Source organism: Glycine soja, chromosome 16 (genome assembly GCF_004193775.1).
Source record: "Glycine soja cultivar W05 chromosome 16, ASM419377v2, whole genome shotgun sequence".
NCBI lineage: Eukaryota > Viridiplantae > Streptophyta > Magnoliopsida > Fabales > Fabaceae > Glycine > Glycine soja.
Window position 1 is genome coordinate 18,378,629 of NC_041017.1, and position 72,089 is coordinate 18,450,717.

At 36.6% G+C, this 72,089-nt stretch overlaps 1 protein-coding gene across 1 annotated transcript; it reads left to right on the forward strand.

Moving 5' to 3' along the window:
- Window positions 1–44,327: 44,327 nt before the first annotated feature.
- Window positions 44,328–50,560, forward strand: LOC114391255 (CTP synthase-like). Its single transcript, XM_028352313.1, has 21 exons — window positions 44,328–44,728; window positions 45,223–45,302; window positions 45,534–45,620; window positions 45,725–45,775; window positions 45,919–46,036; window positions 46,273–46,329; window positions 46,464–46,528; window positions 46,611–46,694; window positions 47,360–47,410; window positions 47,511–47,573; window positions 47,662–47,708; window positions 47,833–47,902; window positions 47,984–48,046; window positions 48,282–48,371; window positions 48,468–48,506; window positions 48,596–48,823; window positions 48,922–49,007; window positions 49,179–49,227; window positions 49,299–49,379; window positions 49,466–49,559; window positions 50,003–50,560. The coding sequence occupies exons 1-21, from the start codon at window positions 44,611–44,613 to the stop codon at window positions 50,185–50,187; spliced, it is 1,806 nt and encodes a 601-aa protein (XP_028208114.1). The 5' UTR covers window positions 44,328–44,610; the 3' UTR covers window positions 50,188–50,560.
- Window positions 50,561–72,089: the final 21,529 nt, after the last annotated feature.

The window sequence follows — 72,089 nt, forward strand, 5'->3', positions numbered from 1 at the left end:
GGCTGAACAATTTTCCTCTTCACTTCTCCCCCTATTTATAGAAAAATGGGGGAGATGCTTGCCACCCAGCTCGCCCAAGCGAGCTCAGCTCGCCAAGGCGATCTAGATTTCTTGGGCCTTTTTCTGGAGGAATTTTCTGGATGGCCCAAGTGGGCCTGGTTTCTATTTGCACCCCCATTTTTACTAAGTACACCCCCTGCCTTTTTTTGGTGATTCTTTTTTCTGTAACGTTACGAAACTTTACGAATTTCGTAACGATGCTTGCTTTCTTTTCGTAATGTTATGAAACCTTACGGATTACATAACCATCCCTTCTTTGCCTTTCGGAATGTTACGAAACTTTGTGGATTGCGCACTAACACTTCCTTTTAATTTCCGACATGTCGCGGAACTTCACGGATTGTGCTACGATGCCTTCTTTTGACTTTCGGCATGTCACGGAACTTCACGAATTGCCTAACGATGGGTGCCAAGTACCTCAAAGTGGTCAAAGGAGGGTCGCATTCCAACAACGGATGGTCCCCGGACAAAATTAGGATATGACAGCTGCCAAGTGAGGTCTTTGGGAATGATACCAGCCACCTTAAAATTGGCAATGTCAGCAAACCATGATCTCTCTGCAATTAGAAACAAAGATTCATCAGGCAATTCATCTTCTATTTCAGCCTCCTTTATAGTGGCCTCTTCATTGACTAGTCTGGATAAGTGATATGCTACCACATTTTGAGATGCCTTCTTGTCCCTGATGACTAAATCAAATTCTTGGAGTAACAATATCCATCTGATAAGTCATGGTTTGGAATCAGCTTTGCGCAACAAATGTTTAATTGTTGCATGATTAGTGTAAATTACTATCTTTGACCCCACCAAATAAGATCGGAATTTCTCAAGTGCATAAACGATTGCCAACAATTCTTTCTCAGTGGTGGCATAATTGATCTGAGCATCATTCAACACTTTCCTGGCATAGTAGATGGTATGAAAAATTCTGCCCTTTCCCTGTCCCAGCACAGCACCTACTGCATAATCACTTGCATCACACATTAATTCAAACTCTAGTCCCCAGTCTAGTGCTGTAATCACAGGAGCAGAGACCAACTTGGCTTTAAGGGTATTAAAGGCTTCTAAGCATTCATCATTAAACATAAACACAGCATCCTTGTTCATCAGATTACTCAGTGGTTTAGCAATTTTGGAAAAGTCTTTAATGAATCATCAATAGAATCCAGCATGACCCAAAAAACTCTATATTCCTTTAACATTAACTGGAGGGGGAAGCTTATCAATAACATCAATCTTTGCTTTATCCACCTCAATTCCTTTTCTAGAAATCTTGTGTCCCAGCATGATGCCTTCTTGAACCATGAAGTGGCATTTTTCCCAGTTGAGCACCAAATTCGATTCTTCACACCGTTGTAACACTTTTTCTAGATTTGCTAGGCAATTTTCAAAAGATGCACCAAAGATAGAGAAATCATCCATAAAGACTTCAATACATTTCTCTACCATGTCAGCAAAAATTGCCATCATACATCTCTAGAAAGTAGTTGGGGCATTACATAAACTGAACGGCATGCGGTGATAAGCAAATACACCAAAGGGGTATATGAAAGCTGTATTTTCTTGGTCCTGAGGATCCACTGCAATTTGATTGTAGCCCGAGTATCCATCTAAGAAATAGTATAAAGATTTCCCTGCAAGTCTCTCAAGCATTTGGTCCATGAAGGGAAGCGGGTAATGGTCTTTCCTGGTGGCTTCATTTAGCTTCCTATAATCAATACACATCTGCCACCCAATGACTATTCATGTAGGAATTAGCTCATCTTTATCATTCTTTATCACTGTCATACCTCTCTTTTTTGGAACAACTTGAACAAGACTAACCCATGAACTGTCTAAGATTGGGTAGATGAGCCCTGCCTCTAGCAACTTGAGCACTTCCTTCCTTACTTCTTTTTTCATTATTGGATTCAGCCTTCTTTGAGGTTGTCTCACAGGCTTGTAATCAGCTTCCATATTAATTTTGTGCATACAATATGATGGCTAATTATTATAGGTTTAGTCTCATTATCCTCCAAAAATACATACTTTAGATGCGTTGGAAGGGTCTTCAATTCTACTTTGGGCTTTTCTTTTGGTATATTGTTTTCCACTTCTTCAAACATCACATGACCAATAGACTCATCGTTTGGATCATCCATCTTTTCAATACAAGCCAGCATTTCTCCTCCATCTTTACTGACTAGGCATTCTGTCACATAGTCAAATTCTTTCTCCACAGGAGTTTGTAAATACCATGGCTAAGGCTTGTGGAAGCAATGACTTCCAAGATTATTTTGATGATGCCAAAGAATCAAGAGTTAAGCAAGTTCCAAAGAATCAGGAGTCAAAAAGCTTCAAGTTTCAAGATTCAATCAAGTTTCAAGAATCAAGATTCAAGAACAATCAAGATCAAGATTCAAGAATCAAGAGAAGACTCAATCAAGATAAGTACTAAAAACGTTTTTCAAAACATAGAGTAGCACAAGAATTTTACAAAATCTTTTACCAAAGAGTTTTACTCTCTAGTAATCGATTACCAGAAGGTAGTAATCGGTTATCAGTAGCCAACATTGTTTTCAAAACTGATTTACAAAGTTTTAATCGATTACCATGAGCATGTAATCGATTACCAATGTTTTAAAACGTTAGATTTCAAATTTCAAGTGTCACAACTAGTGATAAAACATTTTAAAATCATTTAAACTTGTGTAATCGATTACACAATACTTGTAATCGATTATCAGTGTTTCTAAACGTTTTGATTTTCAAATTTAAACATGAAGAGTCACATCTTTTTGTGGAAGCAATGTCTTCCATGGTTATTTTGATGATGCCAAAGAATCAAGAGTTAAGAAAAGTTTCAAGCAAAGTTTCAAGCAAAGATTCAAGAATCAAGTTTCAAGATTCAAGATTCAAGAATCAAGTTTCAAGATTCAAGATTTAAGAATCAAGATTCAAGAAAAATCAAGATCAAGATTCAAGAATCAAGAGAAGACTCAATCAAGATAAGTACTAAAAAGTTTTTCAAAACATTGAGTAGCACATGAAGTTTTCACAAAATCTTTTACCAAACTGTTTTAGTCTCTAGTAATCGATTACCAAAAGGTAGTAATGGATTACCAGTAGCCAACATTGTTTTTCAAACTGATTTACAAAGCTGTAATCGATTACCAATGTTTTAAAACGTTAAGATTTTCAAAATTCAAAATGAAGAGTCACATCTTTTGATGTGTAATCGATTACACCTTAATGGTAATCGATTACCAGTGACTGTTTTCGAAAAATTCATTTCCAAAAGTCACAATTCTTCAAGTGACTTGTTTCTGAAGATTCTTTCAAAAGTCATAACTTTTTAAGTAATTAGTTTTAAAGGAATCGTCAAGAGTTACAAGTTTTGACTTGAGTCATCAAGAAATTATAAATATGTGACCTTGGCATGAAACAAAAAGAATTGATCATAATCATCTATCTTTCAAACTATCTTTCAATCTTCTCTCAACATCATTCAATATCTTTCAACTTTTTCTACAAAATTTTCTGATTCTTTTTTCTCTTCATCTTTCTAAAAGTTTTTGTTCAAAACTTTCTCTTCCAAGAAAAGTTCTTTGTTCAAAAACTTTTGCTATTCATCTTTTTCATTCTCTTCTCCCTTTGCCAAAAGAACGAAGGACTAACCGCCTGAATTCTTTTGTGTCTCTCTTCTCCCTTTCCAAGAGAATTCAAAGGACCCCGCCTGAGAATTCTTTTGATTCTTCCCTTCCCCTTAAACAAAAGATCTCAAAGGACTAATCGCATGAGATATCTTTTGTTTCCCCTTTACAAAGTTTCAAAGGACTAACCGCTTGAGAATTCTTTGGATCATTAGATAGATATAAAAGCAATGTTGAGTGACCCTAACTAAGCATGCAGTTATGTGATCAAGGCAAAGGCACACTAGAATTAAGTACTGATAGCACAGTGAACACATAAAACATCATTAGATAGATATAAAAGTATTTACATCAAGTACCCCATAGCAAGAACCAACTAAGGATTTAGCTCTCCATAGTAGGGAAGCTTCCTTTACAACAATGAAAAGAGAGGATGAAAGATAAAGCAATACAAGTATTGGGGATGTCTCCTCCACCTCTAGAAACCTCACAAACTCTCAAAATCTCATTCAAAGTTCTACAGGATGGCTTCCTCTTCAAGCTCAGTTCTCTCTCAGTCTATCCACAGCAAAAAACTCTAAAAAAACTCAACTACCCCTCAGAAATCGTGATTTCAACTTAAATAGGAAATCCTATCAGTGGGCACGCGCTTAGCGGAAGATGAGCTCGCTTAGCGCGAGTTAGTGACTTCTGGCTTAGCGCCTATCATACTTGTTCAACCTAGAGGTGAAGACGGTGCGCTTAGTGAGTTGCGCTCGCTCAGTGCCTCTATACAGCTCATCCTTCTTCCGAAATTGTCCCCGCGCTTAGCCATCAAATGGTGCGCTTAGCGGATGACGTGCTTAGCCAGATGATGAGTGGCTTAGCGAGTTCATGAAATTTGCACTTCTCCAATCTTGCCTATTTTACCTGAAATTGAAGTGGAATGATCATTAAATACACAAAATGGGGGTACAAAGTACCTATTACCTAAATTATCAAAAAGTAATTACAATACTACCAAAAACAACTATACATGGGAGGAGTTGTATACAATTTACAACAGTTTTTTTACACAAAAGTTAGTCGTATTGATCGACTAACAGTAATCAATTACAGGCTTCTGGTAATCGATTACACAATTATATTTCTGAAGAGTCATGACTTTTCAAAGTTTCTCTGAAATCTCTTCACTGGTAATCGATTACAGAATCTTGGTAATCAATTACACAGTTTAAAATTCAAATAAATTCAAAATTTCAAAGAAGCCATCTTCATAGTCTCTCTGGTAATCAATTACTAGTTCAAAAAGGTCTTTATTTTGAACTGATTAATCTTGATATAGAAATTTTGATAAAAGACTTTGAGGTCAAACTATTGCAAATAAAAATGAGATTGTTTTAACAATTTTACTAAGTCCTTATCTGTGATTTTCTTGATCTTGTTTGTTGACTTGAAACAATGTGTGTGAATGTATGAATACATGATTTTGATGATGCCAAAGAATAATCAAACAAGGTTGCATTCAAGATTACTTCAACAAACATGCAAAGGTTAAGCATTGTTTCAAGATTAATACAAGGTTGCTTCAACAAACAAGCATTGTTTCAAGATTAATTCAAGATAAAGTTTTGCCTCAAAACAAAGTGTTTCCAAGACATCCAAGGCTCTAGCAATCGATTACTAGGCAGTGTAATCGATTACCAGAAGACAATTTTGAAAAATCAGCTTTTAGAAGGGTTTTTGAAATTTGAATTTAAAAGTTGTAATCGATTACCATTGATGTGTAATCGATTACTTGCACCGGAACTCTTGAAATTCAATTTGAAAAAACATGACCCTTAAAAATATAACTGTGTAATCAATTACCAGAAACCTATAATCGATTACCAGTGAAGAATTAAAAAAAACTTTTTGAAAAGACATATCTCTTCAAACTATTTTGAAAAGGAAGAGAGAGATATTCTTAGAGAAGTTCATTGCTAAATGCTCTTTCAACAACTCTTGGGCAAACACTTGCAAATCTATTGAGAGTTCATCCAAGAACTTGAATTTGTATCATCCACTCTAAAGGAGAGAAATCTTTATGTTTATCTCAGAAAGTTAGTTGTAATCAAGAGACTGGTTGCCTCTTGAATTGTGAGTTTCCTGAATACAAGGGAAAGGGATTCCATGGGTGTTCAGAAGTTGTAAAAATGATTTTTTACAAAGTTAGTGGAAATCTCAAGTGGGTTGCTTGAGGACTGGACGTAAGCACGGGAAGTGGCCGAACCAGTATAAATCAAGTTTGCATTTCTCTCTTCCCTTATCTCATTTATGTTATTGCAATCAATTTTGTCTTGCATGTTTAAAAAACTTTATTAAATTGATTGTTACTTCTTCTTTTGCATTCTGAGCCTATCATTTAGAAGGGGGTTAAAAGTTTGTTAGTGAGAAAATTTGAAATTTAATTCCCCCCCCCCCCCTCTTAAGTTATTGAGGCCACTTGTCCAACGATGTGTGCTTTCATCATCAAAACCTGCATGATTCACAAATTTTTCATGAACATAACATGCTTTGGAAAGAATCAAACAACCAGTATTTTTGAAACTTATTTTCGGATTAGAACACAACAAAAGGATTTTTTTAAAGAAAACATTGAGAATGAAAAATAGTGAAAGACTGTCCCAAAACCCAAATGAATTCAGATGTGTTTGGATGGACTTGATAAAAGAACAACTTTTGAAACACTAATTTGATTTGAATATGAAAACAGGCCTTAAGCTTTAGTGACTGTGTGCAACCACAGATTTTACATTGAGTGTGCTCATTGATATGTTCTATAGTCGATTTTGCATAAATTTCTAATTGTCATAACATATGATTCGTGGATATAATTTAGGCTTCCTTTCTTTCTTTACATTTTAAGCCACTAGCCAAACAACTATCCCAATGTTATATTATTTTACCATTTGCAACCCTTTGAGCCAAACACTTGATGTTTTGTTGGAACACTAACCTAGGATAAAAGTTTCTTACCTTACCATTTTAAGTTTCTAATTGATGGGGATTTCTATCATTTGGTGGCTAATATGATGTAAATACTCTATTTTTTATGGGTATTAAGCGAAAATAGAAAAGAGAAAAGAAAAACAATTTCTTTGTGGATAAATAAATGTCTGACTCATGTGCATTTTATCAGAGTTGTTGTAAATATCTGAATAGAAAGAAGTGATAACTTGGTTGAAACAAAAAGTGATAGGAAGTGATCGTTCATTTAAGTTACTAGCTAGATTTCTATGTCTGCTCTCATATTTTCAAGGTATGTTGAATATCCAAAAAAAACCAAGATTTCCATCAAAACCAAGCCCAACCATAAAAGACCTATTGATCCATTATGGTTATGCAAATTATCTTTGATTTTATGGGAAATGACTTGCAAAATTGATTTATTACATATCAGTGATTGGAATTGAGATGAAACACTTGCTTGTGTGAGAATTATACATTTTTGAGAGGTTTTCCTTTGTTTGAATGCATCCAGTGTTTCCTTTGATGTTCTTTAGAAACAAAATGCAAACTGATCTTAATCTCATTTTTGGTTCTATGAATTCCATCTTTGTGCTTTCATTTCTCATTGTTGCATTTTGAAAAATGTTGTTTTGATCAGTTTAGGGATTGATTCTTTACAAAGCATGTTCATAATTTTTGAAGCATATTTATTAGCACTTATCTTTCAATTGTAATAGTTTCCTTATAAACTACCCTTAAATCTAGTTGTTGTTATATATATATATATATATATATATATATATATATATATATATATATATATATATATATATATATATATTGTACATTTACTAATGTTGTTGTTTGAGTATCAAAGATTCATCCATGATTTTGTAGGTTTTGATGGTTGTTTGTTAGATCCAAAAACAAAGCCAAAAGGAAGGGCAAAATGGTCTTTTTACAAAGATTTCTGACGCCAAATTCACCCAGGCTAGCAACTAGTTCACCTGGGCTAAAGATCTTATTTCAGCCCTAAGCAAGCAACTCGCCTAGGCGAGCTGCGGCTTGCCTGGGTGAGTGGATGCCTTCAAGAGTAAGCAACAAATTCACTTGGGCGAATTTGTCTCCTAGGCTCTTTTCTATAAATAGTCATGCATTGTTGAAGAAAAATATCATTTAGTGGAAGCAAAATAGAGAGAAAAACACAGAGGCTAAGGAGGAAGAAGGAGAAAAGGAAAAGTGGAGTCGAGGTGTTGTAAGTTGTGATCGTGGATCACATCCTTCATCATTTCTCTTGTTAGTCTTGTGCTTTACGCAATGATCAGTTAGTTTTTCTTAAGGATTGGATGTAATCTTTGTACCCTTATGTATCCATTTTGATATTATATATGTATGAATATTTTCTACTCATTATTGGTGATTTTATTCTACTCGTAATGTTTTATTCTATTTGATCACTAGTGTCATGAAATTGGATTTTAAGTGAGAATTGAAAGTAATCTTAGAATTTGAACTAAATGATTTTACTCTTTACGTTACGTTACATTCTAGGAATAGAGCATAAAGTTTTGATTGCAAAAAGCTTGAGAATATAATTGTAATGTTGGGTTTTTACTGCATATGTAAGGGATCAAATTTAGTAAATATTCTTAGGTCCCAAGTGCGAGGGATCGACTTAGGATAACTTAATGTGTGCATCAGTAATGTTAGAAAACGATTCATATATGTTAATCTTATTAGGATATTAAGGGTATGAATGATGAAATTCAATCCTATGTTTTCTTGAATTAATTAAAGTCATTATTATTGTTGCCATAATTTTACTTATTTTCGACGCACTAAATTCTGTTATTTCCATTCCCGTATTTCCGTAAACCTGTTATTTTCACTATTTTTTTACTTTAAGTTATCTTTAGTTAATTGAACCAAAACCAATGACATTTGATTAAATTTGTACATAACTATTGAACTGATAACCTTTATCCAAATGAATTAAGTAACTCAAGTCCCTATGGAGACGAACTCTTCTTATAAATGTGTAACTTGCAATGACAATTGGTACACTTGCCAAAAGTATAATTGTGACCATAATGGATATCCCTGGTGGGGGAAATAGAGTGGTTAAAGAGTTTTAAGCATTGATCTGGTGGGGGATGGCTTAGAATCTTTAATTATCCACGATCAGTGGATTGATGGTGCTCATGTTTCATACTTCATATCGCATTGAAATAGTATAAACTTTGTCAATAAGTACTTGTAGTTTCTCATAAGGGGAAATAGTTGTACTTGGGGACATGTCACTCAATTTGGAACTCCCTTGAGGCTCAGGCTGATCACCATGGGGAGGGGGGGAGTTGCCTGTGCACAACAGGAGGACTTCGACACTTGTTGCCTAATTTTCGTAAGTGAGAGTGTCTCGTGGACATGCTTAGGCTATTTCCCGATGAATGGTTCCATATTGTATTTGAGAGTTGAGGTCAGGTGCATGCATCATACTAAGCATGATTGATTGGAATTGTGGAATGTTGATGACTACTTGTTGAGCATATGTTGGACTAATGGATGTTTGTGCATGATTATGGTATTTGTTAATGTTTTCTTACTAATCATGCTCATTTGATTTTTGTGTTGATTTCTTTTATAATAAACTCATCCTTGCAGGTTTTGTACCATGTGGTTGGTACCTGTGATGATCGTGAACCTTCATTCGTGGGAGCAAATGGACAGCAGTAGAGTACGTGAAGTAAAATTCTTTAGTGGAGTCGTCAAGCCAACGTGATGACGTTGGGACTATTTTGGGAGAGATTTGAGTTTTGTTAATCAACTCCTTCATAGTTGAATCTATAATTCTTTTTTAACTGAGGATGTAAATCACAAATTTAATTATATGTATGAACTAATTTACTTTCTGTTATGTGAATGATGTGTACTGAGTTAATATATATATATATATATATATATATATATAAGTAATTATATGCATTTAAGTAATTGTGCATTGTTTGGTAAATGTATATCACGAAAAATTTATTCTTATTTTTTATAAGCAAATTAATGGAGTTTTCATTTAAAAATTGAAACTTGTTCGATTTTCTGATCTACAATTTATATCTGGTTTCAAATCTCAATCTAGTTCAATGCTTGAAAAGGTGTCAAACAATGTTCCTCCTTGATTGTGAGGCCACTCTACATAGTAGAACGGAGAATGATGGGTCTAACTGATGCAATCCTCCCTAGGAAGGGACCAGTCACTAGAGCCATGAGCAAGAGGCTCCAAGAGGATTGGGCTAGAGCTGCTGAAGAAGGCCCTAGGGTTCTCATGAACCTCAGGGTAGATTTCTGAGCCCATGGGCCAAGGTTGGGTCCAATTATCTTTGTACATATTAGACTAGGATGTCATTATATTTGGTCATTTTATTTAGGGCTCCATATTATAGGTAGGGTACCCTAGAAATATAGGATTTTTCAGCCCTTGTATTTTAGGGCACCTAGACTAGTTTTTGTATTAGGGGTAGTTTTGTAATTTTACATGCACTAAGTGAATATTTGATGTGTGTGGTTGAAAATAAATTTAATTGAATTGGTAGAACCCCAATCCAATTAAATTTTGGAGGGGGAGGTGAGCATTTGCTTACTACACCTCATTGCCACATCATATAGTCACACTTTGTGCATGTCCTTCATGCTTTACATGCCTCATGACACCTAAGCACACTTAGTGGAGAATCTTGGAATTGATCTTGGATTAGTGGACTGAACCATAACTAAAATTCACTAATCATAATTAGTGAAATTTTGGCTCCAAAGTTTGGCTCCACAAATTCAATTTCAAATTCAAGTGAAATTTGAATTGAAATTCAAATTTGCCTCCAATTTTGTGTGACACTTAGGCTATAAATAGAGGTCATGTGTGTGCATTTTTTCAACTTTGATCATTTTAATATTAAACTTTAGATTTCAGAGCTCATTTAGAGCACAAAATTTCGTGTTCTTCTCTTCCTCTCCCTTCATTCATCTCCTTCTTCCTCCAAGCTCTTATCCATGGCCTCCTATGGTGGTGAGCTTCTTCTAGACTCATCTTCTCCTTGAAGTGGCGTCTTCTCTCTCTCTTCCTTTCTCCATTCTGATGTCATTCATCTTCCAAGAAGTAAATGAATCCATTGATGAAGAAGATCCTAGGCCTACAAGCTCCAATGAAGCTTACATCACTGACGGTGCAGCCCATTATGTTGCCAACGAAGAAGGTTGTGCATAGGGAGGAAACTTCCCGTTGTGTTTGTTTATTCTAAAAGGAAGCAAGACTTTTTTTTTTTTTTCTGTCCGCCCTCTGTTCATCATGTTGTCTTAGACCAATTTATTTATTGTGTGTTTTGTTATAGTAAGCTTAATTGAATAACAATTTAAGGTGTGAAAAGTGTTGGATTTGAAATTAAAACTTCAGCGATGAACAAAAGCAAAGACAAAATTCCTATTTTTTATACTTTAATTGATTCCGACAGATTTTAGTTGCCAAAAATTATAATTTGATATTTCAAATGAATATTGGCAGCATTATAAACTTCCACAAATCGTATTTTTTTTTTAAATTAATTGATACATCTTCACTTAGATGAAAGATTCTAAGAACAAGGACCTAAAATAAAATTTTAATAAATTAGGAACTCTACACTAATTATTTTTTAATAGAGACTCAAAATAAAATTCACTACATTATGAGTGATCTAAAACATATTTTAGCCTTTAAAATATAAAATTATTTATTTTCTATTCCTAAATACTTAATATAAATACATTGAATGTCATAGTAAACATTTTAAATTACTTAGTAAGTGTTAAGTGTTTTTTATATTTTATATAATAAATATTTCTAGAAATTTTTTTTACATATATAAATGATTGTAACATATTTTCTAACATATTCTTTTAAATATACTGTTATTTCTTAAATTTTATTAAAAATTGCAGAGAATTTATGAATCTTACTTTTTATTTGATAAGTTCTATTCAAAAATTTATATTGTCTAATATGTATTAAAGAATAACAAAAATATTAAAGAGTGTGTAACCTTAAACTATTGATTTTTATATAAAGCATTAAAAAGCACATGATTATTTTATATGTAGTCAGTTGGTTGGTCGTTAGGTGGTTTGCTTAGGGTTGAAGGATTCTTTGTTTAGTCTATTGCTTGGCTTGTCGATATCTGCGGTCCTTTTCATTTCTAAGGTTTGACCAGATTTCAACTATTCATTTGCCCAATTAATTATTTATTCTCCCTTTTCTTGATTTAAAAAGTTTTCAAGAAGTTTCGGAAAAAGAAGCCAAATGAATTACTCCTCTTTTTGTGAATACGATTAGCTTGAACATAGCAGGTTAAATTATTATTTAGTTAATTTGTTTTCAATGTTGAATTATATTTCTAATTATTAAGTAATTCAATTGAATCCTTTAATTATTTAAGATGGTTGAATTGGATTTTTGTTATCAATTAAGTGTTAATGCTAACAATACAATCCCACCTGATATATCTCATTCACATTATTAATGTTAATACATTTCAGCAACAACAACCAACACATAGATGATTTATTAATAATATTTATATTTAACTGACAGAAAAAATTTAATTGAATTATTTTAAATAATTAAAAGACTTAATTGAACTACTTACAGAATCTACTTAAACATTAAAATAAAATTAAACCACCTAAATATGAATTTAACCAACATAGAATATCCTTTTCTTCTTGCACCACAGTTTCCCAGATACGAGAGACAGACAGAGACCGGCTCGGCCGCTCCCCTTGTCCCGTTTAATTATTTCCTTTGAATATATATGTTAAATTCAATTCTTGAAAATTTATACATTATGCAATTTAGTTTATATAAAATTATAAAACATGTTAAAATATTAAGTGTAGCGTATTTTAGCTCTTAATTTGTTTTAGTAAATATTTTAAACTAAGATTAAATTGAAATGAGACTTTGAAAGATTAATAAAAAAAATCAAGTCTTTTATTCTGGATGGATAATTATATTATTTCTTTTATAAAATTTATCCAATCAATCCATTAATATTTTTTATGGATGGATACTTATATCATCCATAAAAATAATTTTTATAATCATTTTAAAATTCTCTCTCATTTATACCGAAAATCATTTTTTAAAAATAAAAAATAATATAAATTAACCAGTTTTGCAATGATTAATTTTTAGGTCTAAGAAAGACAATGAAAAATTCATTATCTATTAGTGGACCAAAACCATATTAAATAATTATGTCCTTTTATTTTATATTTTTAATTTTGTTTGCATAAATTTAATCATTAAGAATTAATCCTATCATATTAACTATATACTTTGCTATGTACAGAATTATTTATTTCTTAATTTTTATCCTCAATTAGTAATTAAATTAAAATACAACGAATCATTAATTTTAAAATATATTTAACTTTTAATAATAATACAATAATATTTAATGTTATTATTTTAGCCTTTATATATGTATATATAAACTTTTAGTTTATGATCTTTTAGATTTTAAATAAATTTTACTAAGTTACAATTATGAAAATTGTAAAATGAATATAATTAATGTGAATAATTTAATTCTTCACTGATATAATTAGGACTATTATATTTGATTAAATTATCTCAACAATTATTGTAAAATTCAAATTTCCATCAACGACTTATATTAGTTCAAATCTACATTACCCAAAAACATACACATACATGTAATATATTAAACTAAAATGTTATTTTTATGTTTTATTATTATTATTATTATTATTATTATTATAACATCTACAAAATATTTAAGATTTGAAAGAAAACTAATTTTATATTATTATAAAATATGTAGTATTTAATATTTAATAAAAATAAATTATATTTATATATCTATATATAATTTATTTATTGAGTTTTTTTGTTAATTATTTATTTAATAAAAAAATTATCAAAATTGTATTATAAAGAGAATGATACTACGTATTTAATATCAAAGTTATATATAAATAAGATTAATGTGAAGAATTTAATTCTTTATTAAAATCAATTTGAACCTTAAATTAAATTATCTGACGCCTATTGAAAAGTTGAAATTTCAATCAACGGTTAGAATAATTTCAAGGCTCTTTTACTAGATAATATTGATAATATGAGATTATTTTTCTAATAATATTGATAGTATTTATAATTATACAAAATATTTGACACCTTTTCAAGTATTTATTAAATTATTTATTTTACTTTTTAATAATATGTAGTATATTAAAATAAAAATATACTATAATTGAATAAAATTTAAAATAATTTTGTTAGTTCAACCGCATAACACGAGTGTAAATCTAATATAGGTGTCACAAGTAATGGTATTTGCGTTAGAATTTTGAGTAAACAAGTTGGATTATTTAAAAATCATTAAGAATGGACTAACGTTGAGAGGATTAAGTAATTTATATATGATAATAATTGAATTCGTTGTTATTGTTTTACTAAAAGAATTAGATATTTTAAAAATACAAGTCTAAATAATAATAATAATAATAATAATAATAATAATAATAATAATAATAATAATAATAATAATAATAATAATAATAATAAGGTTATAGTGTAGGATACAGAGTATGATTTGTTTTGTGCAACATGGGATGGAATGAAGGAGAATAGAGAATTAGAGAGAGATCTTAGAAATCATGTAGTTGAGTGTGAGAGAAATGTTATATCTAATGTGATTACAAGATGTTTATTTATAGTGTTCATGTCATGACACGATTAGTCAAGTGATTTATTACAAGTGTTTGCATTTGGGCCCCTCTAAGGACCGTCATAAACTTAGTGTGGACTTATCATAATTCGGTCACTGCTAAGGCATCTTCGACTTATGTTACTATTGATCTTGTCGTTGGCTTATTATCCTCAACTCGGTCAATGTGCATTTAAGTTACGTGCCATGTGTCTATCACGTGTAAAGTTGACATTTACCCCTAAACAGTTGCCCCTGAGTCGATATTGTCTTAGAGAGGCAACGTCGGCTTATCGAGTAGATGGTTGATGCCATGTGGCATTTTTGTGGTCATGGCTATTGAACGTCTTATCATTCATTTTACTTTTGCCGTGATTTGATCACATTCTTGAAGATGTCTTCTCGAAAGTCTAGTTCAAAGGGATCATTTGATCGCAGTGCCCCTAGCCATTCTAGAAACCCTTGAAACGTTTTAGTTGTTAGTTGAATAGATTATTTCCAAAACTTTGTACTTGATCATTATTTAGATTCAATTAAGACATACCCCTTCATGTAATTAGGGTGATGCAATCCTACTGTTCAACGGCCAGCAAGTGCACTGGATCGTGCAAGTAGTATAAAATGGTAAGTGAATACCGAGTATTGAACTCTCGGGGAACTTGTTTTACTTGGTAAAGTTGTGGTTTAGTAAATAAGTGTCCTTGGATGAAAGTTTGGTGTGTGGTATGGACAAGTATGCAAACTAAACTATTCAAAAGTAAATCACGTGAGTAGTGGTGTGTGAAGATAGATAAAAAAACGTGTTTGTCTTCCTACTGGATGACTGATGTTATTAATGATGTTCTCTGCCTAACAATGTTCATGTGTTCTGTGTTGTCTCCTAGACTACTAAACCCCGATGTCTCGTGCATGTTTAGCCTAATCCTAATCAAGCGTCGCCCTCAAATCCCTTTTGTTGGACTAAACTTAACCAGAACCACATTAAGACATAATATAACAAAAACTAGGTTATCGTACCTCGATGTCTTACGAAAATATGATAAGCTAGCCCTGTCCTATCAGGTTCTAAGGATCAAACCATTTCCCAATGTTGAGTGACCCTAACTAAGCATGCAAGTGCATGATCAAGGCAAAGGCACACTAGAATTAAGTACTGATAGCACAGTGAACACATAAAACATCATTAGATAGATATGAAAGTATTTACATCAAGTACCCCATAGGAAGAACCAACTGAGGATTTAGCTCTCCATAGTAGGGAAGCTTCCTTTACAACAATGAGAAGAGAAGATGAAAGATAGAAGAAATACAAGAAGTGGAGATGTCTCCTCCAACTCTAGAAACCTCACAATCTCTCAAAATCTCATACAAAGCTCCGCAAGATGGCTTCCTTTTCAAGCTCAGCTCTCTCTCAGTCTCTCCATAGCCAAAAACTCTCAAAAAACTCAAAAACCCCCTTCAGAAAATGTGATTTCATCTTAAATACGCAATCTTGTCGGTGGACGCGCGCTTAGCGGATGATGAGCTAGCTTAGCGCATGTAAGTGACTTTTGGCTTAGCGCCAGTCACACTGGCTCAGCCTGAAGGTGAAGACGGTGTGCTTAGCAAGTTGGCTTTCACTCAACGCCTTTATACAACTCATCCTTCTTCCAGAATTGTCCATGCGCTTAGCCATCAGATGGGGCGCTTAGCGAATGATGTGCTTAGCCAGAAGATGAGTGGCTTAGTGAGTTCATGAAATCTGCACTTCACCAATCTTGCCTATTTTACCTGAAATTGAAGTGGAATGATCACTAAATACACAAAATTGGGATACTAAAGTATCTATTAGCTAAATTATCAAAAAGTAATTACAATACTACCAAAACCAACTATACATGGGAGGAGTTGTGTACAATTTTCAACAGTTTTTTCCATAAAAGTTAGTCGTATTGACCGATTAACACCTACCCCCCAAGGGTATTGGATAGAAGACTCCAAGAGGATTTGGCTAGAGCTGCTAAAGAAGGCCCTAGGATTCTCATGAACCTTAGGGTAGATTTTTGAGCCCATGGGCCAAGGTTGGGTCCACTCTTATTTGTAAATATTATAATAGGTTTTCCTTCTTTTGGGCCTTGTATTTTGACCATTCTAATAGTATAGGGTTTTAACCTTATATTTCAGGGCATTTTGAGTAGTATTTGTAGTATGGACTTTTTTGTATTTTCATGTATTTTGGCATAGGGTGAGCTTAGCTATTGGAGGGGTGTGTGTAGTCCCCCCTCTAGCTTCTAAAGGAATATGCTAAGATGCCTTTGGCATATTCCTTTTCCATGTGTTAGAGTCACATCTTCCATTCTTGTGGCATCTAAAGGAAATATGTTAAGATGCCTTTGGCATATTCTTGGAATATGCTAAGATGCCTTTCACATATCCTTGGAATATTCGTCTTAGGTTCACATTAAACGAAAATAAAATTTCATTTAGTCATTGGCTAGGCTATAAATAGAAACATGTGTAACACTTGTCACAACTTTGATGAATGAGAATCTTGTAAGACACACTTCAAAGTTCAAATTCTCTACCTTTCTTTCTTCAATTTTACATGCCACTTTCTCTCTCTCTCTCTCTCTCTCTCTCTCTTTCTCATTCTCTTCCTCCATTGAAGCTTCCTCTCTAAGATTCTTATCCAAGACACTCTCTTGGTGGTGAACCTTCATCTTCCAAGGCTTATTCCCTAGTGTATGGCGCCTCCTCTCCCCATTTCTCCTTTATCTTCCACTGCAACTCCATGGTTGAAAATCACCATTAAAGGACCTTAGTGAAGCTCAAAGATCCAGTCTCCATAGAAGCTTCTCAACCAAGCTTCCATCAAGTGGTATCAAAGCACAAGAGCTTCAAGTAGGTGCTCCTTAAACCTCCATTAATTTTCAGCTTTACCTTCTCCTCCATTGTTGTTTCTTCATTTTTTTCTTTCTCCATGTATTTCCTCACATGTCTTGTGTTGAATGTTTTTAACATGATTCTTTAGAATTTCCACCGTTTAAACTTGCTATAGAAGCTAGATTTGATTTTCTATGGTTCAAATTTCTGGTTCTTGTTCTTGAACCATGAATTGTGTTGAGTTTAGGTTCCTTTGAGCTTTGTCTTTCTATTTTTGTGGTTGAAACCTAAACTGTAAAATTCTTACAAAAACATTAAAATTCTGGTTCTTGTTCACTCATTGTAGTTTTTTCATAGAAGTCATGTCTAGTCATGAAACTTGTCACATAAGATTCCTTATGTTATGCTAAATTTTATTTTCTTATTTCTTTGTCTAACTCATTTTTTCATAAGTGTATGAAATTTTTTAGCCTATTATTTGAGTTGAGTCAAATCTTTCTTGTTAATTAGTCCTTAACATGTTCATGAATAATTCTTAGAGAGTCTTTGATTGTGAACCTTTTCTTGAACTTTTAGGTTTCCTTATGATTGTGTCTATTGTGAATTTGAGTTTTGGTGATTGAATTGCTAGCTGAAATTTTGATCCTAAGTGAATGTTGAACTCCTAAAACTGTGGTAAACAAGCATAGTGAGTTTAACATACGAAGGAAAGTTGAAAGTAAGCCTAAGGCAACCAATATACCATGCTTAACAAATTTGAAGTCTGAAATCGTTGGTGTTGGTAGCTTCAATATACGAACTTGTAAAAATTACTGGGAATTGGTAACTGCGAATTCTGAGCTGCAAATTTTACTGACATTTGTAGAAAGACTAGAAAAAAGAACCCAATGATTTGGATAAAAGGAAAAAATAATAAAAATCATACAATTTGGCAGAAAATCAGTGTCTAGGAAAAAAAAGTGAAAGGGAAGTGTGCTTATTGATTTGACTCAAAATTTGTTCTATAATTAGTTCTTATTTTAGACCAATCTTAGTTCTGAAATTTCAATTGAAAAGTAGTGTGAAAACAAGTTCCAAAACTAGAGGTTTCTTGAGTCCTTTTTTATAGCTTTTTTTTAATCTACTCTAAAGCCATTCTAGGTTTCTCTTTTATGTGCTTTTCATTGCTTTAATTGTTGAATAATCCTTGAAAATTTGTCTTGTTAAAACTCTATTGGTTTAACTTTCATTTCATTTTTGGTCTTTGGTTATTGCTTGTTTCTTTGTTTCCTCTTTTGTGAGTTGCCATATAGGGAATTTGAAAGGAGGATTGGTGTCATCCATTGAAGAATTTGAGTCAAAAAGCAAGGGGCCAACCACCTTAAGAGCCATTGGACTTAGAAGAACTCCAAATTGAGTGAAACATCAAAGAGAGAATAGCTACCAAAGTTGAGGATTTTTTTTGGTAATAGGACACTTGTATGTTTACCTTCATTGCTTTCAAATTTTGTAACAAAAAGGCCTTTCATTAGAAGTGTGTTGGGAGCCTCCAATAGGTTACCAAACTTCCATTCGTGTGTAATAATTTTAGGCAATTTTTTCCCTTAGGATAATGAGTGTTTTGTTGGGAACCTTAAATGGGGTCATCCAAACACTCTTAGGATCCGCCTAGTTTACATTTCTTGTACTTTAATTTCTTGCTTACCTTCATATCTTATTTTCTTTACTAGTCACACCTAGTTTATCTTGTTATTGCATAATACTTCCTTCTTGCTTATCATGCTTATGTTGAGTTCTTTTGAACCCTAGCTTTTACCCTTTTGCAAACCCTAAACAAGAAAGAACCACAACTTAGGAACCAACATGAGTCATCATTCATCTAGTGTTAATGGTGAGGGTACTAGTCATAAGGACCCTCTATCTAGAATATTAGATGAGTTGAGTTCCCTCAAGTTATGGAAAGAAAAACTAGAAAGAAAAGAAAAAGGAAAAGAAATGGTAAAAATAAGTCAAGATGAGAGGGAACAAATAAGGGAAAAAGAAAGAAGGAAAATACTAAAAGAGTTAAGAAAAGAAAAACATGCCTCCTATAGTAGTCATGACTCCTGCAAGACCCTAAGTGAAGAACTTAGTAACTATTATAAAGGAAGGCATATGTCACATCCTAGACCTCACTCCTATAGGAGAGAAAAGGAAAGAAAGCCTCAAGAGGCTAACATTGACCTCCCATACTTTGATAGGAAGGAAAATGTAGAGATTTATTTAGATTGGGAAATGAAGGTTGAGCAACTCTTTGCTTGTCATCACACAAGTGAGGAAAGGAAGGTTCCTTTGGCTACCCTTAGCTTCCAAGGATATGCCCTCTATTGGTGGACTTCCCTTGTTAGAGAAAGAAGGATTCATGGGGATCTTCCAGTAGAGTATTGGAATGACTTGAAAAGTGTCCTTAGAAAGAGACACATCCTCTCCTACTATAAAAGGGATCTTATGGACAAGCTCCAAAGGCTTAGACAAGGGAGTATGAGCGTTGAAGAGTATAAGCAACAAAAGGAACTACTCCTTTTGAGAGATGGGCTTAGGGAGGAGGAAAGAACAAGTATTGCTAGGTTCCTTAGTAGACTTAATATGGAAGTGAGGGACAAGGTTGAGCTCCTTCCATATAGGGACCTAGATGACCTAGTCCAACTTTGCATAAGGGTAGAGCACCAACTTAAAAGGAAGCCTACTTCAAAATCTTATGGCTCTCACTCTTATACAAAGAAAGACCAAGGTCAAGGCATGACGTGAATCTTACAGGGCGGAACGTTTGATACAGGATTGTTGACGAGGAGGGGCGTCACTTCCAGAGATGGAAGATAAGTCACAATGACGCCACAAGGAATCAACCTTGATAAGTCAGAATTTGGTTCAACAAGAACCCTGAGAGAAGCTTTCTCACGTATTTGAAAAGAATGCCAAAAGTGCCTTCATTCATTTTGACGAAAATATATATAGTTCACCAAACCCTAAAAATGAAATAAATTGGTGCAGCTAAAAAGGCATAGGTTTCAACCACAACCACCAAATTATTTATTTAATTGCAATAATAAAATAAAAATAAAAATAATGGAAACATGGGCCTTCAATCAGCATCAATGGCAGTTATACAAATAACCAGCCTTGTCTTTGTGACGTGTTGGGCCTGTTTAAGTCTGCCTCTGGTCATGGGCCCTTCTAGTGCTTCATGGTCCTTGCCCTTAGTTGTGTCCTCATCACTGTGTTGGGCCCTTTTAAGTCTGCCTTTGGTCATGGGCCCTTCAAGTGCTTCATGGTCCTTGCCCTTAGTTATGTCCTCATCAAGGCATCTTAGGGGCTGCACCTTCTAAGCCCAAAGCTGTTAAGAGGGATGAGGAAGAAAAACTACAAAAACAAAAGAAAAAGAAGGATAGTAAGGCCTTGTCTTCAAAGGCCAAGGAGAAGAAAAAAGAGGAAAAAGATTCTTTCAAGAAGATTGTTAACAAGGAAAATCATTTTGCAACAAAAGATGATATCAAAAGAGCACTCCTTCTTAACAATCCTTCTACCTTCTCCTATCAAGGGAAACCTCCCTTAGCACTGTCATACCTCTTGAGCTTGAGGTTATTCTTCAAGTAAATGAGTTGTTGGATGGTTTGGTTCGTAAGAGCTTAAATCCTTGTGCTTTGTCAGTGCTCAAAATAGGTATTATGATGCATCAAATCCCTATGATAGGTGGTATGATGAATGTGTTGAGTGGTACAACCCTCTTTTGTAAAATCACCCATGTATCCAACATCTTCATGATTCACATACATAGGGACTTATTAGGTAGGTTTGTTCTTATTTTTGGTTCTAATACAAACCTAGATGCTCATATGGGACACCTTAGGTTTGTCATACTTTTCGGTAGGAGTAATCAACATGAAAATATAGAAAAATGTATGCTTTATTACATTACTTTCCTTAATTTTGTAAATTGTGATCAATGGGTCCCCACAGACCCTAAGAGAATAAAGGTCATTTCTGAGTGGCCCACTCCACCAAGTATAAGGGAAATTTGGGGTTTCCATGACTTAACAAACTTTTACAAAAGGTTGGTCCCATATTTTTCTATACTTGTAGCACCACTCATTGAGTTGGTGAGGAACCATGTTCCCTTATAGGAAGATGCCCAGGAAAGGGGTTTGCAGACCTTACGCTACTCTAACATACCCAACACCACTAATATATATGCTTTTATTCTTTTTAGAAGTGTTAAGGGAAGAAGCCCAGAGTATCAAGAACCTCTGGATTTGAGGTCAAATCCTTTGCAAGGGGGAGGGGATGATGTAATCCTACCCCCCCAAGGGTATTGGATAGAAGACTCTAAGAGGATTGGGCTAGAGCTGCTAAAGAAGGCCCTAGGGTTCTGATGAACCTCAGGGTAGATGTTAGTCATCTTATACGACTAACTTTTGTATAAAAAACTTTTTCAAAACATGTATAATTTCCCCAATTTATAGTTCTTTTGTAGGAATTTGTAAATAAATTATGATATGTTTAGATACCTGTCATTAGAGTATCTTTAATTGGAATTAATGATAAAATATGTACAATTTCAGGTCAAAAGAGGCTAAAGTCTTGAAGTGCTAAAAGGAGCAGTCGCGTTAAGCGGAACCTGTGGGCTCAGCTCGTATCTACCGCTACGCGCAGCTACAGCACACTTAGTGTGATGAGAGAATCTAGAAGAGCACAAGAATCGAGCCTGTGCGCTAAGCGCGAGATCAGCTCGCTAAGCGAGACATTCGTCTCTTGTCAGGCTCAGTGCATGACTGGTGCCAAGCCCAAATCCACTTACTCGTGCTAAGCACGATGGTGGCACTAAGCGCGACATCGCGATTTCAGAGCCTATTTAAAGCCTGATTTGTCATAATTAAAGGACACAATACCTTTACTAGAGCTGGATATTTTTGCATAAAAATTCGAGAAGAGTGCTTTGGAGGCAGCAGAGAGACAACAACTAAGCAAGGAAGCTAGGGTTCATCACTTTGAGAGATTATAGAGTGTTTGAGTGATTATGAGGTGCCAAGAAGAGGAGGGATCCCCCTTCCTGTGTAAGCAAAACTTGCTCTATACTTTCTGTCTCACTTGTATTAGGGTTCCTTGTATGGCTGGCTAAAAAACCCTAGCTAGGGATTTCTAATGAACAGTTGATGTAATTACTTTCATATCTAATTAATTGTGTTTTGTGTGTTCAATGCTTAATTACTGCATGCTCTTGGTCTGATCACCCACTTGTGCATACTGTTAGGTGACTTTAGCATTGGGAAATGTATTGTTGTCTTAGAACTTGATAGAAGCAGGGCTAAATAACTGCATTACCAGGGATGGATTGCAGGGTTTTAGTTTTCTTATTTTGTTGTGCTGATAATGCTGTTTAAGTTAAGCCTAGTCCAACAAGAGGGATCTGAGGATGAAGCTTGGGTTAAATTAGTCTAAACTTACAAGGGATCGAGGCTTAGTACTTTAGGCTTCAGCATAGAACACAAGATCATAATCAATTAGAGAAATATCTTCATATGCATCAACTCGTTTGTTAGAAAGACCCAACACTTTTTACCTATTGCTGTTAACTTTTAATTACTTGTATTTAATGTTTTTTTAACATAGAATATAGTTTACTTTTGTTTATATTCTCAATTATCAATGTTGTTCACACAATGCCCTTTTTCTGAATAAAACTTTGTCTAATAATCAAGTTCCCTGAGTTCGATACTCGGATCACTCTATTTTAATTTTAAATACTTGACGACCCGGTGCGCTTTCCGGTATATCATTTCCCCTTTGATATAAGTTTTTGTAAATTTAATAAAAAGGAACTGTGTGGGGAAGCGAACAAGTATTTATGGCGCCGTTTCTGGGGAACTTAATTCATTAGATGCGTTCAGTTCAGTTTTAAGGCATTGCTTTATATTGTTTTCTTGGATTCATTGATTCTTTTTGTGTATATTTTAGTTACTGCAGAATTTATTGTTCTTTGGAATTGGATAATTGTTGTTATGCTTGTTTTGTATGCAAAGGAGATCTGCTGCAGGTGATTTAATTCCCATAGATTTGGAGATTAATGCTACTTGCAATAGACGAAACGCGGAGAGAATTAGAAATGTTTTGCAGGACTTAGAAGCAGTAGCAACTCCAGGAGAAGAACCTCGATCTTCTGAGGCATCTTCTAGTTTTCCTACTCAAGGGCAATCTCATACAGAAGTTAGAGGAGACACTATCATGGCTGAGCAGCCAAGGAGAGTGACCCTTGAAGACTATTCAAGTTCAAGTGTACCTTAATTTTTCACTAGCATTGCACAACCGGAGGTCCAAGCCTAGACCATTACATACCTTCCATCATTGATTCAATTAATTCAAAATAATTTGTTTCACGGGTTGCCAAATGAAGACCCATATGTGCACCTAGTCACATACATTGAAATATGCAACACTATTTGATTGGATGGTGTGCCTGAAGATGCAATTCGATTGAGCTTGTTCTCATTCTCTTTGTTTGGAGAGGCTAAAAGGTGGGTTCACTCGTTCAAAGGCAATAGTCTTAAGACTTGGGATGAAGTGGTTGAGAAATTTTTGAAGAAGTACTTTCCAGAGTCTAAGACAACTGAAGGGAAAGTTGCCATTTCATCCTTCCACCAATTTCCAAATGAATCTTTGAGTGAGGCATTGGAAAGATTTAGAGGCTTACTGAGAAAGACACCCACTCATGGATTTTCAGAACCAATACAGCTCAACATTTTTATTGACGGATTGAGACCGTAGTCCAAGTAGCTGTTAGACACTTTTGCTGGGGGAAAATAAAGTTAAAGACCCCCGAAGAAGCCATGGAACTTATTGAAAATATGGTTTCAAGTGACATTGCTATTTTGAGAGATAGAGCCCATATTCCAACAAAAAGAAGCATGCTAGAGCTTTCATCACAAGATGCATTGTTGGCACAAAACAAATTGTTGTCCAAGCAATTGGAAGCATTGACCGAAACACTATGTAAGTTGCTAACTCAAATACATTCTGCACAATCTTTACCATCTACTGTTTTGTAGGTTGCAGGGTGTGCCATCTGTGGTGGAGCTCATGATTCTGGCTGTTGTATCCCCAATGAAGAACCAGCTCATGAAGTCAATTATATGGGGAACCAGCCAAGACACAATTTCAATGCCGGTGGATTCTCTAGATTCCAGCATGGCCAACAGTATAGTCAACAACAGGGACAGTGGAGAAATCACCCTGGAAATCTTTTCAACAAAGACCAGGGTGGACCATCCACAAGGCCACAACAACAAGGGCCTAGTCTCTATGATCGGACAACGAAGTTGGAAGAGACTCTAGCTTAATTTATGCAGGTATCTATGTCAAATAAGAAGAGTACAGAGTCTTCCATAAAGAATTTGGAAGTCCAAGTGGGACAGCTGGCTAAACAGTTGGCGAATCGACCGTCAAGCAGCTTTAGTGCTAACACTGAGAAAAATCTAAAAGAGGAGTGCAAAGCTGTCATGACAAGGAGCAGAATGGCAACCCATGTTGATGAAGGAAAAGCTGAGAAGAAGGTGGAGGAGCATAAACAACAGTTGGCAGCTGAGCCGACACTTAAACCCATTTCTGACTTAGTTGAACTTAAGGAAGTTGTGGAAGATGAAGATGACCAACAGGAGAGAGAGACACCAATAAAAGAGAGTGAAATAGAAATAAAGATGAAGGAAGACAAAGAAAAAGAAAAAAAAGAAATAGAAAAAGAAAAAAATCAGAAAAATAAAAAAGAAAAAGAGAAGGTTGAGGAAAGAAAGAATAGCAAGAGTGAATATGCAAGAGAGAAAAAGAGAGAGATTAATCCAGCTGAAGGCAAGGATTATTTCCTTTACCTTCCATTGTCAAACTGCCTAGATAGCTTGCCTTTTACCAATTAGTTTTTACCTTATCTTTCACACCTCTTTTAATGTTTATTTTGGCTAGTTTTAGCCATATTTTCTGTTACCTTTTGTTTTCAAATCCTCAACAAGAAAGAACCACAACTTAAGAAACAACATAAGTCTTCATTCTTCATCTAGTGTTAATGGTGAAGGTTCTACTCCTAAGGACCCCTTGTATAAGATATTAGATGAGTTGAGATCCTTTAAGTTGTGGAAAGAAAAACAAGAGAGAAAAGAAAAAGGAAAAAAAGAGTGGAAGAAATAAGTCAAGATGAAAGAGAGAAAATACGAGAGGAAGAAAGAAGAAAAATAATAAAAGAAATGAAAAGAGAAAAGCATGCCTCATATAATAATCATAACTCTTACAAAAGCCTAAGTGAAGAACTTCCTGACTATTATAAAGGAAGGCATAGGTCACATCTTAGACCTCACTCCCATAGGAGAGAAAATGAAAGAAAGCCTCAAGAGGCTAACATTAACCTCCCATACTTCCATGAGAAGGACAATGTAGAGGCTTACTTAGATTGAGAAATAAGGGTAGAGCAAAAATTTTAAAGAAAGTCTACTTTAAAATCTTATGGCTCTCATTCTTATCCAAAGAAAGACCAAGGTCTAGGCATCTTAGGGGCAGCACCTTCTAAGCCCAAAGATGATAAGGGGAAGACAATAGAAAAGCAACCCCCTAAGGCTAGTATGCAAGAAAAGACTAGCTCTATAAAGTGCTTTAAATGTCTTGGAAGAGGACACATTACTTCTCAATGCCCCACCTAGAAAACCATGATTATGAGGAGCCAAGACATTTATAGTAGCCAAGATAAGGCTACTACTTCACCTTCCTCTAGTGAAAATGAAGAAGCAAAATGGGAAGAATCTAGTAAAGAAATTTATCCACAAGAAGAAGACAACCTTTAATGGTTAATGAGGAGTGTAAGGAGGTAAGTGTCTCCTCTAAGAGGCTAGCTAAGAAGGAAAGACATTTTGAAATAAAGACAAATATTAAAGAAATTTCCCCTCTTAGGCAACCTCCATATTTTCTCCTTTGTAAAAAGACACTTGTTAGCATTGCCACACCTCTTGGGCTTGAGTTTATTCCTCAAGTAAAGGAGTTGTTGGATGAGGGTTTGGTTCGTAAGAGCTTAACTCCTTGTGCTTTGTTGGTGCCCAAAATAGGTATTATGAGGCACCGAATCCCTATGATAGGTGGTATGATCAATATGTTGAGTGGTGCAACCCTCTTTTGTAAAATCACCCATGCATCCATCATCTTCATGATTCACATACATAGGGACTCATTAGGTAGGTTTGTTCTTATTTTTAGTTTCAATACAAACTTAGGTACTCATATGGGACACCTTAGGTTTGTCATACTTTTGTAGAAGCAAATGACTTTGATGTTTTGATGATGATCATGATGATTTGATGCAAATGATGCAAATGCGCTTTTCAAGTTTAAATTCACGACAATGATTCAAGAATACAAGACACAACATCAAGATGATCACTAGTGTTTTAGGAAGGGAATTCCTAATTGATATAGCAAAAGGTTTGGCCAAGTAATCTAAGTTAAAAAGTGTTTTTCAAGAGATTTACTCTCTGGTAATCGATTACCAGTGGCCAAAATGGTTTACAGCAGCTATTAAAAATTTGAATTCAAATTTTAGACTGTGTAATCGATTACACAATATTGGTAATCGATTACCAGCAGTTAATAAACGTTTTAATTCAAATTTTAAAACCTGTAATCAATTACACAAATCCTGTAATCGATTACCAGAGGAAATTTTCAGAAAATTATTTCTAAGAGTCACATCTTCTCAAATGGTTTTTTACATGGCCACCAAAGGTCTATATATATATGACTTAAAACATGAATTTGCTCAGAGTTTTTAACAACAAGTCTTATTCTCTCAAAGAGAAAAAACATTTTATCCTCTTAAGAATTCCTTGGCCAATACACTTGCAATTCAATAAGGAATTAATTGAGTGCTCAGATTGTACAATCTATCTCTTTCAAGAGAGATTAATTCTTCTCTTCTTTCTAAATTATCAAAGGGGATTGAGAGACCGAGGGTCTCTTGTTGTAAAAGAATTATGAACACAAAGGAAGGATTGTCCTTGTGTGTTCAGAACTTGTAAAATGATTTTACAAGATAGTGGAACTCTCAAGCGGGTTGCTTGGGGACTGGATGTAGGCACAAGGGTGTGGCCGAACCAGTATAAATCCGAGTTTGCACTTTCTCTTCCCTTAAACTCTTTTATTTATCATTGCTTTATATTTATATTCAGATTGTTTTATTTTAATCATTATTTAAGAGTTATGTTTTAAGGGAATTTGTAACTTGCATAGAAAGTGAATTAGAATTTTAATTAGGGAAATAGTTTGCAATATCTTAATTCAACCCCCCTTCTTAAGATATCTGAGGCCACTTGTCTAACAAGTGGTATCAGAGCTTCATTCTTGTATAAAGTTTAGAAGCTTCATGAATAATGGCCTCAGCAAACTTCTTATTTCCAGAAGGAAATTCAATCAATAGACCTCCAATCTTTAATGGAGAGGGTTATCACTATTGGTAATCCCGAATGCAGATCCTTATTGAAGCCATAGATTTAAATATATGGGAAGCCATTGAAGTTGGTCCCTTTATTCCTTCAAAGGTAGTGGGAAATGCAACTATAGAAAAACCAAGAGAGGAATGGAATGATGATGAAAGAAGAAAGGTTCAATACAATTTAAAGGCCAAAAATATAATCACTTCTGCATTAGGCATGTGTCGCAACCTACCCTTTTGCGGGCGAGCGAGGCGAGGCTCATCGGGTGCTTCTTCCAAAGGAGGAAAATGCGCGGAGTCGCCACAAACGTATATTTGTGGAAAACGTCGGAAAAACCGAAGGAAACCGGTCATGAAGAATATTCCAGATTCGGGAGTTGTATTTATGTTTGAGGAAGGTATTAGCACCTCTCACGTTTGTCCCAAAGGACAACAACCTTAAATTAGAATCGTGTGAAATTGTGTATCTAAATTTTTATTTCTTTTTATTTTGAGGTCGACAAAAGCGAGGCTCTTGCTCCTACGTATCCTCCATCGAAGAGGAAATCAGACCTACGTAGTTCTTTCTAAAGGGCGAATCAAGCGATTCTTTTTACTTGGAAGGTGGTCCTTTTAAGGCGTTGGACCTTAAAATGATCCATTTTTACTTGGTGAGAAAAACTGAGGTATCGAACCTTAAAATCCTTTTTAGTGATTTTTTGCAGACGAGCTTGACTTTGCGAGTTGATTTTAGCCTTAGTTTCACTTTAGTTATTAGTCAATTCAATCAAGAAAGAGAGATCTCAAAGAGAAACGTCCGATTGCTTTTTTTGGTTTATTTTACTAAAAGATATTTTTTGATTATTATTTTACCTCTTTTTGGTTTTCAACATCGTTACGGCATGACCGAACGGTCGGATTTCATTTTAACAGAAATTAACGGATATTACAAATCAAATGATCGGTGGAAATTTATTTTATTTTTTGATTAGGCGAGAAAATGACTTAAGTAAATGACTAAAGCACGTCAAAAGGGGGTACGGAAAGTAAATGAAATGAAAATAAAAGTACGCGAAACAAGTGGGGACCACTAAGGGTACATAGAATGAATTGAAAAGTTCGATTTCGGGAACTTACCGGTTGAAGGCCGAAGAACGACGAAGAACGAACGACGAACGGCGAAGAACGGTTGAAAATCTTCGCGAAATCACCCACGGAAACATTATGGAAGTGCCTCGGCTTGGATTTTCTTCACGGAAAGAATTTTCCTCACTAATTTTAAGTGATTACGAAGTACCAGAAGGGCTGAACCCCTTTCTCCTTCACTCCTCCCCCTATTAATAGGAAAATAGGGGAGGAGCTTGCCACCCAGCTCGCCCAGGCGAGCTCAGCTCGCCCAAGCGAGCCAGGTTGCTTCCTCCAGAAGCAACCGCCCTTTGGAGGAACATCATGGAAGGCCCAAGTGGGCCTGGTTGCTATTTGCACCCCTTTTTTTTACTAAATACACCACCCCTTTACTTTTTTTAGTGATTCTTTTTCTGTAACGTTACAAAACTTTACGAATTTCGTAACGATACTTGTTTTCTTTCCGTAAGGTTACGGAACCTTACGGGTCATGTAATTACTCCTTTTTTAGCTTTCGGAATGTTACGGAAACTCACGGATTGCGTAACAATACTTCCTTTTGATTTCCGGCATGTTACGGAATTTCACAGATTGCGTAACAATGCTTCCTTTTGATTTTCGGCATGTCTCGGAACTTCACGTATTGTGCAACAAAGGGTGCCAAGTACCTCGAAGCGGTCAACCAAAGGTTGCATGCCATCAAACAATAGTCCCCGGACAAAATTAGGGTATGATAGTTGCCCCTCTTTACTTACCTTTTATCGGAGATAAGAGGAAAGCAAAGATAAAACACTGATTTCGTCCGTCTTCACCCTTTCCGTGATTAGTCTATGACGACTTCCATCTCTCCTTCTTCTTTCTCTGCACAACACAAACAAACACAAACAACAAAAAACACCAATAACATAATATACACATACACACATGTTTGGCGAAGGAACCGATCGGGAAAATAACAAAAACCATATTTTCCAGTCACCGAAGGCTCCGTGCTTGATAACGGAGGACACATGAACAGCACTAGGCAATCAATTCATGGGGCTCCGAATAGGATGGTGGAGGATACACGAACAACGCTAGGTAATCAATTCGTGGGGCTCCGGACTTGATGGTGGAGTACGCATGAATGACAATCAATTCATGGGGCTCCGGATAAGATTTGAGGGTGGAGGATAGACGAACAGCGCTAGGCAATCAATTCGTGGGGCTCCAGACTCGATAGTGGAGGACACATGAATAGCGCTAGACAATCAATTCATGGGTCTCCGAATAAGATTTGAGGGTGGAGGATAAACGAACAGTGCTAGGCAATCAATTCGTGGGGCTCCAGACTCGATGGTGGAGGACGCATGAACAACACTAGGCAATCAATTCATGGGTCTCCGAATAAGATTTGAGGATGGAGGATAGATGAACAGCGCTAGGCAATCAATTCGTGGGGCTCCAGACTCGATGGTGGAGGACGCATGAACAGCGCTAGGCAATCAATTCATGGGTCTCCGAATAAGATTTGAGGGTGGAGGATAGACGAACAGCGCTAGGCAATCAATTCGTGGGGCTCCAAACTCGATGGTGGAGGATGCATAAACAGCGCTAGGCAATCAATTCATGGGTCTCCGAATAAGATTTGAGGGTGGAGGATGGACGAACAGCGCTAGGCAATCAATTCGTGGGGCTCCAAACTCAATGGTGGAGGACGCATGAACAGCGCTGGGCAATCAATTCATGGGTCTCCGAATAAGATTTGAGGGTGGAGGATAGACGAACAGCGCTAGGCAATCAATTCGTGGGGCTCCATACTCGATGGTGGAGGATGCATGAATGACAATCAATTCATGGGGCTCCAGACTCGATGGTGGAGGATGCATGAATGACAATCAATTCATGGGGCTCCGGATAAGATTTGGTGGCAGGACCGAATGGTCCACCGGGTTCTTTCACCTAAAAGGAAAACATGCTTTAGCAAGGAAAAATAAATCATTCACGAGAGCACCATATTTTAGAGAAACAATATACTCATGCCAAAAGTAATTTTCCTTGTAACCGAAAATGAAGGGCAAGATGTCAACATTTAGCTTTTAAATGAACATTCAGGGGAAACGTCGGGTCAAACTGAAACTTGGAATAAAATACTCATAGTGTATAAAAACTCACACAGGTAAGTGTTTTACCCTAATTCCAAACCATAGCTGCACCATGACTTTATTTTGCACATGATTTCCTATCGAACCAAAAGATCACACGCACGATCACAGATCAATAGGATTTTCTCGAGGGTAGTGTTTTTGGAGAGGAAGTTGGGTGTTTCGGTCTTTTCCTCTTTGTTTATGTGGGGCGGGATATCGCTAGTCGGGAGCGACTTTGAATGGCAATCCCAAAGGAAGAACTACTTCAAAAATGGGTTTTCCTTTGCCGACAGTCATTTACCCTGCTGAAAATTTATCTGGTCAAAAGATCTTCTGTTCTCTTTCCTGGTTTCCTGTATTGATCGGGAATTATTCTGTTTTTCCTTCGATCTTTTTCTTTTTACTTTCTTCCGATCTTTGATCGGGAATCCTTCTTTTCCTTTTCTTTTCTTTCTTTTCATTTCTTCGTTTCCGATCTTTGATTGGAAATTCGGGTTTTAGCATTCGTTATTTGCTCTCCCTTGAGGAGATTCTACTGTCCTTTTCTTCGGGGGAAAGGATGAGGATTCTTTTCATGGGCCAAGGTTCAAAGTAGCTTAAGGTTGTGTCTCAACATGGTCTTTTCATCGTGCGAGCTCGATTTTGATATCTGGGGCAAAACAAATTCGTGTGTTAAGGTGTCGGTCTCAGGTTGAATTTCCATATTATTTCCATGAGGCACGCGTAACAATGATGATTTGGAAACAACGTGCAAAATTAGTCATGGCTACAGCTAGGTGGGTACTCAAGCATCCAGTTTATGGCATTGTGATACTAAGGCTTGGGATTTACACAAGTAGACCCAATATTTCCAAATTATGTTCTTTCATCGATTCAACAAATCCATCCATTCTCATCTCGGTTATTCTGGAAAATAAACTCTTAGCATCAGTCTCTTGTTTCCAAAAGATATGTTTGCTCTCTACGAATGATTTATGCTTCCTATGACCATAACATGCCAACCTTCGAGGTCTTTCATCATTCATTTTTTTTATGTTCGCAAAAACTATACATCCATCGTTATCTATGAGAAAAACTTTTTCTTTGTACACCTACATTCCTATACACGAAAAACTTTTTCTGTATTCACGCGCATTAAAAACTCTTTCTCTTTATATCAACATGGTCTATAAAAACCCTATTACTGTCCAAAGATTTCTTTTTTTGTTTTTCAACATACACTCGTGGTTTATACAAAAATTTCTTTATATACACTCGTTGCTCACACACAGGAATTTCTTTTCACACATTATTTATACACACACAAAATCTTTCCATACATTTTTTACATATAAAGAACTCTTTTCTTTTCTTTATATACAGACACGACATTTGTTCACAACGCCTCTTTCTTTTATTCTATTCTTGGTGTTATCATGATTTTTGTTCGTTTTATTTTCAGGATGACGTTCCTAAAGGAAAACTCTACAAGGTTCTGGAATTTCAACAAACATTATCGACTATAACGAAATAAGCACTAATGCAACAGTCCAAACAAAATGTATGCACAAAACAAAAGACGATCGAACAAACGTTAGTCCCTCAAGTAATAGAAACAAGATAACATACGAATGATAAATGATGGAACATATGAATTTGGGGATCCCACGGTCATGTGGCTCCGCATGCCACCAGACTCTTGGGTCACGGTAACAAAAGATGGGGTGGTCGACAAAAGCAGGGCTTTTGCTCCTACGTATCCTCAATTTGTGATGAGGAACTCAGACCTACGTAGTTCTTGATAACTGTGAGACTAAAAATAGTCTCGGTGTTTTCTTCACTAAAATGCGAACATGCTTTAGTAAAGAGACAAAACTTCCAACTGATCAGAGCAACATATGCTTTTTGGATGAGAAACAATGTGTCTATCGGGGAAGGAGAGTATGCTGATGAAATTTTCTCATAACCATAAATGAGATTTTGGATGTTAGCATTTCGTTTCTAAATGACCATTTAGAGGAAGCACTAAGTTCAAAAAAAATAGAAGAAAATCACTCAAGAGCCTAAATCTAGCATGGCATTGTCAAACTTACTATTCCCTATAATACAAGGTATGCTGAATGTACCTGGATCTTTACATTTTTCAAGGATTTGGGGAACAGATTTACCAATCAATGCGGAGACATTTCTGCCCATACTAATTCTTTCACTTCCTTTAAGCTCCCGCTTATTAGTGCACAACTCCTTCAAGAATTTAGCATATCTTGGAATTTGCTTTATTGCATCCAGCAGAGGTATGTTTACCTCTACTTTTCTAAATGTTTCCAAGATCTCCTTCTCTACCTCTTCCATTTTTTTGTTGGAAATTGCTCTTGGAGGGAATGGGAGAGGGATATGATGCTTCTCTTTAGATTCACCTGCATAGAAATTGTTAGGTAACTTACGCTTTAAATTTTTGTCATCATCTTTTTCTGGAGTAGAGTGAGGTTGGGCAGGTTCATTGGTGGATGAGGGAGATGCTATTGGTTGAGGTCCTTGACACTACTTTCCTGACCTCAATGTAATGGCACTCACATTTTTGGGATTCTGGACAAATTAAGAAGGTAATCTATCAGAATTCTGGGACTGTTGTTGATTTAACTGTGTAGCCAACTGTCCCATCTAATTAGTTAAGCTCTTAATGGAGGCTCTGGTCTCTTGTTGAAACTGCATGTTTTGCATAGTCATTTGCCTCACAAGTTCTTCAAGGGAAGGTTGCGGAGGGGCCTCAACTATTTGTTGTTTCTGGGGCTGTTTCTGTTGTTGCTATTGCTGCTAGATTGGTGGAGGAACGTATAGTCTGCTTGGGCCAGCAACATTTTGAAAATAAGTCTGTTGTTGTTGCTGCTGCTGTTGTTGTTGCTGCTGCTGTTGTGAAGGATTCGACCATCTAAGGTTGGAATGATTCCTTCATCTGGGATTGTACCCGTTGCTGGAGAGGTCATAATTATTCTATTGTGGCTGATTTTGCTGTTGAGGTTGAGGAGGTCTGTTGTAGATGTTTGTAGCATAAGCTTCAGGCTGTTCAATTGCTTCAGATTGTTGCACAGAAGGGCAAAGGTCTATGTGGTGGTCAGCAGAGGAGCATAAACCACAGAGTCTGGCGACAGATGCTGATTTTTGATTCATGGCCAGTTGGGTTACCAGGTTAACCAAGGCATCTAGTTTACCTTCAATCTTCTTAGTCTCACTTGATGAATTCATGGCTACTTCATGCACTCTAATGACAATAGCAACACTTCTGGCACTAAATTGATGGGAGTTTGAAGTCATCTTCTTAATTAAATTTCTGGCTTCAACAGGGGTCATGTCTCCAAGGGCTCCACCACTGGCAGCATCTATCATACTTCTCTCCATGTTGCTGAGTCCTTCATAAAAATATTGGAGAAGAAGCTGCTCTGATGATATTACTACTCTATGTTGATGATATTACTACTCTCAAGACATGCAAAGTGAATTTGAAATGTCAATGATGGGTGAACTAAATTTCTTTCTTGGGCTGCAAATCAAGCAAACCAAGAATGGAATATTTGTCAATCAATCAAAATATTGAAAATACTTGATTCAAAGGTTTGGGTTGGAGAATGTGATCGAGGCCGTACCCAAATCAAATAAACATTAAAATGTAGTAACTAGGAAGTGATCCTAGGTCGTTTCCCAACGAGCAATGATAAACCAAATGTTCATAACAGATAGTAGGAAGTAGTTACAAATGGGGGGGGGGGGTTGTTTGCTTTTGTAAATTAAACAGCGAGTAAAATTGAATTAGAAAATATCATAATTAAAATACGTTGTTTCCCCTTGATTCACAAGCAAGTCTCTTATCCTAGGTTGCGAGAATTTATCCTTTATCAGTTTAACCACTTAATCCAACCCTAAATTAAATTACTAAGCGAAATTTAACATGAGGCATTCATTATGTGATAAAGCAACACATACATCAATTACTCATAAACGATCATTAAGCATGAACGTAAATTAAGCGCAAAGACAATTAATCAAGCACTAAGCATGCATGAATTAATAGCAACAAATTCAGAGTAATTAGTGAAGAGGAAAAACTGAACAAAATTTAACAGTAATAATAGAACCTCAAGGAGAACTGTGCTTGATCCTCAAGAGAAAGCAGCGCTGGGGACTTAGCCTTCCATTAATCAATAGAGAACGAAATTATAGATTGAAGAATGAAATTTTATTGATAAAACTAAAAGTCAGAACTGGAATTGCCAAAAACGAAAAAAGGAGAAAGAGAAGAGAGAGAAGAGAGGGCTTAAACTAGAACCTTGGTGCTGTTATATAGTTTTCCAGCCCCAAAGCTTACAAATCTGTTTTAAATCCAAGCCCATAAATAAATTAAATTCAAATATAGATAATATAAGATAAGATCTAGATTAAATAATATCTAGATGAGATCAAATCTAAATAATATCTAGATAAGATATAGATAAGATAAGATCTAATTTTGTAGAATAAAATAGTCTGCCCTCTTCAAGTCCAAGCCCAATTCTGGATTCAAGCCCAATGCTTCATTAATTCCTGAAATTAGATTAAAAACATCAAATTAGCTTAATGGGTCCAAATGATAAAAATGCCTAATTAATTTGACAGTTAAGACTAATCAGTACTTAAAATGGTGCAAAAAGAGTTAAGAAATAGGAGAAAATAATGGCACATCAGAATGCTAAGCATATGGCTACACCAATGAGTACTGCTTGCTATTTGGATAAAGATGAAACCGGTCAATCAATAGATATTAAGAAATATAGAGGTATGATCGGATCACTTCTTTATTTATCTGCTAGCAAACCAGATATAATGTTTAGTGTGTGTATGTGTGCTAGATTTCAATCAAATCCCAAAGAATCACATCTTAGTGTCGTTAAGAGAATTATAAGATATATGTTAGGCACTATGAATATAGGTTTATGGTATCCTAAGAATTCCACATTCAACTTAATAGGATATTTCTATTTTGATTTTGCTGGTTCTAAAACGAATAGAAAGAGCACAAGTGAAACTTGTTATTTCATTGGATCTGCTTTATCCACTGCTGAGGCAGAATATATTTCTGCTGGCAATTGTTGTGCTCAAATACTTTGGATGAAACATCAACTTTCTGATTATGGAATATTTCTTAATCGTATTCCTATATGATGTGATAACATAAGTGCTATAAATCTATCTAAGAACCCTGTTCAGAACTCAAGAACTAAACACATAGAAATAAGACATCATTTCATGAGAGGTCATGTTCAAAAGGGAGATTGTGTTCTAGAATTCGTTGATACAAAGAATCAGTTAGCTGATATCTTTACAAAACCTCTCCCTAAAGAAACATTCTTTGCTATTATAAGAGAATTAGGTCTTTTAGATATCAATGATCTAGACAAGTAGGTAACTCATTGAGTTTTATCCTCCTTATGTTCAATAGATTGTCTTTGAGTGTAGTTGTTAGTGTTATTAATAGTCATATTAATTGTTGTTTGTCTTTTAATAATATAATTGTCCTTGATTACCTTTGTTTGAATTATTAATAGTAATATAAGTTATTGTGTATAGTTAATTGATTGTTAGATTGATTTGATTTGTTTGTGTTTGATGATTATTGATTGAATGTGTTTGATTGTGCTTGTTGATTGAATGCATTTGATTGTGCTTGATTATCATAGTAAAGTGTGTATTTGACTTAAGAATAGTTAGTTTTAGTTGAAAAAGCCTTGTTTAAGGGTCTGGTAATCGATTACCACTTCCTGTAATTGATTACCTTAGAATAGCAAGGCTGTAATCGATTACCTTAGAATAGGAAGGCTGTAATCGATTACAGAAGCCTATAATCAATTACCAGTAGGCTTCAATAGTTACAGGGTACTTTGTAATCAATTACAAGGGTTTGTAATCAATTACAAAGCGTCCCTGTCTATAAATATTTGTGTTTTCGCAGAACCTTCAATCTCCCCTTTTGTGTGACGGCGCAAAACCTTCCCCAATCTTCAAATCCGCATATCTCTCTCATTTCTTAACCAAATCGCTTCAAACAAAGCCCAATCTTCATCTTTTTCAATTCTCTTCCAAACCCACCAATCCAAATTAGCTGAAACACATTCAAATTGTAGAATCATCAAAGAAGCAAAAGGGATCTTCCTCCACCACCACCGCTGCTGGTTGCCGCCGCCAAGGAACCTCTGGAGACCCACCCGCACCAATTCCTCCATCTCTTTCATCTCATCGATCATCCATATTATTTTCCTCAGATGATCAGCATCAGAGGTACTATTCTCAATTCTATAATAGAGTCATTCTAGATCCTAAGTACCTTGACCTTGAATTTTTTGATGGAGAAACATTTGATTGTTACCAAGTGTTTCAAAATTCTACTTTGGTTGATTTCATGTCTATGAAACTTCCTTACTTTCCTGAATTCGTTAAAGTTGTCTATAATAATTTGAAGATTCAAGATGGTGTTCTTTACTCTGAAGTGCATAGTATTCCCATTGTTGTTGATCAGTCCTTGTTTTATCCAAGATGGTGTTCTTTACTCTCTAGATGTTTTTGGCTTTTTGATGTTGCCAAAGGAGGAGAGAACAAGGGTAGAATTTATCATGAACTTAGGCATAAATTCCAATCTTAAGGGGGAGTAAGGATTGTGAGCACGCATTATCAAATTGTATATCGTTTATCTTGATTTCAGATTATTGTCATCATCGAAAAGTGGGAGATTGTACAAGCATATATGATATGAAGTTTTGATGATGCCAAAGATGAGTGCGATTCAAGTCAAGAATCCAGAAATTCAAGAAGAATGATGTACTTAGTTCCTAGGATCTTAGAAAGAATTCCTTAGTTGATGCTGCACAGGTTTGGCTAAAGGATATTTTACAAAAGCTTTCCGAGATTTCAAAAATATGATATTTTCTCTCTGGTAATCGATTACCAGAGGATGTAATCGATTACCAGTGGGCAAACTAATTTCTAGAACAGTTTTACAAATTTCAAATTTGATTTAAAAGGCTGTAATCGATTACACACAGTATGTAATCGATTACCAAAAGTTACAACTGTTTGTAACAGCTTTCAGAAATTTGAATTTAAAATTTAAAAGCCTATAATCGATTACAACATTTTTGTAATTGATTACCAGACACAAAAATTCAAATTTCAAGTCTGAAGAGTGACAACTCTTCAGAAACTAACTGTGTAATTGATTACCACATTTATGTAATCGATTACCAGTAAGGAATTTTCTAAAATAACTCCCAAGAGTCACAACTGTTCAAGAAGTTTTTGAATGGCCATCAAAGGCCTATAAATAAGTGACTTGGGATACGAAATTCCTTAGAGTTTTTCTATACAGCATTGTCTTATCCTCTCAAAACCAAATTGTCTTATCACTCTCAAAATATTACTTGGTCAAAACACTTTCAAATTCAATAGGGAATCTTGATCGATCTTCAATTGTAATATCCTTCTCTTAAAGAGAGAAAATTCTTCTTCTTCTTCTTATTCAAAGTGATCTGTTTAAGAGACTGAGGGTCTCTTAAGTTGTAAGGATATCTAAACATAGGGGAAGGGTGTCCCTGTGTGGTTCAGAGTTTGTAAAAAGCTTTTTACAAGATAATGGAAATCTCAAGCGGGTTGCTTGGGGACTGGATGTAGGCATAGGGGGTGGCCGAACCAGTATAAAATCTGAGTTTGCATTCTCTCTTCCCTTAAACTTCTTTTATTTATTGCTATTTATCTTTTGCTTTAAAGAATTTTATTTTTGAATTGTCTTTTGATTAATTCATATTAAGGGTGCATTTTTAATTCAAAAAGAGAGTTAAATTGTAATTGGGAATAATTTTTGTATCTTAATTCAACACCACCTTCTTAACATAACTAAGGCCACTTGTCCAACATATCCCTGGGTGGTTCAGAAATTGTAAAGGGATTTACAAGTTAGTGGGAATCTCAAGTAGATTACTTGAGGACTGGACGTAGGCATAGGGCGTGGCCGAACTAGTATAAAACTGAGTTTGCAATTCTCTCTTCCCTAAACTCTTCTAGTTTATTGCAGTTTAATTTTACTTTGCATATTTAAAGAAGCATCAAGTAAATTGTTCGTTACTTTTTTTCTGCATATTAAGTTTGCATAATCTTTTTAAAGAGAGAATTCAAATTTGTTAGGGGAAATTTTTTAAACTTAATTCATCCCCCCCCCCCCCTCTTAAGTTGTTGAGGCCACTTGTCTAACAACATAAACCTCATACAACAGTCTATAATACCACGAGACTCGTATTTTTAAGGAAAATTATAAATTAAAGAGGAAAACTATAGTATTCAAAAAAAACTCTTATGCCCATTTAAAATTTAATAAAGAAGTAAATAGAAGAACAAATATAAAATTTTGGACAGAGTCTCCTCTATAATTAAGACTTTTCCCAAAAATTTAAATCAATACAACAACAACATCATTGACAATTTCAATCATCAATAACAAACCTATCACATCTCATTAGTTAAAAACATAGTTTTTCTTGAAAACCAATGTGCACATCAATAACAAATATATCGCATCCCATTAGTTAAAAACACAGTTTTTCTTGAAAACCAGCATGCACAAGGATAGACATACATCCATATAATTGGGTTCTGTTGGATCGAGTGGCCTCAAAATAATTAAGAAGGGGGGTTGAATTAATTATTCATAAACCTTTACTAATTAAAAATTTACTCTTCTAAGGCTTTTGCTTATGTTGTTAAGAGAATAAGGAGTAGAAGAGAAACTTAACCAAAAGTAAAAACGGAAATTAAAATGCACAACGAAAAGTAAAAGAGTAGGGAAGAAGGAGACAAACACACAAGAGTTTTTATACTAGTTCGGCAACAACCCGTGCCTACATTCAGTCCCCAAGCGACCTGCGGTCCTTGAGATTTCTTTTCAACCTTGTAAAAATCCTTTTAAAGGCAAAGATCCACAAGGGATGTATCCTCCCTTGTTCTCTTTGAACATCCTAGTGGATGTACCCTCCACTAGAACTGATCCACAAGAGATGTACCCTCTATTGTTCTCAGTCAAACCCAAGTAGATGTACCCTCTACTTGTACCACAAAGGATGTGCCCTCCAATGTGTTAAGACAAAGATCTCAGGCGGTTAAACCTTTGAAACTTTGTGAATGGGGATACAAAGGAATTCTCAGGCGGTTAGTCCTTTGAAATCTTTTGTATATGGTAAAGGGAAGAATCAAAAGAATTCTCAGACTGTGTCGTTTTGAATTCTTTGACAAGGGAGAAGGGAGACACAAAAGAATTCAGGCGGTTAGTCCTTTGTTCTTTTGGAAAAGGGAGAAGAGAGACACAAAAAGAATTCTGGCGGTTAGTCCTTGGCGAATTCTTTTCGGCAAAGGGAGAAGAGAATGAAAAGGATGAATAGCACAAGTTTTCAAGGTTTGGAAAACCAGAAAACTTTGGAAAGCTTTTGGCAAAAGGAAGAAGAAGAAGAAGAAGTTTAAAGAGACTCAGAAATCAATGTGGAAAGATTGCTTGTGTAAAGAATGAATTGGAAAAGATAGATGTATAGAATGATTGATTGAATGAATGTTGAAAATGCAAAACAAAGTCTTGCTTTTATAGACTCTTCATGTCTGGTCAAGAGAACCATTAGAAGAGTTATGACTTTTAGAAAAACTTAAAACCAATTTAAAAAAGTCAAAAACCATTTGAAGAGTTACATCTTTTGATTTGATTTATTCAGAAACAATCACTGGTAATCGATTTCCAAATCAGTGTAATCGATTACACAAAGCTTTTTTGTGAAAGAATGTGACTCTTCACATTTGAATTTGAATTTCAACGTTCAAGCACACTCGTAATCGATTACAGCTTTTTGAAATCAATTGGAACGTTGTAAATTCAATTGAAAGCTTTTTGAAAACCATTTTTGCTTACTGGTAATCGATCACAACAATCTGGTAATCGATTACTAGAGAGTAAAAACTCTTTGGTAAACATGTTTTGAGAAAAAATCCATGTGTTGTTCAGTTTTTGAAAAAACTTTTTCATACTTATCTTGATTAAGTCTTCTCTTGATTCTTGAATCTTGAGTCTTGAATCTTGATCTTGATTCTTGGAACTTGAATCTTGAAACTTGGTTCTTGATTCTTGAAATCAAATTTCCTCATGAACCTTGAAGTGTTCTTGATTCAATCTTGAACTCATTCTTTGATTCTTGAGATCATCATCTTTGTTATCATGACGTGTTCTTGACTTTTGAGCTTTTTGTCATCATCAAAACTTCTTTGAATCAATCTTGATTCATCATGAAGCTTGCTTCTACAGGTTCCCTGACCCCAATTATGGTATCAAAAGCTGTAAACAAACAATAAACTACCCTCACCTATCTATATCTCTCTCTTAGTTCCTTGCAGAGTTGTTCTAAGATATCTTAGGTTCACGTCCGTTCATTCAAACGCAGAACTCTATATAGAAGCAAAAACTTTGATGTTTTGGTGATGCCAAAGGATCATGCGCTTCTTAAGTTTAATTCGAAGGATCATGCGCTTCTCAAGTTTAATTCAAGAGGATCATGCGCTTCTCAAGGTTAATTCAAGACAAGAATCCAAGAAATTCAAGATATATGATCAAGATAATCTCTAGAGGCTTAGGAAGGGAATTCCAAGTTGAAACAACAAGAGGTTTGGCCAAAGAATTTAAGCTAAAATGTTTTTACAAAAGATTTACTCTTTGGTAATCGATTACCAGAGGATGTAATCGATTACTAGTGGCCAAAATACTTCCTAAAATGCTTTTAAAATGATTTTAAATACTTTTGAAAGCATGTAATCGATTAAATGAGTATTGTAATCGATTACCAGCAGTTGAAACTATTTATAACAGCTATTAGAAATTTGAATTCAAATTTTACAATGTGTAATCGATTACACTTGGATGGTAATCGATTACCAGCAGTTATTGAACGTTTTTAATTCAAATTTTAAAGCTTGTAATCGATTACCAGAGGAGCTTTTCAGAAAATATTTTCCAAGAGTAACATCTGTTCAATTGATATTTGAATGACCATCAAAGGTCTATTTATATGTGACTTGGAACACGAATTTGCTTAGAGTTTTTCTGAACAAACAGTCGTATCCTCTCAAAAGCAAAATTGTCTTATCCTCTAAAACATTCCTTGGCCAAAACACTTGCAATTCAATAAGGAATTATTTGAGTGCTCCATTGTTCAATCTATCTCTTTCAAGAGACATTTCTTCTTCTCTTCTTCTTACTTCTGAAAAGGGATTAAGAGACCGAGGGTCCTCTTGTTGTAAAGCAATCTGAACACAAAGGAAGGACTGTCCTTGTGTGGTTCAGAACTTGTAAAGGGTTTTTACAAGATAGTGGAACTCTCAAGTGGGTTGCTTGGGGACTGGACGTAGACACAAGGGTGTGGCCGAACCAGTACAAAACTAAGTTTGCACTTTCTCTTCCCTTAAACTCTTTTATTTATTGTTGTTTTACATTTACATTCAGATTGGTTATTTTGAATCATCTTTTAGAAATCTATCTTTAAGGGAACTTGAAACTTGCATTAAAATCAAAAATAGAATTTTAATTGGGGAAATATTTTGTAATATCTTAATTCAACCCCTTTGGTTAAGATATCTGAGGTCACTTGTCTAACACTCTATATACCAAATCAAAGATAATTCAGTATAGATTTCAAAGACAAGGTTAATATTAACTTTTGGGGTCAAATACTCATTCAATTCTCATCACGCTATTATGACCAGGGTTTAACAAATGTTGCAACAACAAAGTCTATTTTATAAAAAGGCAACATTTACAACCTCTCTTTTTCAAGGATTATTCAAAAATATTGGAGGACCTAGATCTTGAATTAAAAAATAAGAGGATCGGTTTGTTGAAATAAGAAAAATAAAGGGATAAATTTTATAATTAAGCCAAAATTAAAAACCCCTTTTGATGGGTTTGTTATCATATGTGTGGGATTCATGTGGTCACTCTCATGCAAACAACATTAAAAAATTATTCTTGGATTGGAGAAACCTTTTTTTTTTAGCATGGATTTAACATAAAATGCTCAATTAATTTGATTTATGCATCCATTTGGTGCAAATTTAGGGCATTTTGATTGGAATGCATCAATCCAAAGTAACCCTTGATCAAATTTAAGATATATAGATCTGTATGAAAGAAATTGAACACAAAATTTAAAGCTATTCCTAAGGGGGTTTTATCTTTATAATTTTTAAATATTATTATGATAGTTAAAAATTATCAGTATGTTAGTTACGTGCATGGAAACACGTATAATCTAGTAAGTATTTTTAATGATGAATTTCAATTTTCGTTATATTAAAAGCATTAACAACGTCGATTTAAAACTGTTGAAATAATCAATTTGATCCAAAATTATAAAACATAAAAGATAAAGTTAAACTTTTAAAAAATAAGACCAAACTAAATCTAAAAAATTATGATAAAGGACATGTGTAGTTTAATCTTTTTCTTATATGTTATTTCATTTTTTTTTTTCTGTTTGTCTTGCAATTATATTGTAAAACTAATTGTATGACCTTATTGCATAAAAATATTTCTCAAACAAAAATGCATTTTTATAGGGATGAAAGATTACAAATTAAACTGTTCATAATTAAAACACTTGAATTTAACTTGGGTAATTTAATTTTTTATTGTTACCATAATAGTGAAATTAATTAAATAATAAATAACTAGTTATAGTTTAAAAAATTACCGAAAACTATAAATGATTAGATTTATTTCCCTAATACTTTTAAAAATAATTTTTTATTTTGAAATATATTTTAAATTGATGTTTAAATTAATTTATTTTTGTTCTTTAATAAGAACATAACTTGCTAATGTATTGTTTACGTTAAACACATTTATTTTTTTTAGTAAAAATACGTTAGCAATCTATAATTAGATGTTATCTTAAAATAAATAGTTTAGCTTACCAACATACTTATATTAAAAAGCAACACAAGCGATATTTAACTTTTACTTTATTTTAAACATGATATTTTAAAACAAACGCATTTCTTTATGAAAAAAAAATATAAAAATCCAAACTACAGAGTACCGATATTAAAATAATGATAAATATAGATAAACTTAAATCTCATTAAAAAAAAAACTAAAATAAACTGTTTCACGTAGAATTGCGGTTCATTTTTTATTATCTTTTCGGTCAAATTTAATAAGTGCAATTTATTTTTTATTTTCTTCGGGTCAATTTGTTTTCGTTAATTTCTTTCTTTCTCTCTCTCTCATCTTTATCATGTCTCATCCTTGGAATCAGAACCAGAATACTTAGTATATAAAGCAAACCAATGGTAGCATTGGTTGCCATTCCCTTCTACTTTCCCTCCTGTTTCTTCAAACTCTGCTTCTTTGCAACTCTGCATATTTTCGCTGCAAACCCAAGATTCTGTGTTGTTTGTGCTCTCTCTTTGAATGCAAAAGCCAAAAGGTAAACCAAAAAGCTAAAACTAGAACATAGAAACCATTTTCTACTGTTTGAAAAGGTTGCTCTGCTCTGCTCTGTTTGTCATCGAAGAGAGCGAGGAATAAGAAGACATAGAGAAAAAAAATGAAGTACGTGCTGGTGACTGGTGGAGTTGTTAGTGGCCTTGGCAAAGGTGTTACTGCCAGCAGTATTGGTTTGCTTCTCAAAGCTTGTGGACTTAGAGTCACTGCCATTAAAATTGGTATCTTTTTCTTTGTTTATTTTTTTTTCCTTTTGGAAATGGTAAATGGATAAAGCATGCATACTTTTTTATCCACGAAACTTTGAATAGTCTCTCCCAGTTTTCTTTGTCAAGATTTTCTGTCTTCTTCTCAGGTTCCTTCTTTCCTTTTATTTTTTCTAATCAAGGCACCCCATACTCTTTTTGTTCAAAGTGCAAACACTCTCGAACCATTGAACCAAGAATTTAAATTGATGTGTGATTGTGGTTTTGTCATGACCATTGATATTGTGGAAAATTGCGGACAAATGTAGCTACAATTATGGATAGCTTTGTAGTTGCAGAGACCTCAAAAACATTAACGTTGCAGTTGAAATAGCGGTCACGGACCGTTTTTTAAAACCTTTGCATCTAAGCAAGAACTACTAGTCCTATTTCTTTTTTTCTTCTTTTTTTGTTCCTTTGAAGTGTTGTTGCATTCTAATTCTGGTCTCACTGGTTCCTTTGCCATTCAGATCCTTACTTAAACACAGATGCGGGAACAATGTCCCCCTTTGAGCATGGAGAAGTGTTTGTGTTGGATGATGGTGGTGAGGTACACAACTTTTCTGTGATTCACTAATTCATCATCCATTTTTCATGCTAAGGACATGCCCGAAAAAGTAAAAACGAAAGAAACAAAGAAAGTTATTTCAAGGAAAACGAGAGAGAAAAAAAAAGTATTGTGCCAACTTTGTGCAATTTCCACAGAAGAAGGTTGGCAAAATTATCAAAAGTAGTTGTCTAACAAAATAATTAGAAACCTGACCCCTCTTTCTGTTCAAAGGTGGACCTGGATCTTGGAAACTATGAGCGTTTTATAGACATCAAGTTGACCCGTGATAACAACATAACTACTGGGAAGATTTACCAGGCAAGTTGTTTATGTTTAGACTTTAGAGTTATGACGCAGATTTTGAAGATCATTACAAAATTTTTCACTAAAGTTTACTTTTCTTTTCCTGTTTTTCATGACAGTCTGTCATTGACAAAGAAAGAAAAGGAGACTATTTAGGAAAAACTGTTCAGGTTTGGCCTAAACCAATTTGTACTATGTTTTTATTGTGATGATAATTTATAAACCAAGGTTTTCATTTTACATGTTGGTCCTAATATTATTATTATCATTATAATTATTATTCTTATTCTTATTATGGTGTTTTCATCTTTAGGTCGTGCCTCATATCACTGATGCTATTCAAGATTGGATTGAAAGAGTGGCCCACATACCGGTAGATGGAATGATCGGTCCAGCTGATGTATGTGTCGTAGAATTGGGTGGAACCATAGGTACAGTGTTGAGAACATTCTTCAGACTTCTTCACTCCATTGTTTCCATCTTTTATGTAATTTTTTTTAGGACAAATGTTAGTTTGTTAGAATGTTAGTTTAGTTTTGTTAGTAGAGGGGATCGAATCCAAGATTTTTTCCTCAAAGCTTCTCCCTTAATCATCCAACATATCTTATATCTTTTCTTTTTTATGTAAATTAATAAATTAATTTATAATAAACATTTATGGATGCAGGAGATATTGAGTCCATGCCATTTATTCAGGCATTAGGACAATTCTCATACAGAGTAGGTAAGTGAGGATAATACTTGATTTTTTTTTTTCACAAAGGTGTGTGTTTGGTGGATATGTGAGGTGTTATAAATAGATGTTAATTTTTTATTTTTTATTTTGTTTCTTGTGACATAATAATGCTCATTTTCCAGGTGCTGGCAACTTTTGCTTAGTTCATGTCAGCCTTGTTCCTGTTTTGAATGTTGTTGGTGAACAGGTAAATGTCTCACAACTCTCGGATCCGTGCAGAAAATGATTCAGTTTCATCTAACTTGGGAAATTGGGTGATTGTTTTTCAGAAAACAAAAGCAACCCAGCATAGTGTTCGTGCACTGCGTGGCCAAGGGCTGACTCCACATATCTTAGCATGCCGTAGCACTATGGTTGGTCTCTCTCTCTCTCTCTCATACATGGAATCAGATTGAGTGCATATGAATTCATAATAGTCAGAAAATCGCAATCGTTAGATGAAGATTGGACAACTCAATCTCAAATGATCCAATTTACTGAGATAAATTCTGAGCTGTCCATTTTTCATTGGATGGTTCCAATTCCCTGGCATGAAAAAATCTGACCACAGGGAAACATGACCTGAGAATACACACAAAGCATAATGGATTCTCTCTCCCTCTCTCCACCACATTTTTTTGGTTAAAAGAAAGGAGTCGAACTTACTTAACTATAAGAGGATATACAACAACTAACGTGCAACCTCCAAAGTTATACAAATGTGCACATGGAACAAGGTTTGGTGCATACGAATTCATGTAGCCAGGGAATTAGAATCTTTGGATGTAGATCCGATGACTCACATCTTGAATGTTTCAATTTACTAATATAAAATCTGAGCCGTCCGATTTTCACCCGACAGCTCTAATTCACTATGTGCTTCATTGCATGAAAAGTCTGACTGTAGGGAATCCAGATTCGAGAATATGCACAAGGCACAAGCATATATTATGATGCAAAAAAAGAAAACAAATGAATTCTTGCATTCACTGATCTTAACTGTACACATTTTTAAGTTTCTAACAGTCATTTGTTTCAGGTACTGGATGAGAATGCAAAGGGAAAACTCTCTCAATTTTGCCTAATTCCGGTATGAGTTTTTAAAGAAAGTGTTTTGATGAATATATATGACTTCAAATGATTTTGTCTGCTTTGCAAGAGTTTTCTCTACTGAAGTTGCATGTTTGCAGGCAGAAAATATTGTTACTCTTTATGATGTTCCCAACATCTGGCACATTCCTTTGCTTTTAAGAGTAAGTCTTCCTCTAAAACTGCTGAACTTCAAATCATCTTATATCTGTATGTACCATTTCTCACAAATTATCTTCTTCTGGTCTATAGGATCAGAAGGCTCACGAAGCAATGTTTAAAGTGCTGAACCTTCATGGGTTAGTCTCACAAACTCAAATATTTGTTCTGTTTCCCGGATCGGACTTCAATGGATATAAAGAAGTTTCAATCCTTTATGATTCTTCTGGAAGGCTTAAGTGGCAATTTTTTGTGTATATACAGTGTAGCTAAAGAGCCCAATTTAGAGGAATGGACTTGCAGAGCTGAATCTAGTGATTTGCTTTATGAACCAGTGGGTTCTAATCCAAAGCTAATCTATATATTATCCATGATTGTTGGCAATGGTTATAATTTTGTTTCTTTTAAATGGCAGGTTCGTATAGCCTTAGTAGGGAAATATACGTGCCTTTCAGATTCCTACCTCTCCATTCTAAAGGTGGAGTTTGGTTCAACTTCATGGCTGTTACTATTTTAGTTTCAAGATCTTTTGAAGAGTAAAAGGACATATTTTCCTTTCCTCTGTCAGAAACAATTAAGATAATATAAAATTTAGTTCAAAAATTGGATCAATAAAATTCTCGTTTTTTATAAAGTTATTAAATGGTGTAAATAGTTGGTGACAGTTATACTGGTATAAGCTTTGCTAATTTACCTTTAATTATTGACTTCAGGCCTTACTGCATGCTTCTGTTGATTGCCAAAAGAAACTTGTTGTGGACTGGATTCCAGCTAGCAATCTTGAAACTGCAACTGCAAAAGGGGTAACATCAATTATGAATCATTATATCACAAGCATGTTTTTATTATTATTGTTCATAATAGAAATTTCATCTATATGTTATTGTTCGATGTTGCAGAATCATGATGCTTATAAGGCTGCTTGGAAGTTATTGAAGGTTTCGTTCACAGTCATGAAATTAACCAGTTGTTATACTATCAATTTCCCTCATTTTGGTTGAGTTATCTAACTAATCTTTTCCTTCAGGGTGCTGATGGTGTTCTTGTTCCTGGAGGGTTTGGGGATAGAGGAGTGCAAGGAAAAATTATTGCAGCTAAATATGCCCGCGAAAACAGGATTCCATTCCTTGGTATTTGTCTTGGAATGCAGATTGCTGTCATAGAGTTTGCTCGATCTGTTCTTGGTGTACAAGATGCTAACAGCACTGAATTTGAGCCCCATACCAAAAGCCCATACATCATATTTATGCCTGAGGTGTCTATATCTGCCTTATCTTATTCTAATGCTTAGAACATAGATTAAAAAAAGTGTCTTTTTTCTTACTTTTGATTTGTTTGGACTGTTTGCTATAGGGATCAAAAACACACATGGGAGGCACCATGCGCCTTGGATCTAGGAGGACATATTTCCAGACCAAGGAATGCAAATCTGCAAAATTGTAAGTATTAATACTGCATTCAATTTTTTTAAAAGACATATTTTGTGTTTATGATGGACAATATGAATGAGAGTAATTTGTGTGTAGTATGACTGCACTATAAAGGACTTCCTATATAGTTTGGCTAAAATGGTGAGATTATTAGGTTTCTAACCCTTTGACCCTTCTTAGATATGGCTGCAAAAGCTTCATTGATGAGAGACATCGGCATAGATATGAGGTATTTCATTGTGATGCACAAAATTATCTTGTGAATGTGAGTAAAACAGAAAATGATCTTGTCATATGCAGGTGAATCCGGATTTAGTAGCCTGCCTTGAAAATGCTGGTCTTTCTTTTACTGGAAAGGATGAAACAGGTCAACGCATGGAGGTATCAACATTTTCATGAGTATGATTTTTTTAATTATTATATGCATATGCTGTGCTTATAAGATGTTTGTCTTTTTCATGCTTCAGATTCTTGAACTACCTAACCATCCTTATTTTATTGGTGCTCAATTCCATCCTGAATTTAAATCAAGACCAGGAAAACCTTCTCCTTTGTTCTTAGGTACTTATCTGATACATGTCCACATTATATGTCCAAGTTGACTTTAATTGATCTTCTTTGTAGTATATATGATCTCCAAACTTCAATATTCTTAGGTACTTCATTGTTGTATGCTTTCCGTTGGAACATTGAGTTATACCTAAATTAGCTATAGCCTAGATGCTATTTCTTTTCCAACAATAAAATTCCTTATTGAATGAATATGCTTTAGAAGAAAATACACATTTAAATTTGCCGAGGTAGACATTTTCATCCCAAAGCATCAAACTTGCATTCCTGAAACTAAGTTTTCTGCTTGAACTGTCCTTATTTATTAATCTCACTTGTGCCTAGTAATGGATAAGCAAGGGTTCTTGTTAAATTCCTTGCTATCAAATGATAACAAACAGTTTCAGATTTTAAAATGTAATTTCTGAATTGCTTGTTGATCATGTCAATTGCAGGGTTCATTGGAGCAGCATGTGGACAATTGGATGCTGTCTTACAGCGCTCTTCAATTGTTGATAACAGTCTCTCAAAAGGAGTAGATATCTCTCCAGTGAAAACATACCGAACTAGAACCACGACAAAGACAGCTTATAGGACTGCTGAATATGTATATGGAAGTTGCAATGGATTGCATTTCTAAATGTTACTTAAGGGTCTTCCTTCATCTTAGAGTTTTCAAAATAAATATATGTTGTTGGCTTTCAGTTATGTAGGAGAGAGCTTGTGTGTACAGTCAATTGAACCTTGGTAGGTATAGAGTTTTCAGAGGATACAGAGAAGAGCTTGGTCACGGTCTTTTTAATGGGACCAGCTCATTTAAGTTTATAATGGTTTGAGTGGGGAACTCTGAAGCTTGCCTTGTGTTTCAGGCAATGACAACTCTTGGTTTTGCAAAGATCTTAGTCTACAGAGAACTTATTGTGAACTTCAACTATATTGTAATGTGAATTGTCTTGTCATAATGTTTTAGGAGGTGTTTAGTAAATGAAATCTCGATTATTTCTTCTTCATCATAGTATAGTTGTCTATAATATCCCGACCAAGAAATATCAAATAGTCCGTTTACAATTTGCAAAGTTTTGAAATATATAAGTTAACAGGCCTAAACTTTGTGTACAAATCATTTTTTGTCATTAATCTTTTGAAAACAAGAATGTTACACATTGATTGTTTAGATCTTCCAGAGAAATCTTATACAAATTGTGCTTATTGGCAGTAAAATATATTGATCCATACGTTAAGTTTGAATTCCTAAAGTTTTAATTGACAAACGGAACTCAAACATTAGCAGTTTCTTATTTAAAATACTACTAACAAACATAGTATTTTGAATGGAGAACTACTAATGTATCTCTTTGAGATTGTTGAAAAAAGAACAGGAATCTAAAAGACGGGGACTATTTGATATGAATCTACGAAGGTCTAATAACTTAAAATATTCTTTGCATGATGGAAGGCCCTTGACTGAAGCAGAAACTAAACCTAAGAGAATTAAATAGGCTTTCTAATATTAGTCAAGGAGTTAAAAACTAAAGAAAGTTTGTCTAAACTTGAACTCAATCCAAGAATTGTTACATGTCTATAATTTGAAGATAATTTCAGCTAACTTAAAAAAAAATATTGCACAATGATTCCAACATTTAATATGCATCTGTAGGCTGGATTTTTTTTTATTTGGGTTGGTTTACTTAGTTTTTGGGCTTCATAGTTAATTAATTATATTTTCTTATTTTCAACATAATTTTTGCATATCTAGAATAAGTTCATATGTCTTTTTGATATTTTTTAGTTAGCAGTTTTTGCTTCTTAAACAATTAAGATGTTTAGTGGTGAAGAGGATTAGTTAATTACTAGAAGAGAGGTAGAATAACGACAATCAATTAACTTTGGGCTTTCTTGCACAAACAATTTATGTTTCTAATATTTATCTTCTCAAGCTTATGCTCGGATATCAAAAGTTTCGTTAGGAGCAAGGATAACTTCTTATGTACTTGGATGTAGAAAAAATAACAATAAAGTAAATCCATGTTTATGCTATGAGAAACTTCTCTTAGAATTGTAAGGTTCCATGAATCTAAGGTTTTTATAAACACTTTGGTGAATGGAGAAAGGTTAGCTCTAATCTAGAGCGTTTTGGCTAAGGAAGACTATTCAAAATCTGGGGTATTATTCTTAAGAGACTCAACTCTTCTAATCTTCCATCTATTGGTGGCTTCTCTTCCTTGCAAGGGGCTCCTTCAAATGAAGATCCTTAAATATACCTTGTGTTAAGCCATAAGATGAATCAGATGCCTCAAATGTTTTCATTAACGCAAATCAATATTAAGTTTTAAAGATTGTGTCTTATAGTGAAATAAACAAAAGTTTTGTTCTTTGTTTTACAAACAATGGCTTAAGAGATGCTGAGTTTGTGTATTTATGATCATATTTAATGCTCTAATGTTTTTATCCTCATGCATTGCAAATGATCGATGTTATTGTTCTTCATAGGATTTGTCGAATAGTAAAGAAAGAGAAAGAAGTCAATTGATAAAGCTATCTACTCTATCAAAAGGTGTGTCAAAAGCAAGTTGCAGTGTATGTGAGTGCATAGAAGTGACTTGACCTTTAACACAAGATTTGGAGTGTTGATAAAGGAAGATAAGCAAGTTGATTTATCATATCAATTTGACAAGTTGGTGACCTATGTTAAATGCATCAATGAATATCTTACCAACATACAAAGAAGCAAAACGAAGAGAAGACCATTTAGAAACAACAATTACTTATTGGTGAAGGTTATAAATAGCTGAAGTTTTGAACTGTTGAAGTATGAGAGAACACTACATGCAAACATACTCAAGCATTCAAACTCTTTATAAAATTGTTGTAAGTTAGAATTTGAGCTCTTTAAACACCTTGTAATTCCTAAGAATTATTGATCGTGAGCTTAAATCTTTGCATTTGTTTTCTATAAGATGATGGCAATATTCAATATGCCCTTACCTTAAACAAATTTGTGTGATTTTTTTGAAGCCTAAAGAGGTTTTACTGTAAAGAATATTGGGGAGATTAGCATGTAGAGGTTAGTGTAAAACTACTTGGGTTGAGTCAAAAGTGGCTTGAGGAAACATTACTTCTAAATTTTGTGAAAGTTAGTGAAACTTTGATGATAATCCTTTTTTCACAGATCACAATTTAATATCTTAACAGACCCAAAATTAAAGGAAAATTTTATGGAAGAAAAGGAAAAACGGATTGAGGTGAGAAATTGGAATGAACAACGCCACAATCCCTAAGGATTGATAAATTGAGGAGAATTCGCCACAAAGAATAGGAATTCTTTGATAAGAATTTATGGTTCTACACAAGAACCAAGAGAAAAAAATTCTCACACTTAGCACAAAGCTAAATTCTGATTTCTTCCAAATCTAAGTCTCTTTCATTGATAAAATAGTGAGGTACATATAGTTCTTCTAAGGCATGCCAAGAGTTCCTAGTAGTAATTAAACTCTTAATGAAAAAATTTATTCCAAGTTAGTGGCTATTAAATATTTGTAAGCAAGCCAACAACCACTAATATTATTCCTGACTAAAAATTATAAAATAAAGAAAATAAACTTCAGCCCATTATTTTGATAATGAAATAAAAAATAATAATATTAGGCCCATATGACAAATCAAATTTATTCTTGAGTCTTTTCTTTAAGTTAGCTCATTTTCCTTATTCCTCAAGCAGTTGACCAATTTGGGTTTGGGCTGCATGTTTTCCATTTCAAATTGAGCTTCATTCACCATTTGCTTAGCATGTGTTCTTGTGATTGGTCCATCAAATCCATGCTTTGCTTCAAGGTCCATGCTCTTGAGTTGGTCCTCATCATGCCCTCCTTCTTTAAGTGAATTTGACCTCAAATTGAAGCCATCTACACATGCAACACAAGAAAACAAAGTATTAGTTTCAATGAAAACAAAATCCTACTTCTAAAGAAACTTGAATTCCTTAAAAAGGACAAATCTCTAATTATTTATGTGTTTACCTATCCATCCTCTCGGATCAAATACAAGGACAAAGAAACTACTGTACAATATTAAATGGAAATGCTTTCCTCTCTTGGATCTTGAGCACTTTAGCACAAATTTCATATCCAAGTGAACCTGGTGCAAATTATGAACAAGCAAGGACATCTTCAAACCATGAATAGAATCTTTAAATTTATCCCTTTTATGCACAATACATCTACCAAAACACTTGAGTGTTTCATGTTCCATATAAGTTCCAAAGGAAAATTCATGCAACATTACACTTTCATCATGAGTTCCTCTAATCAAAGAATTAGGCAATGAAGATTTAGGCACACAAAATGTAACATCTTTCAAGATATGTTGTTCATGCCTATAGAACTCATAATTTTCAGTTTCTTCATAAGCAACAAACCACATAGAGGAAGCCTCTTCATGATCACATAATTCCAAATAATGTGTATTAATCTCAAAACTCAAGGTCTTGACACCATCACCTAAAACAATATCATGCAAATCATATGTATTATGCAAGTCAAGAATAAAACAGGTTGTATTTCAATCAAAACATTAGGCCTAGAGATGAGACAATTCAAAATCTTTTTCCCCCGATGGTTGCCTTGATCCTCATGTACATCCACCTCTTCTCCAAATTGTCTTGCCCATTCATCCTTGATGTACAATTCTTCCTTAGGCATCAAAACAAAAGACTTTGCATTGTTAGATGCACAACCAAAATTACAATGAGAATTAATCAGGAGGGCACAACACGGGAGTGTACAGTATGACAATATTCACAAAATATATAAGCAAAAGGGGTACATGAAACTTATGCATGGCAATGTGAAAAAATGACACGCAGCGTGTCCGCTTCGTGCCCCTATTCAAGGGACCTATATGGGAGGGAGCTAACAAGGCTTTTAGTGATAATTCCCAAGGTGGTTATATCTCTCTTGATGGTCTCTAGAGGTATCATCCTCTTCGAAGAACATACTGCTGCAGTAGGGACTACTAGCAACAATATGTTATTAAAGAGAAAAACTCTAGATGAGGGTTCACTGTAATCAAGCAAGTCGGAGACCTAGCATGATCACAGATTCACCTCCACTCCTTATGTTCCCACGAACCCGGGTATAGGGCCCTTTTTCAACTCACCGTGTGTGCAAATAGTGTTGGTGTTTGTGTGCATCAAATGAATAAATATTTACCTCATGCTTATATTTAAAAATGCGCTAAAAGCATCAAAGAGTTATATACATAAGAACATAAGAAAAATAAAGGGAAGCCAACAAAGGCGAAAGTCATGGTAAAACATTTGCACAAGATTAAATGGCCTAACTCTCTAAAAACGGTCCCCAGTGGAGTCGCCAACTGTCGCAACCTACCCTTCGGCGGGAGGGCAAGGCGTGACTCGCGGGTGCGTGTTCCAAAGAAGGAATGCGCGCGGAGTTGCCACCAACGTTTATTTGAGGAAAATGTCAGAAAAAACCAGAAAAGACGTGATCTACGAACTTTAAATGAAAGGTTCGGGAGTTGTATTTACGCACGGGGAAGGTATTAGCACCCCACGTGTTCGTCACAAGAGATGACAACCTTTAATCAAATGTGCAAACATGACTTCAATTTTTATGTTCCCTTTTACGTCTTTATTTCTTTTTGTACTTTTTATATTTTTTATCTTTTTGCAGTCGACGAGGGTGTTTCCCTTGCTCCTACGTATTCCTTAATTGCGATAAGGAAATAAGACCTGCATAGTTCTTTGTGAACAAAGTGTTTGGTTAAGTTGTTTTTATCCTTTTTTGCAAGATATGTTTTTATTAAAAGGTCATTTAAGGCGTTGGACCATTAAACAAACTTTCGATTCTTTTGAAAAGAGAGAAGATATTAAGGCATTGGACCATTAATGATCTCTTGATTATTTTTTTTTGATAGAGGTAATAAAGTTACATGTTGGTTTTAGGCCTTTAGAAATCTACACTTAACTAATAAAAGCGGAAAAGACCATTTCAAGGCGTTGGACCTTTGAAAATGGCTTTTTTTAGGCGATGATAAAAGTTTGGCTTATGAATTGATTTTAGCCTTAGTTTCACTTTGTTTATTAGTCGATTCGATTAAGAAAGAAAAAAATCCAAAGAGAAACGTCCGATCGATTTTTTTGACTTTTTTCACTAAAAAATATTTTTGATTATTATATTATTATTTTACCTCTTTTTTGTTTCCAACGTGGTTACGGCATGACCGAACGGTCGGATTTCATTTTAACAGAAATTAACGGATATTACAATTCAAATGATCGGTGGAAATTTATTTTATTTTTTGATTAGGCGAGAAAATGACTTGAGTAAATGACAGAGGCACGTCAAAAGGGGGTTTCGAGAACTTACTGGTTGAAGACCGAAGAACGTTGAAGAAGGAATGAAGAACGTCGAAGAACGGTTGAAAATCTTCACGAAATCACCCACGGAAACGTTACGGAAGCGCATCGGCTTGGATTTTCTTCATGGAACCAATTTTTTTCACTAATTTCAAGTGATTCTCGAATTCCCAGGCGAGCTAGGTTGCTTCCTCCAGAAGCAACCGCCTTCTGGAGGAATTTTCTGGAAGGCCCAAGTGGGCCTGGTTGCTATTTGCATCCTCATTTTTACTAAATACACCCCCTGCCTTTTTTTGGAGAATCTTTTTTCGTAACGTTACGAAACTTTACAAATTTCGTAACGATGCTTGTTTTCTTTCTGCAATGTTACAAAACCTTACGAACTACGTAATCAAAACCCTTTTTGGTTTCCGGGATGTCACGAAACTTTACGGATTTGTGCTACAATGCTTTCTTTTGGCTTCCGGCATGTCACGGAACTTCACGAATCACCTAACGATGGGTGCCAAGTACCTCGAAGTGGTCTAACGAGGGTCGCATCCCAACAACGGATGGTCCCCGGACGAAATTAGGGTATGACAACCCCAAATCGAGCAAAAATATTCTTCTTGATAAACTTCACCATAGTCTTAGCATCATTTCTTGAAGTGGCCATAGCTTCCACCCATTTAGACACGTAATCAACAGCTACCAAAATGTATTCATTTCCCGCAGATGAAGGAAATGGACCATGAAATCAATACCCCATCAATCAAAAACTTCAGCTTCCTTAATGTTTTGCAGAGGCATTGTTCGAACCCGGAAAGTGCACCGGATCATGCAAGTAGTATAAAATGGTAAGAACCGAGTATCGAACTCTCGAGGAACTTGTGTTACTTGGTAAAATTATATTAATTGAATAGGTGTCTAGTATGAAAAGAGATGTGTCAACTATGCACAGGTATGTAAACTAACTATTAAAAGAAAAATCATGTGAGTAATGATGTGTAGAGACAAGTAGACAACACGTTGGTCTTCCTATTAGGTGCTTGATGTTAAAAGGATATTCTCTACCTAACAATGTTCCTATGTTCTATGTTGTCTCCTGGACTACTAAACCTCAATGTCTCGCACATGTTTAGCCTAATCCTAATTAAGTGTCATCCTCAGATGTCTCTTGTTGGACTAAACTTAACCAGAACCGCATTAAGACATAACATACCAAAAACTAAGTTATCGTACCCCGATGTCTCGTGAAAATAGGATAAGCTAGCCCCATCCTATCAAGTTCTAAGAATCAGACCAGTTTTCACTGTTGAATGATCCTAACAAGCATGCATCTACGTGATCAAGGCAAAAAGCACACTGAAATGACGTACTGATAGCACAAAGAACACATAAAACATCATTAAATAGATATACAAGTATTTACATCAAGTACCTACAAGGAAGAACCAACAGAGGATTTAGCTCTCCATATCTGGGAAGCTTCCTTTACAACAAAGAGAAGAGAAAAATGAAGGATTGAAGAAATACAAGTAGTAGGGATGTCTCCTCTACCTCTAGAACCTCACAATCACTCACAGACTCATCTCATGCTCCCAGGATTGCTTCCTCTTCTCGCTCAGTTCTCTGCCAATCTTCTCACAGCAAAAGCTCTCAAAACTCTTTAGAACTTGGACCTTTCTCTCTCTAGAAATCTCTAAACATGCAAGAGCTTCGAGAATTTCCCAAACTCCTCTCTAAAATCTGATTTCAGGCTTAAATAGGTGCCTTTGTTTGTGCTAGCGCGCTTAGCGCAACTATGGACCGCTTAGCGTGCATTAGTGGATTTCGGCTTAGCGCGTGCTTTTCTCGCTCAGGGGATGGACCAAAGCAGTGCGCTTAGTAGGATGACCCTTCACTCAGCGCAAATGCATAACTCATCCTTCTTCCAGATTCTTCCTCGCGCTCAGTCGAGGAGTGTTGCGTCTAGCGGATGGCTTGCTAAGCTAGAAGATTGGCTTAGCGAGCGGATGAAGATCAACATTTCATAAAATTGTCTAATTAACCTAAAATTGAGAGGAAATGGTTATTATACACACAAAATGGGAGTACTAAGTATTTATTACCTATCTTTAACAAAAAGTAATTACAACACTACAAAATAACCATAAATTGGAGGAGTTTGATACAATTAACACAAGTTTTATACATAAAAGTTAGTCATATTCATCGACTATCAACTCCCCCAAATTTACAGTTTTGCTTGTCCTCAAGCAAATAAAGAACAGTTCACTGGTCCCCCAAGTGACAAAAACATGCAGTGACTATGTACAAAGGTGTATGCACAAAAGTTATTGATTGCATGATAAAAGAATGAAGCAAAATGCCCTCATCACTTGTCTTTCACAAAGCATGCAGTTATTCAAAGAGAAGAATAAAATGTAACCTGTACAATTAAATAAAGTTAGGCATAAGACAGATATCAAGGAAAGCAGCTTAAACCACAGTCTCACGGCCTTTGTTTCACTCAAGCACAAGTGTTTAAGCTATTCATTAATAACAACTAGCAAGAGGTCCAATCTTTGAACTTCATCTCATGTCATCAAGTCAGAAATGCATAAATAGAATCAGAAGGACTTTTATAGGCTTGTAGTGAGGTTTGGCTACAAAAATAATTGGTTTTTCTAGTATTCAAAGGCTTCGATTCTAAGAGAGCACAAATCCTAGACTCTTCCAAATATTTCTTTCAATACAATTATCTTTCTTACCAGCCTTTCACTTTAATTTGTCTTTGACCTTATTACAACAACACATATTTTCTTTGATTGCTACTTTTTTTAACACAATTTATTTGTTGTGTGTGCTGATGCTTTACCTTTTACTTTACATCCCAATCAACTCCCCCAAATTTTGGGGTAATTTGCCTTGAACTATATGCTCTCCTAAAATCCAAACAAGGTATCTGGAGATATTCATTAAAGTTCAGGGTTCAATTTTGAAAATGTAATTCAGCTCACAAAGGGTGCAAAGGATACAATTATAATTCAAGGTAAGCTTTTTGGTCAATTGGCATGTATATACAATCATGGCCTTCATCATGTCCTCATTCATACATTTCATTCTAAATTTCAGAGATTGATGCAAAGACTATTACTCAAAGCTAGTCGTTCACTCATAGTTTAAGATCACACTCTCACTGGTTATGGTTCAAGCTTTTCTTTCTCAATCAGCCTGTCTATTGCCTAACAATTCTAATTGCAAGTTCACATTCTTGTTATTTCTTTGTATAACATACATACTTGCTCAAACTTATGAAAAGAAACACAAACTCCATCACAATCATGCATTCAATCCAAAATCAATTCATAACACCAATTTTCACAAAAAGATAAAAATGTTTCATTGCATAATCATCCAAGTCAAGTTAAACTATTCCATATGCTTCAAAACAAACATACTAGCTATCCATAAACAAAAATAGCAGTGTATATAAACATTAACCAAAATCACTAAAAAAATGTACTGAAACTATAATCATTATAATAATAATCCAAAAAGCATCATCAGGAATTTAGAATTCCTGTGACTTGTCCTGAGTATGTTGATTTTGAGCCTCCTCCTTATCTATCAGATGGAAAAACAGGGGAATCAGAGAGAGCAACAGCTTCTCCCAATAAGGAATAAGAAAGATCAGCAACTTCTCCAGTTGGGGATTCACGGGGAGCAGCAACTTCTCCAGATGGGGAATCAGAGATGATAATCAAAGGTGGAGATGGGGGAACTACTTCAAGCTCAAGAGAAGAAGGTGGATTTACCACTGTAGATTGTGGATCAGTTGGCACTGATTCAACCCGTGCAGGTGTGGGCTCAGGAGGAGTAGCCTCGTTGGGTCTCACCAATGGAAGTTGAGCTCCAGGCCAGGCTACTTGCTCAAGAAAATGCTCCATAGGTATGATTGGCCTGTGGTGAGCCAATTCTCACAGGCTGTGCATGATAATAAACTGTCCTCAGAATAAGCTTTGTAGCATAGGGACTAAGGTTTGCGAGCTTTGGACATCCAGTCCTATGGTTGCTGACGAAGGAGTTGGAGTGGATGATGAAGGGATGTCATCTGCTCTTGCCCTTTTTCTCGATGCCATCTGTAACTAAAAAGAACTCAAAATTCCTTAGACTAAATTTATTCAAGTTTAAAAATAGAAATAAAGGCTGAAATTAACGATGGGTGCTTAGCGGGATACACCTCGCTTAGTGTGCCCTCAGAAATATAACATATCGGTTTAGCAAAACAGCGTGCGCTTCAGCCTAATCAACGCCGCAACAAATATGCGCTAAGCTCGGCAGGGTTGCGTTTAGAGGAACCATAAAATTAAGAAAATTCACTAAGTATGGGGCCTTAGCAAGCCAGGCTCGCTTAGCCCAGATAGGCTCAGCTTAGCGCGCGACTTTCAACATAAAATTTGACTAAGTTACCTGGGCTTAGTGATTCAGCCTCACTTAGCCACAGGTATCTCAACAAGAGGATGGGTGTTCATCCTCAAAAGATGAACTCGCTTAGCGCGGTAGGCGCGTGCCATACCCTAATTTCGTTCGGGGACCATCCGCTGTTGGGATGCGACCCTCGTTTGACCACTTCGAGGTATTTGGCACCCATCGTTAGGCAATTTTTGAAGTTCCGAGACATGCCGGAAGCCAAAAGAAAAGCGTTGTAGCACAATCCGTGAAGTTCCGTGACATGCCAAAAATTAAAAGGAAGTGTTAGTGCGCAATCCGTAAAGTTCCGTAATGTTCCGGAAGGCAAAAAAGGGATGATTACGTAATCCGTGAGGTTCCGCAATATTACGAAAAGAAAACAAGTATCGTTACGAAATCTGTAAGTTTCCATAACTTTACGGAAAAAGAATCACCAAAAAAGGCAGGGGGTGTATTTAGTAAAAATAGGGGTTCAAATAGCAGCCAGGCCCACTTGGGCCTGCTAGGATGTTCCTCCAGAAGGCGGTTGCTTCTAGAGGAAGCAACCTAGCTCGCCTGGGCGAGCTGGGTGGCAAGCATCTCCTTCATTTTCCTATAAATAGGGGAAGGAGGGAAGAACAAAAATGTTTAACCCTCTTGGTATCTGAGATTCACTTAGAATTAGTGAGAAAAATTGTTTCCGTGAATAAAATCCAAGCCGAAGTGCTTCCGTAATGCTTCCATGACGTTTCCGTGGGTGATTTCGCAAAAATTTTCAACCGTTCTTTGTCGTTCTTCGGTCTTCAACTGGTAAGTTCTCGAAATCGAACTTTTCAATTCATTCTATGTACCCTTAGTGGTCCTCATTTGTTTCGCGTGCTTTTTTTTATTCCATTTACTTTCCGTACCCCCTTTTGACTTGCTTAAGTCATTTTCTCGCCTAATAAAAAAATAAAATAAATTTCCACCGATCATTCATATTGTAATATCCTTTAATTTCTGTTAAAATAAATTTTGATCGTTCGGTCATGCCGTAACCACGTTTATAACCAAAAAGAGGCAAAATAATAATATAATAATAAAAAATATCTTTTAGTAAAATCAATCAGACGTTTTCTTTGGGATTTTCCTTTCTTAATCGAATTGACTAATAACCAAAGTGAAACTAAGGATAAAATCAATTCATAAACCAAGATTTTTTTGTCATCGCCTAAAAAAACCATTTTTAAGGTCCAACGCCTTGAAAGGGTCTTTTCTGCTTTCATTGGTTAAATATAGATTTCTAAAGGCCTAAAATCAACATGTAACTTTATTACCTCTCCCAAAAATAAAGAGATCATTAATGGTCCAATACCTTAATGTTTTCTCTCTTCTCAAAAAGAATCGAAAGATTGTTTAAATGGTCCAACGCCTTAAATGACCTTTCATTCAATAAAAACATATCTTGCAAAAAAGGATAAAAAAATAACTTAACCAAACACTTTGTTCACAAAGAACTACGTAGGTCTGATTTCCTTATCACAATTGAGGAATACGTAGGAGCAAAGGGAAACACCCTTGTCGATCACAAAAAGATAAAAAATAAAAAGACATAAGAACGTAAAAAAAGGGAAAATAATATAAATTGAAGTCACATTTGCATTGTGACGGACGTGTGGGGTGCTAATACCTTCCCGTGCGTAAATATAACTCCCAAACCTTTCACTTAAAATTCGTAGACCACGTCTTTTCTGGTTTTTCCGACGTTTTCCTCAAATAAACGTTGGTGGCGACTCCGCGCGTATTCCTTTCTTGGAAGACGCACTGATGTGCCATCATTTTCTTCTATTCTCTAAACCCTTTTTGCACCATTTTAATTATTGATTGGTCTTAATTGTCAATTAATTAGGCAGTTTTATTATTTGAGCACATTTAGCTAATTTGATGTTTTTAATCTAATTTCAGGAATTAATGAAACATTGGGCTTAATCCGGATTTTGGTTGTGGACTTGAAGAGGGCAAATAAAGCAGCGCTTACCTTAGTTAATTTCTAATTAGGAAATTTCACAATTTTATTTTATGTTGTTCAGTGTTTATTTCGTTTTTGGCCAGAGTATTGTAATAGGGCCCAGTGACTTTGAGTGACTCTTTTTAAATAACTGCCTTGGGATTCGTGCAGGGCATTCTATTCTGCTAGGCTATTTTCATTATTCAGAGCTTTGGTTTTAGGTTTTCACGTTTTTCTGTTCCCTTGTTACAGTTTTCGTTCTTAATGCAAATTTCCGTTTTCTGCTTCTAATTACGAGTTCATTCTTGCTTCTTCTTCTACGTTCATTTACGTTTCTGTTCATTTACGTTCTTGTTCATTTACGTTTCTGCTTCATGTTTCATTTGTGTTTTCTGTTTGAATCCATGGAAGGCTAGATTTTCTGGTGTTGTTTCCTTTTGAGGACGAAGCCCAACTCTCTTTGAGGTTTCGTTTGTAATGTGGTTTCCTGGCAGTTTTCCCTTCACCAGTTATCCCAATTTCGTGAATATTAATCAGTGCACGCTTCGTGTTCGATTAATTGCCTCTGAGCCTAACTTGCGTTCATGCTTAATGGACGAAGGGCTAACTGGTGTATGTGGTGCCTAATCACGTATTGAAAACCCTAAGTTGATTTTCGCTTAGTAAATTGAAATAGGGTTGGATTAAGTGGTTGACTGTTAGTGACGAATTCTCCATAACCCAGGATAAGAGAGTGGCTTCTGAATCAGAGGAAACAACCCGTTTTTAATATTAGTAGTTTTGTATTCCATTTTATTTGTTCTGCTCTTTAATTACCAAACAACCAAACCCCCCCCCATCGTTACTGTTACTGCAAGTATATTATGAACATTTGGCTTGTCACTGCTCGTTGGGAAACGACCTAGGATCACTTCCTAGTTACTGCATTTTCATGTTTATTTGATTCGGGTACGGCCTCGATCACGCACCCACGAGTCACACGTCGCCCTCCCGCCAAAGGGTAGGTTGCGACAGTTGGCGACTCCGCTGGGTCTATTTTTTGAGAGTTAGGCCATTTAATCTTGTGCAATGTTTTATCATGACATCCTCCTTTGTTGGTTTCCCTTTATTTTCCTTATGTTCCCGTGTATATAACTCTTTGATGCTTTTAGTGTGTTTTAAAATGTATGCATGAGGTAAATATTTTCATTTGATGCACACAAACACCAACACTATTTGCACACACGGTGATTTGAAAAAGGGCCCTATACCCGGGTTCGTGGGAACATAAGGAGTGAAGGTGAATCTGTGATCATGCTAGGTCTCCGACTTGCTTGATTACAGTGAACCCTCATCTAGAGTTTTTCTCTTTGATAACATATTGTTGCTAGTAGTCCCTACTGCTGCAATATGTTCTTCGAAGGGGATGATACCTCTAGAGACCATCAAGAGAGATATGACCACCTTGGGGATTATCACTAAAAACCCTTTTAGCTCTCTCCCATATAGGTCCCTTGAATAGGGGCACGAAGCGGACACGCTGCGCGCCATTTTTTCACACTGCCATGCATAAGTGTCATGTACCCTTTTGCTTATATTTTGTGAATATTGTCATACTATGTACATTCCTGTGTTGCGCCTTTCGCATATGCATCACACACGGATTCTGTTTTGATCCCCTCTCTTTGGCAAACCAACAGAGGGTCCGTGCCACCTTCTTAAATACATACGTCGGGCACTTTGCTACCCCAAGACGTTGTATCTAAGAAGGAGACAATTTCTCGGGCTCCCGTATTCATAAATTGCATCTGTGTTATATGCATTTCTTCATGCATTCATCCATTCCACCCATGATAGATGTCGGAGTTTTAATTCGCACTGATTTTTGTTCACTATAGTAAAACATGGGATCAAGTCAAATGCCTTCACTTAAAAGGAGGTTCTATCAAGTCAAGGTCAAGAGCCTAGGGACCACCAGTCTAAAGGAGTTAGGGCAGTTAATGGGTTAGCTCCAGCGGCAAGCTTTTCGCAAAGCTTACGGTAAAATCTGGGACTTAGCCATGGTAGAAGTCTCCACAGAGGCCATTGCCTCCCTCGCCCAGTATTATGATCAGCCGTTGAGGTGCTTCACCTTTGGGGACTTCCAGCTATCACCTATGGTAGAAGAATTTGATGAGATCCTAGGATGCCCTCTAGGGGGAAGGAAACCATACCTCTTCTCAGGGTTCTATCCCTCATTAGCTAGAATTTCCAAGATAGTCCAAATCTCAGCGCATGAATTAGACCACAAGAAGCAAGTCGAAAATGGGGTGGTTGGAATACCGAGAAAATATTTGGAGGCAAAAGCAAGAATCTTGGCAGGTAAAAGCGAGTGGGCCCCGTTCATAGATATTCTCGCACTGTTGATCTTCGGAGGAGTCCTCTTTCCGAATGTGGATGAGTTGGTGGACCTAGCAGTGATCGACGCTTTTCTCACCTATCATAACCACAAGGAAAGCCCGGTTGTCGCTATGCTAGCCGACCTATATGACACCTTCGACCGAAGATGTGAAAAGAGCAATACGAGGATTGTTTGCTGTACTCCAGCTTTCGCAACTTTTTTGCCAAGAGGTGAGGCATGCTTGCCCACTAGAAAGCCACCGTTCATGCACAGAGAAAGGAGGGGCAAATTGGGACCAACTCTTAGCAAGCAAAGAAGGAGCATCTGTCAACTGGTTCCCTCGATGGAAGGAAGGAAGAACTAGAGTTCTTATTTCATGCGGAGGATTTCCAAATGTTCCCTTGATGGGGACGAGGGGTTGCATCAACTACAATCCCGTTCTTGTTATAAGACAACTTGGCTACCCTATGAGAGGGGCGCCACTAGAGGATGAGCTTGCGCTTGTCATTTCACGAGGCTTCAATAAGACCAACGTGGAGACACTTCAGAAGGTCCGCAAGGCATGAGAGGTGTTGCAAAAGAAGGACAAAGAACTCAAGGGCAGTAACAATGGGCCCATCGGTGGCTACCGTAAGTGGTTGAAAGCTCACGTGCAAGGTTTGGTTTGGCTTCCGAGTTTGAGAACTTCTAAAAGAAAGGAAGTTGAGGCACCGGAGGAAGACGAAGAGGTGCAGGCCCTTAGGGCAGAACTCGAGCAAGCCCAAACAGTTAAAGAAAGGTTCAAATCAGCAGCTCTAAAAATCCGAAAGGAGAATGCCGAACTGAGAGATGTAAATGTGGCTACCACCAAAGCCTTGGAATGAGAAACCAAGAGGGCTCGTAGGGAAGAACACGGCCGGAACAAGTTCTGAGGGGCTCTGTGGGGCAGCAACAGCGAGCTTAAACTCCGAAGAGAGGAAATGGACCAATCATGAGTAGACAGTTTGATCTTGAAAGATGAGTTGAAGGCTTGCTCGAGGTCCAAGAAAAGTTTGTCTCAGCGGTTATGCGAGACAGAGACCAATATGTTAGCTATCATCACCAAGTACCAAGAAGAACTAAATCTAGCCACAGCCCATGAGCATAGAGTGGCGGAAGAGTATGCCCAAGTGTACGCGAAAAAGGAGGCTAGAGGAAGGGTGATCGACTAGCTACATCAAGAGGCAACGATGTGGATGGACCGATTCGCACTTACCTTGAATGGGAGTCAAGAGCTTCCCCAATTGCTAGCCAAGGCCAAGGCAATGGCGGACACCTACTTCGCCCCCGAGGAGATCCACAGACTTCTCGGCTATTGTCAGCATATGATAGATCTAATGGCCCATATAATTAGAAACCGCTAGGGAACTTGTATTGTCACTCAGATCTTGACTAGTTATAACTTTTTGAATAAAATGAGTTTATCCCATGTTTTTTCTCCAAAAGTTAGTGCGAATCAAATCACTCCTGCATTTTATCTCTAGCATGCATTCATTATCTTATCTACTCCTCACGTTTGGTTTTTCTAGGAAAAACACCATAACTAAACGCACCCCAAGGCATCCCTATCGCACCAGATCCAAATCTAGAATGATGGGTGATCAAGAGGAGACACAGGAACAGATGAAAGCCGACATGTCGTCTCTGAAAGAACAAATGTCTTCCATGATGGAGGCCATATTAGGAATGAGGCAACTCATGGAGAAAAACATGGCCACCGCTGCCGCCGTTAGTTCGGCTGCCGAAGCAGACCCAACTCTCCTAGCTACTGCACACCATCCTCCCCCAAATACGGTAGGACGAGGAAGGAGCACACTTGGGCACAACAGCAACCCCCATTTGGGATACAACTGAGTGGCTTACCCTTATGGTTTGCCGCCTAATTACACGCCGCCAGTCATGCAAAATGATGCGGGTCATGTCTCTTCCCCCATCCTTGAAGGGGAGCCTCCTCGACAGCCCGACGAGGTCCACGAAGATCATCAAGAGTATGCCCAAGGGGATGTCGAGTTCTACCCCCCGATCCCCGTTGAGGGGCCGACACCCAATACTTTGCCTCAGCCCAACCTCACAGCACAGCCAATATTCTTGTCCACAGAAGGACCACCCCCGGCGACCGAGGAAAGAAGGAAACTCGATCTCCTCGAGGAGAGATTGAGAGCTGTTGAAGGCTTCGGTGACTATCTTTTCGCGGACATGCGGATCTTTGCTTGGTACCAGATGTTGTCATCCCCCCAAAATTCCAAGTGCCCGATTTCGACAAGTATAAAGGGACAACTTATCCTAAAAACCATCTCAAGATGTATTGTCGCAAGATAGGGGCGCACTCTAGGGATGAAAAGTTGTTAATACATTTTTTTCCAAGATAGCTTAGCTGGAGCTGCGGTTGTTTGGTACACTAATCTGGAAGCTTCCTGCATCCGTACTTGGAAGGACTTGATTACTGCTTTCCTAAGGCAATATCAGTATAATTCCTATATGGCTCCCGATCGCACTCAACTACTGAATATGTTTAAAAAGGAAGGTGAGACCTTTAAAGAATACGCACAGCGGTGGAGAGACCTGGCGGCACAAGTGGCCCCTCCCATGGTCGAAAGAGAGATGATCACCATGATGGTAGACACCTTGCCAGTGTTTTACTATGAGAAGTTGGTAGGCTACATGCCTTCCAGCTTCGCAGACTTGGTATTCGCCGGGGAAAGAATTGAAGTAGGGTTGAAAAGAGGGAAGTTCGATTACGTTTCCTCCACAAGTACCCATGCTAAAAGAGTCGGAGCAACTGGGGCAAAAAGGAAGGAGGGAGATACCCATGCCGTCACTTTGGCGCCCGCATGGGTCAAGCCCCCGCAGACCTCTCATGGTACACATCAGTATGCGCAACATCATCCAAGCTTTTCAGCTCGCGCCGGGATCTCCTCCAATTTAGCACCCGTTCAGCCTAAGGCACCCATCCAAAGGGAGACCCCCCAAGCTCCGGCTCCAACCACGACTCGCCCGGCTGGCAATTCCAACGCAATGAGGAACTTTCCCCCGAAGCCAATTCCAGAATTCACCCCACTCCCAATGACGTACGAAGACCTCTTGTCGTCCCTTATCGCCAACCAAATGGCCATAATAACTCCCGGAAAGATCTACCAACCCCCTTTCCCAAAGTGGTATGATCCTAGCGCAACTTGCACGTACCATGGGAATACCCCGGGGCATTCCATCGAAAAATGGTTGGCCCTTAAATACAAGGTCCAACATTTGATAGATGCTGGATGGCTGGCATTTCAAGAGGATCGGCCCAACGTGAAAACCAACCCTCTCGCCAATCATGGAGGGGGAGCGGTTAATGCCATTGAGTCAGGTAGGCCGCGCAGGTCTAAACCTTTAAAGGACGTGGCGACCCCTAGGAGGTTTATCTTTGAGGCCCTACAAAAGGGAGGTGTGATTCCCCATGGTGGGCATAAAGAGGATTCTTGTTTGTTGAATCCCGGCGAGGTACATAACATGGAAACATGTTTGGCAGTAGAGGAATTGTTGCAACGAATGATAGATCAAGGCCGACTGGAAGTCGGTGATGAAGAGAGGGAAGAGCAGCTTATATGTATGCAGTCCGCGAATGCGAGAAGTTTTGGAAGGCCTAAACCTTTGGTGATATATTTCACCAAGGACGCAGCTCCACAAAAGCCCCGATACCCCCCGGCAACTAAACCTGTTCCTTTCCCATACCAAAACAGCCACGCAATCCCGTGGAGGTATACACCTCTGAGTGAAAGGGAAGAAGAAGCCATCGACATCAGCTCATTGTCGGCCTAGGTAACCAATATCACGGGGCTGAGCGGTGTGACCCGCAGCGGTCGCGTGTTTGCACCTTTCGACCTGCCAACACAACCCGCAAACATTAAGGGAAATGCCAAGATGGTGGAGGAACAAAATGACAAGACGACCCTCACTTTGAACGAGGATATTCCGGTGAAGGGTCTTCCGGAGAAAAGGGATGGCTGCGGCAAGAAGGAAGTGTCGCTAGAGGAAGCAAGCGGGTTTCTCCACATTATTCAGCAGAGCAAGTTCAAGGTCATTGAACAGCTCAACAAAACCCCAGCCAGGGTCTCTCTTTTGGAATTACTCATGAGCTCTGAGCCTCATCGGGCTTTGCTAGCAAAGGTCTTGAACGAAGCTCATGTGGCTCAAGATATCTCTGTAGAGGGCTTTGGAGGACTCGTCAATAATATCACCGCCAACAATTATCTCGCCTTCGCCGAAGAAGAAATCCCTGCCGAGGGGAGAGGGCATAACAGGGCTTTACATGTATCAGTCATGTGCATGGACCACGTCGTAGCCAAGGTGCTTATCGATAACGGTTCCAGTTTAAACGTAATGCCCAAAAGCACTTTGGAGAAATTACCATTTAATGCTTCCCATCTAAAGCCAAGTTCCATGGTAGTCCGTGCCTTCGACGACACCCGCCGAGAGGTTAGGGGAGAGATCGACCTCCCACTACAGATAGGCCCCCATACCTGTCAGGTTACCTTTCAAATAATGGACATTAACCCCGCTTACAGCTGCCTATTGGGGCGCCCATGAATCTATTCGGTGGGAGTCGTTCCCTCTACACTCCACCAAAAATTGAAGTTCGTAGTGGAGGGGCATTTGGTTATCATATTGGGCGAGGAAGACATCTTGGTGAGTTGCCCGTCCTCTATGCCATATGTGGAAACCGCAGAGGAGTCATTAGAAACGGCCTTCCAGCCTTTTGAGGTGGTTAGCATTGCCTCTGTAGATTCCTTCTCTAGGTAACCTTGCCTGTCCGATGCGGCAGTAATGATGGCCCGAGTGATGTTGGGGAATGGTTACGAGGCCAGAATGGGTTTAGGCAAGGACAACGGCGGCATAACCAGCCTGATAAGCGCTAAAGGAAACCGTGGGAAGTTTGGGTTAGGCTATAAACCCACACAAGCGAACATAAAGAAAGGCATTACAGGAAGGAAGAGCAGAGGTCAAGGCTCGCGATTGGGACAAGAAGTCGAAGGAGGCCCGTCTTGCCACATCAGTAGGAGCTTTATAAGCGCGGGTCTAGGACACGAAGGCCAAGTTGTTGCGATATGTGAAGATGATTCGCCGAATGTGTCGGATTTGGTACGAACATGCCCTCCTGATTTCCGACTAGGAAATTGGCGAGTAGAGGAGCGCCCGAACATTTACGCAACAAGCATAATGTAACCCTTTGTGGCTTTTAAACTCTACAGTTGGGCCTAGGCTTTAGAGTTTTCTTTTGTTAAGGCTTTATGTCTTTTGTTCCTAAAATTATAATACAAAGATCTTTCTTCATCTGTTCCTACGTCTCTACCCATTCTCATTCATTTGCATGTTTATTTCTTTACGTTTGAAACGCCAGATCCGATGACGAGTCCCTCGAAGGTACTAATACCTGGGACCCGACCATCTATTTCGAGCAAGAAACGAATCAAATGGAGGATGAAGAGGACGAGGATGTGGGACTTCCCCCGAAGTTGGAAAAGATAGTCGCCCATGAGGACCAAGAGATGGGGCTTCATCAAGAAGAGACGGAACTAGTGGACTTAGGAACCGGCAGTGGAAAAAGAGAAGTAAAGATACACACGAGTATGACCACACCCATCCGTGAAGAATTGACAGCCTTGCTAAAAGACTACCAAGACATCTATGCTTGGTCGTACCAAGAAATACCTGGTTTGAGTTCTGACATTGTACAACATCGATTACCTCTAAATCCCGAGTGTTCCCCGGTAAAACAAAAGCTGAGGAGGATGAAGCCTGAGACATCCTTGAAAATAAAAGAAGAGGTAAAGAAACAATTTGACGCTGGTTTTTTGGCTGTCGCTCGATATCCCGAATGGGTTGCCAACATTGTACCAGTCCCTAAAAAGGATGGGAAGGTGCAAATGTGTGTGGATTATCGGGATTTGAATCGAGCTAGTCCCAAAGACAATTTTCCTTTGCCGCACATTGATATCCTCGTGGATAATACGACAAATTTCGCTTTGTTTTCCTTTATGGATGGATTCTCCGGTTACAATCAGATAAAAATGGCGCCAGAGGATATGGAAAAGACTACCTTCGTCACCCTATGGGGGATGTTCTGCTACAAGGTGATGTCCTTTGGACTCAAGAATGCTGGGGCAACTTATCAACGGGCTATGGTAGCTTTGTTCCACGATATGATGCACCAAGACATCAAGGTCTATGTGGACGACATAATTGCCAAATCTAAGACCGAGGAAGAACACCTTGTCAACCTACGGAAGTTGTTCGAAAGGCTTAGGAAGTATCAATTGAGGTTGAACCCCGCTAAGTGCACTTTTGGGGTCAAATAAGGGAAATTGCTAGGTTTCATCGTAAGCCAGAAAGGGATAGAGGTGGACCCTGAAAAGGTGAAGGCCATCCTTGAGATGCCCGAATCCCGTACCGAGAGGCAAGTCTGAGGTTTCCTGGGACGTTTGAATTATATTGCCAGATTCATATCACAGCTCACTGCTATTTGTGAGCCGTTGTTCAACCTCTTACGCAAAAACCAAACCGTCCGTTGGAATGAGGATTGTCAAGAGGCATTTGGGAGGATTAAAAAGTGTCTCATGAATCCTCCTGTGCTTATGCCACCGGTACCCGGAAGGCCTCTCATCTTGTATATGACGATTTTGGACGAGTCGATGGGATGTATGTTGGGGCAACATGACGAGTCTGGGAAGAAAGAGCGCGCTGTCTACTACTTGAGTAAGAAGTTCATGGCCTGTGAAATGAATTACTCCCTGCTCGAAAGAACGTGTTGTGCTTTAGTCTGGGCGTCCCACCGTCTAAGACAATACATGTTGAGCCATACCACCTGGTTGATATCCAAGATGGACCCGGTTAAGTACATCTTTGAAAAGCCAACTCTCACAGGACGGATCTCCCAGTGGCGAGTCTTGTTATCCAAGTTTGATATAGTTTACGTCACCCAAAAGGCAATAAAAGGAAGCGCCTTAGCAGATTATTTGGCTCAGCAGCCTCTCAACGACTATCAGCCCATGCATCCCGAGTTCCCGAATGAGGACATCATGACCTTGTTTGAGGAAAAACTAGACGAAGACCAGGACAAATGGACTGTATGGTTTGATGGAGCATCAAACGTTCTAGGCCATGGCATTGGAGCAGTATTGGTCTCTCCAGACAATCAATGTATACCTTTCACAGCCAGGCTGGGGTTTGACTACACCAACAATATGGCTGAGTATGAAGCGTGTGTCCTGGGGCAATTAAAGGATATCGCTACATGTTCTTTTATTTTTATGTTTTCTCCTTGATTTCCCCCAGGAATTCCTGTCTGCTGTAATTTTCTCGTCACGGTCTTTTAAAAAGAAGGGAACATGAGTTTGAGGTTTCAGTCCTCAC

What these genes read in the sequence shown, in the direction of transcription:
- LOC114391255 (XM_028352313.1), top strand. Translation starts at nt 44,611, where the DNA reads ATGAAGTACGTGCTGGTGACTGGTGGAGTTGTTAGTGGCCTTGGCAAA. An exon ending in ATTTAGGAAAAACTGTTCAG is followed by an intron (nt 45,776 to 45,918) that starts GTTTGGCCTAAA and finishes TTTCATCTTTAG; the next exon opens with GTCGTGCCTCATATCACTGA. An exon ending in AAACTGCAACTGCAAAAGGG is followed by an intron (nt 48,372 to 48,467) that starts GTAACATCAATT and finishes TCGATGTTGCAG; the next exon opens with AATCATGATGCTTATAAGGC.